A 72089-nucleotide genomic window follows, 5' to 3' on the forward strand; every position below is an offset into this window, starting at 1 on the left:
ACTATTTGCTACAGTAACACTATTTGATGTCGACGAACTAGCAAACAAAAACGGATAAGGCGGCCATGCGATCGCATGGCAAAAACACTGAAAACTCATGTGATCGCATGAGCTACAGTAAATAGAAAAGTACTATAAAAAGGCCAGTTTGTTCGACGATATACTTCACACTTTATTTTCTTCTGTAATTTAAATTTAAATTTATAATTATAATTATAATTTTAATTTAAGTTAATAATAATAAAGTATATTCGAGGGTGTTTTAATTCGGGTTTCAAACCGCTTTAAGCTAAGGAAATATTGGATATTGTTCGGGGTATTGTTCTTGAATCCAAGGCCAACCATACAGTCGTCTACCGTCATTACGTCTACGTAATTTGCCTACAATATTGAGTCTCAATATTGAACCGTGAGTTTATAGTCTCCCTTTTTAAATACTTTAAATATTTTTGGGCTGAGAATACATGCAATTTATTTTAAACGCAATAAGACACAAGTACATACTAAATTCTACACTGAGTTAAACCGAAAATCCCTTAGCTTTAGTAACTAGTAGCTGGTGGGCGCGAATAATTGTATATGGATCCATAGGGCTTGACATTCCCGTCTGAGCTAGAGCGCTAGCCTTTTAACGGACGTATGTTATTTGAGTTTATGACACGTTGGTTTGCATGTATTAAAACGAATGGGGTAATTTTCATTATAGCGTTAAGTTTAGTTACCAGGGTGCTCTGTTACGTAGAATCTATTGATAAACTTTTGATGAAATCTTGTGGTCTATATTTATATATATTTATGACTCGAGCAATTAAACCTATAACTCACCAACATTCGTGTTGACTTTTTAGCATATTTTATTCTCAGGTCCTTAGACTGCTTCCGCTGTGATGTGCTTGTTGCCTGCATGGAGTCTCTCATGCTTTGTACAAAGTTTATTGCATTCAAAATAAAACTGCGTTGTGTAATAAATAATTGGACTGTGTTGTCAACCTGTAAATTAAAGACTTATGTATTTTGGGGTTTTGCTTATACCTAAGCACTCGCCCACATGTTTATAACTTTCTATGTTTAGAAAGTCACTTATTTTAATGAATATAATATTTTATCAAAACGTATCATATAGAGGTCAAAACCTAACTGTGGAATCAATGATTAACGTGCCGCGTCAATAGCGATTTTGACGGGTCGTTACAGGTGTCATCCAACATTCTTCTTCTGTTGTGATTGTCGCCATGAGGGTGTCTTCGTCAGTTGACTTCCTTTCCAGAACCTCGACCATCACTTTTTTAGTAAAATGATCGTATAATAAAGAGGCAAGCTTGCTCAGTTCATCTGCTTTCTTGTTACGATTTCTAGGGATTTGTTTTATTTCGAATTCCACGAAGGTGGTGGTTAGCGATTTGGTGAGTTCAAGATACTTTTACATTGATGTGTCTGATAGTTATGCGAGGTGTATATAAAATAGCTATTATATTTTAGCAGAAAATACTATTAAATACGATACAATTTTACACAAGATATTTATTTATTTAGAGAATGGATATACTTAAACCTTGCTACAACACTTATAGGCAGTGTACCTAATCGTACAGTAGTGTAGTTTTTAGTAAGTCCGGTTCGTTCCACAGGGAAAATCTTTAAACAAAGTTTAACGCTATATTAGTTTACTTTTATAAAAATACAAATATATATATAAGTAATATTATTATTATAAAGGGGGTTTTTACCGTTTAATGACCGGTTTGTCGATTTTAAAACTTTAGTCGCAGTTAAAACCAAATGTAAAATATTAAAAATAAATACAAGACTTAAATTAAAGCGTAAAGTAAATAACGATAATGAAATTGCGAATAATAAAAGTGCGATAAAATAAACTTGCGATAATTAAAAAGTACGATAATTAAAAGTGCAATTAAATACAATAACAATAAAAATGCGATAATTAGAAGTGCAATTAAATATAAAATAAAGGAAATTAAATATGAAATAAAAGAATTATGCTTATTTAAACTTCCGTAATCATGATGTTTGACGTGTTGATTTTAGTTTTATGCCCATGGGTTAATTGTCCTTTGTCCTGGATTATTTAATATGTCCGTCTGGTTTTTGTTCATAACAGTCCATCAGTCATAAATATAAAGTGCGAGTATCCTCGTCAAATTATCCTTATACCCGAAGTTAAATATTCCAACTAATTGGGGACTTAAACTGTAACAAGATTTTAATACTTTGTTTAATAATTACACCAGGATGTCTGATAATGCTAAAAACGAACATATATTTCATAGCATTATTCCCCAAGAAAGACAAGATTTTAGTTGGTATTGTTCGATTTACAAGCAATATTCGTTTAAATATTAAAAAGTGAAGACAAAAGGCAGATTCGACAAATTGAAGACAAAAAGGTCCAAAGAGCTAAAAAGTACAAGATACAACTAAAAAGGTTCAAAATATTGATGAGGAACGTCTCAAAAATGACAAGAGTACAAAGTACAAAATGCAAAGTACGCGATTTAAAATAATACGCGAGGACGTCCGAAAATCCGGAACCGGGACCTGAGCCAAGAAGAAACGCCCGACGCAACGGACCAAAAATATCTAGTCTACTATGCACAAGAATATAATATAATATATATATAATTATATATAATTATATATTATATATATTATTATTATTATATTACGTCGGCAAGAAGAAAACAAAGCCATTTGGCTGGATCCAGGGTGGCCATGCGACTCGCATGGCCAAAGGCACAAATCCATGCGAGTCGCATGGAGTGAGATTGCTGGTCAGGTCCTATATAAAGCCAGTTTTGTGCCGAGTTTTAAATATCTTATTTCTCTATCTCTCTCAATATATACGATATATATATATATATATATTTATATTTTAATTTTAATTTTAATTTTAATTCTAATAATAAGGGTATGTTAGCGAATGTTGTAAGGGTGTAAGTCGAAATTCTGTCCGTGTAACGCTACGCTATTTTTAATCATTGTAAGTTATGTTCAACCTTTTTACATTAATGTCTCGTAGCTAAGTTATTATTATGCTTATTTAAAACGAAGTAATCATGATGTTGGGCTAATTACTAAAATTGGGTAATTGGGCTTTGTACCATAATTGGGGTTTGGATAAAAGAACGACACTTGTGGAAATTAGACTATGGGCTATTAATGGGCTTTATATTTGTTTAACTAAATGAAAGTTTGTTAATGTTAATATAAAGATTTACAATTGGGCGTCCCTATAAATTACCATATACACTCGATCGGACACGATGGGCGGGGTATTTATATGTACGAATAATCGTTCATTTAACCGGACACGGGAATGGATTAATAGCCACTAGAATAATTAAAACAGGGGTGAAATTACATTCAAGGGTAATTGGTGTAATTGTTAACAAAGTAGTAAAACCTTGGTTTACACGCAGTCGATAACCTGGTGTATTCATTAAACAAAGTATTAAAACCATGTTACAATTCGAATCCCCAATTAGTTGGAATATTTATCTTCGGGTATAATAATAATTTGACGAGGACACTTGCAATTTATATTTATGACTGATGGACTGTTATGGACAAAAACCAGACGGACATATTGAATAATCCAGGACAAAGGACAATTAACCCAAGGGCATAAAACTAAAATTAACACGTCAAACATCATGATTACGGAAGTTTAAATAAGCATAATTCTTTTATTTCATATTTTATTTCCTTTATTTTATATTTAATTGCACTTCTAATTATCGCACTTTTATTGTTATTTAATCGCACTTTTAATTATCGTACTTTTAATTATCGCAATTTAATTTTATCGCATTTTTATTATTCGCAATTTCATTATCGTTATTTACTTTACGCTTTAATTTAAAGTCTTGTATTTATTTTATAATTTACATTAGGTTTTAACTGCGACTAAAGTTTTAAAATCGACAAACCGGTCATTAAACGGTAAAAACCCCCCTTTATAATAATAATATTACTTATATATATATTTGTATTTTTATAAAAGTAAACTAATATAGCGTTGAGCTTTGTTTAAAGATTTCCCTGTGGAACGAACCGGACTTACTAAAAACTACACTACTGTACGATTAGGTACACTGCCTATAAGTGTTGTAGCAAGGTTTAAGTATATCCATTCTATAAATAAATAAATATCTTGTGTAAAATTGTATCGTATTTAATAGTATTTTCCTAGTAAAATAATAACTATTTTATATACACCTCGTTCGACATCAAGTATTTTTGGCGCCGCTGCCGGGGAATCACTCTTAAACGCCGGAAGCGCAACGCTAATATAAAAATAAAAAAAATTTTTAGTTACTTTTATTAAAAGTCGTTTTTGTAAAAATACGTTTTTAAAAATTCGAAAAATATAAAAAGAAAACCAAAAATATTAGTATTTTTAAGATTTTGTAAATATTTAAGTTTTATAAGTTTCTTTATTTCTATTTTAAGTTTATAAAAATATAAGTTTTATTTTAAAATCTTTTATTTATTTAGAAAAACAGAAAAAAAAAAATAATAAGTAATCGGGCCAAGGTACTGTAGCAGCCCAACTTTTGGCCTGGATCCGAACACCATGCGAGTCGCATGATAATTCAACTAAACCCCATGCGAGTCGCGTGAGGGGTCTGACAGGGCCACAAACAAACCCTAATAACGCATTTATTACGGAGTATAATATATTATTATTATTAAACCCTAATTTGATTTTATTATTATTAATTAAGTTTTTAGTTTAATTAATTACTTTTAATTAGTTTTATTATATTTAACACTTAATACTTTAATATAATTAATATAAAAATAATATTTTAATAAAAATTGTATTTTTTTATCACTTTTTATTTCTTTTAATATTTTGTCCCTTTTTAATCGTTGTAGCGTAATATTTGTATTTTTATCTCATAATTAATTTTAAAATTAGTTTTTGCTATAGTTATTTTTACTCCTAGATTTTTAGGCTTTGCCGTAGAATTCCTTAAGTGCTTTTTCTTTAGACTAAGATTTAGGTGCTTTAGAATTTTGCGACGCCTTTTTAAGTTTTAGTTTCTTTTTAAGTTATTTTCATTTGGGATTTAGTTTTTCCTTGTAAGCTTTAATATTTTTAGACCGTTTACTATGTATCAATTATCATTCCAATTAGTAATTTCAATTTGCGATTATAATTTTAAGTTAGTTGTAGTAATAAGGTTAGGTTAGTTAAGTATTTTTAAGTATTTTTAAGTTTCTTTTATTTTTCCGTCGTCTTTTATTTTTCAACCATTTTTTCTTTTTCAACCTTTATCGACAAACTCTTTTTCTCTCTTATTTCTCGCTATTCTAGTTTTAGGACTTAGAATTTTTTCTACTTCTTATCTAAATTTCTAAAAATTACGAAAATTTATTTTAAGTGGTTAAATTGATAGACATCAAAATTTTCTGGTTCGTAGTAATAGTTGGATTTGTACGTGGACCGGGTTATTGGAGCCAAACAGTCCTCAATTATATTGAGACCAAACGAATCCTGCCCCTCTGCTGCATCTTTTGGCTATTCGAAACGTGGGCAAAATCAGAAAAGTCTATTGATTGGATAACTTATTATAATTTTTCTTTCCTTTTAAAAACTAATAGGATATTCAGTGAATGCACCGAGCAAGACGTTCATCACCTTTTGTACGTTCACCACCTGTAACTCGATCAAGACATCGTTTAACAAATATAACCGCCGTTGATTTTTCTTTAGAATCGTCATCCAGTCGACCAAGTACTTCAGTTCAAATTTCCGATAATCCATTTTTTGAACCCAACCTCACAATTGAGAATCCAGAAAATATTCAGGAACGGTTCGTAGATCCTGAACCATTAAACTTTCCTCCGGAACCACCAATCATTCAAACAGAGATTGTTGAGGAACGAACTATTAAATCAGAATCATCTAGTGATACCGATTCAACAAATTCAATTATGGAGAATCTGGAACCTTTAAGTATGGAAGACCGAATGAGAGCTAAACGCACTGGCCAAGGTCACGCAATTACTCATCCAGACATTAATGCGCCAGATTATGAAATCAAAGGACAAATTCTACACATGGTGACTAATCAATGCCAATTTAGTGGTGCGCCGAAGGAAGATCCAAATGAACATCTACGTACCTTTAATAGGATCTGCACACTATTTAAAATCCGAGAAGTGGAGGATGAACAGATATATCTCATGTTATTTCCCTGGACTTTAAAGGGAGAAGCCAAAGATTGGTTGGAATCGTTACCTGAAGGGGCGATCGATACATGGGATGTTTTAATTGACAAATTTCTTAAACAATTCTTTCCTGCATCTAAAGCCGTAAGACTTCAAGCAGAAATTGTTACGTTCACACAGAAGCCAAATGAAACTCTATATGAGGCGTGGACAAGATATGGAAAATTGTTAAGAGGATGTCCGCAACATGGTTTAGACACCTGTCAAATAGTACAAATATTCTACCAAGGATGCGACATCACTACAAGGAAAGATATAGATATAGCAGCTGGTGGTTCTATTATGAAGAAAACCGAAACTGATGCTTACAAAATTATTGATAACACTGCTTCCCACTCACATGAGTGGCACCAAGAAAAAGATATCATTAGATCATCTAAAGCAGCTAGAGCCGATTCTAGCCATGACTTAGATTCCATTTCGGCAAAGATAGATGCTTTCGAGAGACGAATGGAAAAGATGACTAAAGATATTCATGCTATACGAATTAGTTGTGAGCAGTGTGGAGGACCACATTTGACAAAAGATTGTCTCAGTATTGAATTAACAATGGAACAAAGAGAGAATATTTCATACATAAACCAAAGGCCTGGAAATAATTATCAGAATAATTATCAACCGCCAAGACCGATTTACAATCAAAACCAGAATTATAACCGAAATATTCCATACAATAACCAACAAGGTCCTAGCAATCAACAAGTATCCAATAATACTTACAATCAGCAAAGACCGAATTTTCAGAACAAACCACCACAACAAACCGATGATAAAAAGCCAAATTTAGAAGATATGATGACGAAGCTAGTTGAAACTCAAACGCAGTTTTTCACATCTCAAAAACAAACCAATGAACAAAATGCTCAAGCATTTAGAAATCAACAAGCTTCTATTCAAAATCTGGAACAAGAAGTAAGTAACCTAGCAAGGTTAATAGGTGAAAGAAAACCGGGAAGTTTACCTAGTGATACAAATGCTAACCCCAGGAATGAAACAGCTAAAGCTATTACCACAAGAAGTGGTACGACACTTAAATCACCTGAAATACCTGTAACTTCTGATGAAACTATTCCTACTCCACAAGAACCACAACCTGATAAAGAAAAGGAAAAAGAACCGGTAGTTGAAAAGGTTAATGATAACACAGTTAAGGATAAACCTTATGTTAAACCATACCAACCACCACTTCCTTACCCGAGTAAAATGAAGAAAGAGAAACTTGAAGCCGAGCAATCCAAATTCTTGGATATGTTTAAACAGATAAATGTAAATCTTCCTTTCATTGATGTAATTTCAAGAATGCCTAGGTATGCTAAATTCTTGAAAGATCTAATCACGAATAGAAAGAAAATGGAAGAACTCTCGGCTGTTACTATGAATGCTAATTGTTCAGCAGTGCTGTTGAATAAGATACCAGAAAAACTATCTGATCCAGGAAGTTTCACAATTCCATGTTTTCTGGGTAGTCTTAGTTCAATAGAAGCATTGGCAGACTTAGGTGCTAGTATAAATCTAATGCCGTATTCACTATACGCTAAACTAGACCTTGGAGAATTGAAACCAACCAGAATAAGCATACAACTAGCCGATAGATCAATAAAATATCCTAGAGGGATAATGGAGAACATGCTAGTTAAAGTTGGTACTTTAGTATTTCCAGTAGATTTTGTTGTTTTGGACATGGAAGAAGATTCTCAAGTTCCTCTCATATTAGGAAGACCATTCTTAAACACGGCTAAAGCAATGATAGACGTGTTCGGTAAGAAATTGACCCTAAGTATAGAGGATGAGAGTGTTACCTTTTCAGTTGATAGAGCAATGCAACAACCACAATCTGCAGATGATACATGTTATTATATTCAAACTATAGATGCACATGCAGAATTATTAAAAGAATTTCCAGAATTACAAGGAACAGGAGAATGTTCTTTAGGAGAAGGTAATGAACCAATTGATGAAGCTGAAATGTTAGCTACACTTATAGCTAATGGATATGAACCAACAACAGAAGAAATTCAAATGCTAAAAGAAGAAGACAGATATCGATATAAATCATCGATAGAAGAACCTCCGAAATTAGAGTTAAAGCCACTTCCAAACCATTTGGAATACGCTTATTTACATGGTGAATCTGAATTACCTGTAATAATATCGTCTTCTCTTACTGAAAATGAGAAATCACAACTCATTTCTGTGTTGAAAGCTCATAAACCAGCCATTGCATGGAAGATTCATGATATTAAAGGAATAAGTCCTTCGTATTGCACACATAAAATCCTTATGGAAGAAGGTCATAAAACGTATGTGCAACGTCAACGAAGACTAAATCCTAATATGCAAGATGTAGTTAAGAAAGAGATTATTAAACTGCTAGATGCAGGTTTGATATATCCAATTTCTGATAGTCCATGGGTAAGCCCAGTTCAATGCGTGCCTAAGAAGGGTGGCATGACTGTCATCACAAATGAGAAAAATGAGCTTATTCCTACTAGGACTGTAACAGGATGGCGTGTATGTATTGATTATAGAAAATTAAATGACGCCACCAGAAAAGATCACTTTCCCTTACCTTTCATAGATCAAATGTTGGAAAGATTAGCCGGAAATAGTTACTATTGTTTTCTAGATGGATTTTCCGGATATTTTCAAATTCCAATAGCACCCGAAGATCAAGAGAAAACCACATTCACGTGCCCTTATGGTACTTTTGCTTACAAACGCATGCCATTTGGACTTTGTAACGCCCCTGCAACCTTTCAAAGGTGTATGATGGCGATTTTTCATGACATGATAGAAGAATGCATGGAAGTATTCATGGATGACTTTTCAGTCTTCGGTGATACATTTAAATCATGTCTAGTTAATCTGGAACGAATGCTAATTAGATGCGAAAAATCAAATCTAGTACTTAATTGGGAGAAATGCCATTTCATGGTTAAAGAAGGCATCGTTCTTGGACATAAAATTTCAAAAGAAGGAATCGAAGTGGATAGAGCTAAAGTAGATGTAATTGCTAAACTTCCACATCCCACCAATGTTAGAGGAGTTAGGAGTTTTCTAGGGCATGCCGGTTTTTACCGACGTTTCATAAAAGATTTTTCAAAAATTGCCACTCCTATGAATAAACTCCTAGAAAAGGATGCGCCATTCATCTTTTTAGATGAGTGTATCAAATCTTTTAATATTCTTAAAGAGAAACTCACTAATGCGCCGATCATGATAACACCAAATTGGAATCTACCATTTGAACTAATGTGCGATGCAAGTGATTTTGCAATGGGATCCGTTTTAGGACAAAGGATTGAAAAACGATTTCAACCTATATATTATGCTAGTAAGACATTACAAGGAGCACAAACGAATTATACAACTACTGAAAAAGAACTCCTTGCTATTGTCTTTGCTTTTGACAAATTTCGATCATATCTCGTTCTAGCAAAAACGGTGGTCTATACCGACCATTCTGCTCTTAGATACCTATTTTCAAAACAAGATGCTAAACCAAGATTAATCCGTTGGATCTTACTCTTACAAGAGTTTGATATTGAAATCCGAGATAAAAAGGGAGCAGAAAATCTCGCCGCTGATCATCTTTCTCGTCTTGAAAATCCCGAATTAGAAGTTCTGAATGAATCGGCCATACAAGACAACTTTCCTGATGAATATCTATTGAAGATAGATTATAAAGAAATCCCATGGTTTGCAGACTATGCAAACTACTTAGTTTGTGGATTCCTTGAAAAAGGATTATCGTACCAAAGACGAAAGAAATTCTTCAGTGATATAAAACACTATTTCTGGGAAGATCCACATCTGTTTAAAAGTTGTCCCGATGGAATAATACGCCGATGTGTATTTGGAGATGAAGCTAGTAAAATTTTAAACCATTGTCACACAGGACCAACAGGAGGGCATTATGGGCCTCAACTAACAGCAAGAAAAGTTTATGAAGCTGGATTCTATTGGCCTACAATTTACAAAGACGCACACCTTCTTTGCAAATCCTGTGATGCATGTCAAAGGGCCGGAAAAATAAGTCAACGTGATGAAATGCCACAAAATGTCATCCAAGTATGTGAAGTATTTGACATTTGGGGTATTGACTTTATGGGTCCATTTCCAAAATCTCATAATAATCTATATATACTCGTAGCCATTGATTATGTATCTAAATGGGCGGAAGCACAAGCTCTCCCAACTAACGATGCACGAGTTGTAGCAAACTTTTTAAAACGTCTTTTTGCAAGGTTTGGAACACCGAAAGCTTTAATAAGTGATCGGGGTACTCATTTCTGTAATAATCAACTTGAGAAAGTTCTTAAAAGATATGGAGTAACTCATAAAATCTCCACCGCATATCATCCACAAACAAGTGGACAAGTTGAAAATACAAACCGAGCTTTAAAACGTATTCTAGAGAAAACCGTAGGATCAAATCCGAAGGAATGGTCCATTAAATTGGAGGATGCACTCTGGGCTTTTAGAACAGCCTACAAAACTCCAATTGGAACCACACCTTTTAGACTTGTTTATGGAAAAGCATGTCATCTTCCAGTAGAAATTGAACACAAAGCATTTTGGGCTTTGAAGACATGTAATCTTGATTTACATGAAGCCGGACGTCTACGATTAAGTCAACTAAACGAATTAGAAGAATTAAGACATGAAGCATACGAAAATTCGTTAATCTATAAAGAAAGAACGAAGAAATGGCATGATAAAAGAATCAGAAGTTCAAAAGAATTTAAAGAAGGAGACAGAGTTCTTCTTTTCAATTCACGATTCAAGCTATTTCCTGGAAAATTGAAATCAAGATGGTCTGGACCATTCATAGTCAAAAGAGTTTTCCCATACGGAACGATAGAATTGATAAATTCAAATGGGATTGAATTTAAAGTTAATGGTCACAGAGTTAAACATTACATACATGGTCCGATGGAAGTCGACAACGAAGTTAATCACAATTTCGATACCACAGCTAACTAAGTGTGGGGAGAATCAAGTCTTTAAAGGATAATATGTATTTCTGTTAGAGTTAGATTGTCTGTTTTCGTGTAGTTCTCGAAAATGGAACACGTATGGTCTTTCCCTAGCAGACCCTAAAGAACTAGTCTTCTCCCCCCATTCTGAATTTTTATTTTTTTAGGTTTTTACGTAATGAAGACTGCCTGTGAATTAAACCATGGTCTAATGCTACACGCTTTGATCACTAAAAGAAATAATGACATACTACCGAGTGAATTAGTATCAGTAATCAGAGAAAGAATGGACGGAGTTAGAAAAGGATCCAGATGCGAAGATAATAAGTTACAATTTGGTAAAGGAAAATCAAAATCCGCAGCGAAAAGAAGAGCACGACACCTAGAACGATGTCACAAATGCGGAAAATGGTCACATGGAGGTAAATGTTCAAATAATCAAACCTATTCAAATACCGAATTTGTTACTTTATGCAGAGACGGACCGTTCATATGTTTAGAAGAAAAGACAATGAATGCTCGAGGTTACGCCTATGCAGCCATGGAAAACCAATTAAACCGACTATCTTATGAATATAATAGATCATATAACTAAGAAATCTATTTCACAGGTATGTCTGTACAGTTTTTATTTTTATTTTTATTTTTAACCTTTTGATAATAAACGCTAATTTGTTCGCTAAAAAGTATTAAATTGGTATTAAATAAAATTAGGTTTGGCGACCGAAATTATTGATATCGTTCAAAAATTTATTACATCACTGCGAAATTTAACGTTTATTCTTAAGGTATAAATATCTTTAATCAATCAACCCAAAATATTTCAAAAATTCGTCATGAGTTAAATTAGGTCTTGGAACCGAAATTACTTTACCGAAAAGAGGGGCGCATATTTTTGATAATATTTGATTGATAAAAGTGGGATAAAAAGACAAAAAGATTTTTAAATTTATTTTTACCATGTTTTTAAAATTAATATTTAAATCTTAAGTTAATATTGTAAACTTTGTAAAAACAATATATTTAAAATTGTAAATATTTGAAAAATTTATATAAGTTTGGTGTGAATTTATAATATGAATTTTTAAATTAAGTCTGGTGTGAATTTTTAAAATATGAATTTTTAATTTTATGCATTTCAAATTTTAAGTTTGGTGTGAATTTTTAATATTAATTTTGAATTTTATATTTAAGTTGTGTGAATTTAAAAACAAAAATTTACTTTATCTCATTAAGTTAAGAATATGATTTTTAAAATTCATCGTAAGTTGAAGACTAGGTCTTTGAACCGAAATTGCTTTACCCGAGGGAGGGACGAGAACTTTTATTATCATTATTTTTAATCTTTTTGATTTAAAGTATGCCAAAAAAAAATTAAAAAATCCAAAAATCTAAGCTTTTAAAACAATCGCTTGAAAATGACAAAATTTTAAAATTTTGTCGAGGGACGGACTAGGGCATCGTCCCGAAACGACCTCGTCTTAAAAAGAAACAAAATTTTTAAAATTTTATTAATTCTATGTTTTAAAAGTATAAGGTTTTATAAAAAAAAAAAAAAAAAAAAAAAATTAAATCCTGGATTTTCACCCCATGCGACTCGCATGGGGGTATGCACAAATCCATGCGAGTCGCATGGCCATAAAAAACTGGACAGGATCAAAATTTCCAGCCGAGCTGCTCTTTTTCACAACACACACACATATACACGAACCATCTCCAAAACCCTCTCAAAAATTCATCATTTTTCATCAAAATTCTTGCAAAACTTCACAATAATCATGCCTAGATTCAGTAGTCTCAACCCCTTCAGGAGAAAGGTAAAGATTTCACCCCTAATCTCTTTAAATTCGAATTTTTGTGTTCTTGAGCTAGAAAATTTATATTTTGATTTTGTTAAATTTAGGTGTAATTAGAGCTAAATTGTTGTTATATTATGCATGTATATCCTAGATAGAAGCTATTTAACATGAATTGAAGCTAAAAACTTCAAATTTTTAAGAATCTAGGGTTTGTGTTCTTGAGCAATTTGGGGCTTTTTGATATAAACAGGTTATGGCCGATTTTTGTCATGAATTGTTGCTAAATTAAGTAGTGTAACATGTTTAGGTAGTTAATTGATCCAAACTTTGAGCCTAAACATGTTTTTGAGAATTAAAGTGGACTTTTTAAGTCTAAAAATTCATGAACTTGGATAATTTGATATAAAGGCCATTTGAAACTTGTTTCATTGCTAGTAGTGATCATTTTGGCATGTTATTTAAGATAAATGCTTATGAACTTGATGTACATTTTTCGTATATGCTTATTTGACAAAGTGTAGACTTGACAAAAATATGAAAATGAGCACTAGTTTGATTTGAATGCCATGTAACAAGTGTTTAATTGCTATAATGATTATTGTTGACATGTTTAAGAGTTTAAATGTGATAAAATTTTGTACACATTTTCGTATGTAAAAGTGTAGAATTGTTATTGTTAAGAAAATGTGTATAAAATGTGTTATGAATTGAACATGTCATCATAATTGTTTCAAGTTATTATTTTGCTAACACTAATGCATATTTGGATGCACAATTTTTGTGTTTAATGTGTTTTACAGAGAGCCGATACTGGAGGTTCAGGAGCATCATCGTCCAGGCAACCAGAGCCCGAACAGGAAATGTTTTATGAACAAGAACAACATATGCAACAAGAAGAAGAAGAACAGGAGGAGCAACATATTCCATATCACGATCAAGATCAATTATTCATGAATCAGTTTCGTCAATTCGCTCCACATCAAAGGATTCTGAGTTTAGACATTAATGAAGATCAGTTACACCCAAATCTGAGATTTGATCGATGTTGGATAGAGTATCCAGATTATCAAAAGAACATGCACATTCTCTACTTTAAGGTTGTTGAAATGCCAAGGGCAATTGACTGGGTACCTTTGGAAACAGTTAACCTTGCCGAACCGATTCGGGAATTATTGGTGCAAAGGTATGGTAATTCTCAGTTTAACGATTGGATGCGTCTATTTTCCATTCGTAGAACCATATATAGGGAATGGTGTATAGAATTACTTAGTACTATTAAGTTAAACAGTGATGTTAGGAGGATAGATGATAGAAGCTTTATTAGATTTCTGTTAGGTGGACGAATGTACAGAATGTCCATGATAGATTTAGCTAGGGCCTTACAGATTTACACCCCTGCTGAACTTTTGAGCCCCGACTGTAATAGCCTGATTGCCCAAGGAGAAAGGGTAGATAGGGAATTTGATATTAACGCCATCTGGAGGCGTATGTCCCACTTTAATGAATTTCACGCCAGTGGAAATCATACATACTTAGATATAGACAGAGCTGAACTCCGGGTGATTCATAGATTCTTAGCAAACACAATTACACAAAGGGGTAGGAATAAGGAGAAATTGACCGTAAACGATTTGTTCTACCTCAAGTGTATTAGAGACCCGAGGAGTTTCGTTAACATTCCCTATTGTGTTGGTTATTATCTCGCTAATGTAGTTTCGGGGATGAAATCGGGGAGTATTATAGGTGGTGGTATTTTCATTACTCTCATTGGAGAGTATTTAGGTGTAGATAAGCACCAAGGGGGTCCAATGAACGAAATAGAGGACGGAGGTGAAACTATAAGTTCAAACCTTTATCACGGTGCAAGGGTATTATTGATGAGACGTGGTCGGGTATATCGATACGAGGGACCTCAGCGACAGGTAGAAAGAGGTTCGGATGATGAGATGGAAGAGGCGAACAACATTATAGGAGTTGTTCGGGAGACTGCTCTTGATTTAGGCGTTCGTATGGAGGATGAATACATGACGAACTATGATAGGCATATGCAGTACGAGGCATGGCAACGTCGGAATGACTACGAGCATTCCCGGCAACGAGAGCATGGCCGATGGGATTATCATCAGCGCCAAATTATAAGCCAGTTGCAGCCTGGCGAGATGTATTATCCGACCCGACCCGCATACTATCCCGCACATCAGCCAGAAATGAGACCACCCTATGATTCATATGATTATGACGCAGCATACCAGTTCACCTATAATCAGCCATGGAACCCGGACGCGAACATGAATTGGGATCCATATCCTAATTTTCCTCCTAACCCACCTCCTGATCAGTAGAGATAAGTTGGTAATTTTATTTTTATTTTAAACACTTAACATTTTATTACGTTTATGTAATGTTTGATATTCTTATTATTATTGTGTACTAATATTTTTCTTATAGTTTGAAAATGGGATGCCAAAGTTCCATTTCAAATTGCATGTATGATTATATTTGTATTGTATGTATTCTCTTTTATGCACAAAACAGGGTAAAACAACGCGTTTTCAAAGACTGGCATTAAGTTCAGCAAAAGCAAGTAATTTTGACGACAATGATGCAAAATGTATGTGAAATAACAACAAGACGGAATGAACAAATGACGTGCACCATTTATCATTCAGCAAACAAACGCCAATATATTTGGAAACTTTGGTAAAAATTTAATCATTTTCACACAAATCACCCTCAATAATTTAAATTGTTACTGATTTTTTGCAAATGAGGGCATTGCAAGATCTTAAGTGTGGGAAGGGGTTAAATTCTTTCGGATTTTAAAATTTTTACTTTATACACTTGGTTACCATTAAAAATACTAGTAAAGCAGTAGTTGTATTAGAATCTAGTGCTCTCTGATAAAAAAGAACAGCCCTAGTCTTATATACTAACTAACCAATTCTAGTAAAATTTTTAAAAATTTTTAATTAAATGAATTCAAATCATGTTTATACATATTTATGAACGATAAAACTAGGTTTTAACACCGAAATTATTGTTACCTCGGAAAGGACATAAATTGAGAAACAAACGAAAATGTTAAAATTCATTTAAAATGGAATAGAGGACGATAAAAAGGAAAATAAAAGCCAAGTGTGGGAAAATTTACCAAGTTATTTTAAACATATGTCACATATATCTGTAACAAATAACTAAAAATACTTTTGCTTTGGACTAAACTAAACTGTTTTACCCGATGAAAGAAAAGAAGAGATGGATCTACACGATGAATCAATTCCATCACTAAAAGGAAGTAAAGTCTTCCGAAAAAGACACGCGCTTCTTGATTTAGGTCATGAAGTTGTCGTCCAGACCAGCTGTAGGTTGACGAAAAATCTAGAAAAGTCATCACTAAAATCAGCAGGAAATCCACGGACCTCAGCATTAAACAGGGTCGCCAAGTGGTCAGATTTATCCTAACCATGAGAAGGATTTATCTCGTACAATGGGGAGGCACCATGCAAATTAGCTGGATAAGACTAATGAATCAGATCCCCAGAAAGGATAATCTCCTTAAAGATTAAAAATCAGCTTTTAAGACTGATATTACTCAATCCTAGAGATTGACCCTAAAGATTGAGAATTACAAACTCATGGAATTCAATGATATCTAGACTCGAGCTTGAACAAGAAAATATTTTGATCAAAATTACAAACCGATTTGTTTTCTGAAAACCCTATTTTCAATGCGTTCATTACCATTGAACGTAAAATCCTAGGAATTCACCTAGAATTCATTAGGTCACCTGAACTAAATCGGGTGTCAACCGTAAGAACGGTGGTTGCATAACATGGTCAAAGACAGGACCTTGTGCCAGACCGAAAAATTATAAGGGTGAGCTTTACTATTGCTCCTGCCAAGGATAGTAATTGCGTCCGACACGTTATAGACCATAATCAAAAGCATGTCACGGGACATTGCCTTAACAGTTGCTTGTTCAACGCTTTCCTTTACAACCGGACGGTAGTTTGCCGAAAGGTAATATACGGAACAAGTAAACTGGACGTGTTGCTTTCCTAATACAAGGTTAGCAAATGGGTGACACAAAACCGCAAGTTTTGAGCTAAAATTTTCAAATTTGAAACCCACCAAACCCACAAAAATATTTTGCAAACACCGGTAAAGGGTTATTCCGGAAAACTTATCTAGGGTAAAAACTAGATTTAATTTTCAAAAGATCAAATGTTTTCATAAAGATCCAATTTCATTAATGGATCTAAATTTTTATAGTCATGTGGGACTGTAAACCATATCGTTACTACCATTGTTTATACCGCCGTATAGAAATCACTGATGTACAAAGTGTGAAGAATAAAAAAGTGATTCTTGTATTTCAAGACAATATTGCTTGAGGACAAGCAACGCTCAAGTGTGGGAATATTTGATAATGCTAAAAACGAACATATATTTCATAGCATTATTCCCCAAGAAAGACAAGATTTTAGTTGGTATTGTTCGATTTACAAGCAATATTCGTTTAAATATTAAAAAGTGAAGACAAAAGGCAGATTCGACAAATTGAAGACAAAAAGGTCCAAAGAGCTAAAAAGTACAAGATACAACTAAAAAGGTTCAAAATATTGATGAGGAACGTCTCAAAAATGACAAGAGTACAAAGTACAAAATGCAAAGTACGCGATTTAAAATAATACGCGAGGACGTCCGAAAATCCGGAACCGGGACCTGAGCCAAGAAGAAACGCCCGACGCAACGGACCAAAAATATCTAGTCTACTATGCACAAGAATATAATATAATATATATATAATTATATATAATTATATATTATATATATTATTATTATTATATTACGTCGGCAAGAAGAAAACAAAGCCATTTGGCTGGATCCAGGGTGGCCATGCGACTCGCATGGCCAAAGGCACAAATCCATGCGAGTCGCATGGAGTGAGATTGCTGGTCAGGTCCTATATAAAGCCAGTTTTGTGCCGAGTTTTAAATATCTTATTTCTCTATCTCTCTCAATATATACGATATATATATATATATTTATATTTTAATTTTAATTTTAATTTTAATTCTAATAATAAGGGTATGTTAGCGAATGTTGTAAGGGTGTAAGTCGAAATTCTGTCCGTGTAACGCTACGCTATTTTTAATCATTGTAAGTTATGTTCAACCTTTTTACATTAATGTCTCGTAGCTAAGTTATTATTATGCTTATTTAAAACGAAGTAATCATGATGTTGGGCTAATTACTAAAATTGGGTAATTGGGCTTTGTACCATAATTGGGGTTTGGATAAAAGAACGACACTTGTGGAAATTAGACTATGGGCTATTAATGGGCTTTATATTTGTTTAACTAAATGAAAGTTTGTTAATGTTAATATAAAGATTTACAATTGGGCGTCCCTATAAATTACCATATACACTCGATCGGACACGATGGGCGGGGTATTTATATGTACGAATAATCGTTCATTTAACCGGACACGGGAATGGATTAATAGCCACTAGAATAATTAAAACAGGGGTGAAATTACATTCAAGGGTAATTGGTGTAATTGTTAACAAAGTAGTAAAACCTTGGTTTACACGCAGTCGATAACCTGGTGTATTCATTAAACAAAGTATTAAAACCTTGTTACAATTCGAATCCCCAATTAGTTGGAATATTTATCTTCGGGTATAATAATAATTTGACGAGGACACTTGCAATTTATATTTATGACTGATGGACTGTTATGGACAAAAACCAGACGGACATATTGAATAATCCAGGACAAAGGACAATTAACCCAAGGGCATAAAACTAAAATTAACACGTCAAACATCATGATTACGGAAGTTTAAATAAGCATAATTCTTTTATTTCATATTTTATTTCCTTTATTTTATATTTAATTGCACTTCTAATTATCGCACTTTTATTGTTATTTAATCGCACTTTTAATTATCGTACTTTTAATTATCGCAATTTAATTTTATCGCATTTTTATTATTCGCAATTTCATTATCGTTATTTACTTTACGCTTTAATTTAAAGTCTTGTATTTATTTTATAATTTACATTAGGTTTTAACTGCGACTAAAGTTTTAAAATCGACAAACCGGTCATTAAACGGTAAAAACCCCCCTTTATAATAATAATATTACTTATATATATATTTGTATTTTTATAAAAGTAAACTAATATAGCGTTGAGCTTTGTTTAAAGATTTCCCTGTGGAACGAACCGGACTTACTAAAAACTACACTACTGTACGATTAGGTACACTGCCTATAAGTGTTGTAGCAAGGTTTAAGTATATCCATTCTATAAATAAATAAATATCTTGTGTAAAATTGTATCGTATTTAATAGTATTTTCCTAGTAAAATAATAACTATTTTATATACACCTCGTTCGACATCAATGTCGACTGAGTGTAACCCAAGGTTTTAATATTTTGTTATCAATTATACCAAGTGTCCTTGTACATAATTTCACCCCTGTTTTAATTATTCTAGTGGCTATTAATCCATTCCCGTGTCTGGTTAAATGAACGATTATTCGTACATATAAATACCCCGCCCATCGTGTCCGATCGAGTGTATATGGTAATTTATAGGGACGCCCAATTGTAAATCTTTATATTAATATTAACAAACTATCATTTAGTTAAACAAATATAAAGTCCATTAATAGCCCATAGTCTAATTTCCACAAGTGTCGTTCTTTTGTCCAAACCCCAATTATGGTACAAAGCCCTAATTACCCAATTTTAGTAATTACCCAACATCATGATTACTTTGGATTAAATAAGCATAATAATAACTTAGCTACGAGACATTAATATAAAAAGGTTGAACATAACTTACAATGATTAAAAATAGCGTAGCGTTACACGGACAGAATTTCGACTTACACCCTTACAACATTTGCTAACATACCTTTATTATTAGGATTAAAATTAAAATTAAAATTAAAATTAAAATATAAATATAAATATTTACGTATAGATATAGAGAGGATGGATATATGAGTGTAAAAAATGATCAGAATTCGGTTGGCTTTATAGGGAATTGAGTTCAGGGATACTCCGCGACTCGCGGCATTTTTTGCCTTCAAACTCCGCGAGTCGCGGAGTTTGAAAATACAGCTCACTCCAAATTGGATCTTAGTCTGCCGACGGTTTATTATATAAATATAATATATATATAATTTATATAATTAATTATATATTATATTATATTTATATACATAGTTAACTTGTAATTTTTAGTCCGTTGCGTCGAGCGTTGAGAGTTGACTCTGGTCCCGGTTCCGGATTTTCGAACGTCCTTGCGTACAATTTAATATCTTGTACTTTGCGTTTTGAATCTTGTACTCTTGTAATTTCGAGACGTTTCTTATCAATAATTGGAACCTCTTTGATTGTATTTTGTACTTTTGAGCTTTTTGGTCGTTTGCGTCTTCAATTCGTCGAATCTGTCTTTTGTCTTCACCTTTTATTATTTAAACGAATATCACTTTTAAATAGAATAATTGCAACTAAAAGCTTGTCTTTCTTGAGGAATAATGCTATGAAATATATGTTCGTTTTTAGCATTATCAAATATTCCCACACTTAAGCGTTGCTTGTTCTCAAGCAATATCGTCTTGAAATACTAGAATCACTTCTTTATTCTTCACACTTTGTACATCAGTGATTTCTGAAGGTATTTCGTATGCCCGAGAGACATATTAAATTAATGTGGCTAATGTGTTATGATCCAAGTCGGGTCATACCCAATAACAAGCTTACCAACACCTTATATTTATTTAATCTCAACGATTGGATGGTTAAATAAATACGCGACACTTGAACTTTAGAAAATCGGTTTTCTAAAATATTATCACTTGAGATAAATTATTTGGATAATTTATATTTAATTATTTATAGGTTTAAATAATTATGTTATGTTATATTTTATAAATTGGTTTATAAAATGTAAGTAACTTAAATGCATGGTTTTATATATATCAAGTTTTATATCTTTACAACACTAATTTTAACAAGTTTTACAAAAATATGAATCTTGATATAATACATCCATATAGCACGTTTTTGTGGAGACCAAGGGAGTCTTCCCATACTTGATGTAACTTCCAATATATGCCACAAGTCCTTGTTATTGATGCTTGACCAAAAAAAGGAGAACATGCATTTAAAATTTCAAGTAATACACTAAAAATTCAGCCATTTTTGCTGCTGAAACTGCCTTGTTCTTTGAGGTAATAAGAGGCAGTTTTGTGTTTAATAAAAAGCAAAATACATAGTGTAATAAAATCCTAACTAAACTTCAAGGTGTTGGTGATAAGTTTGGGGTATTTCTCCTTGAGGTTTCATGCTTTTGAAGCTTGCATTCTCATAATCTTTCTAGTTGCTGCTGTCCAGTTTTTCAAGTGCAAATAAAAGGGTTTTGAGCTTAGTTAATTAGTTAGTTAAGTGTCTAAATCTTAACTAACTTAAAGGGTGGTGTTGGTGCATCAAAGGATTGGGTTTTACACACTTGAGGCTTCAAGTTAGAAGCTCATTTTGCATCACCTTCTTCTACTTTTTGCTGTCCAAAATTCAGCCCTCTACAATCTTAGAGGAGGTATAAAACTCTTCCTTTCTTGTTAATTAGTAAGCATTATTTCACAACTTGATCCAAGATGGGATTTAGCTTTAATTGGTTTAATGATAACAAGTAAAATTGGTAATTTCACGCTTCCGTTTTATAATGATTCTTAAATGGTGTTAAGAGTTTCAAACTTGTTAACATCCCTTAATCAACAATGGTATCTAGAGCCGAGGTTGTTGAAATATGCTTCGTAATGTTGTTTTAAACCCACTATATTTGCAATCTATGAACATGCATGAATGTAGATTGCAAAAATCAATGGGTTTGGGTGGGTTTATGTGTTAGGCCGAATTGTTTGGGTTCCAAAAGTGGGTTTTGGGCTCTTTCATTTGGTCATATTTGGTTGCATGTTCATGTTCACAATCATAGCCTTGACCTTGTGTTGAATGCATGTTATGGTTGTATGTTTGGTTAATTTGTAATATTCATTTGGTATGTAATATTAATTCATTCAATTGGATGTAATATTTATTTTGGCTATGTAATTTGTTTTACATTTGGTATGTAAAATAGAATAGGTTGTATTTTCATTTTCTAAATAAAAATGTATTATGATACATATTTTGTAAAATGAAGATACAAGATGATGAAGACTTGAAGAACACAAGGAACATATGGATGCAAGGTTAAGTGGGAGATTTGAAATCTCCTACTTTGTATTATTACCCCTTAACCCAGTGACATTTGTTTTCGGCTAAACAAATGTCCACCAAAATGGCTAGATTGTGAACATACTTGTTTTGCATGTGTGGTTGTTTGTTTGTTTATTGTATTGTATGTTTGGTTGATACAATTAATTACAAGATAACAACAAGCAAAATGACAATTTAATTGGTTAAATTAGACGTATTAATAACATGCAAGACGACAATTTAATTGGTTAAATTAAAAGCAACTAAAGACCTTAACAAATGGTTATTAAGAACAAGAAAAGGATCACATATATATAAAATGGTTTATATCAAGTAATTGGCAAATTACAAGACTTGAAAATGGATTTCAAATGAACCATACACTAAATGCATGTTGGTGTATGGCATAAATGTTTTCTTAAACTAGAATTAACGAAAACTTAACATCCCTTAATCGACAAGGTAAACAATTTTAACGCCATCCTTTTGTAGGACACTTAAACATAGTAGGGAACTCATAAATGGGATAAAGGTCACCTAATCGTTATGAGCTAACTAATATGGTTAAGGTAAAATTCGCATGCTTGTGGGATAAAGGTCACCTAACCACTTGTATGTTAATTTTACATGTTTACACAATTAGGACGACTTGATTTGAGAATCATGAACTTAGGGTTAACGAAGCATGAGGAACAAATAGGCGTTGATGGGATAAATATGCCATGCAAAAGGATTGCATGATCCCGTAATTTAGAAGTTGCAAAAGGATTGCAATTGTCATATAATGACTACCTAGCTAAATCAAATGACGGGATAAAGGTCACCTAACCGAAATTTTTTTTACCGTTGGATTCTAAAATTTAATATATATATCAATTGGATTTAAAGGGTATTGATTGTTAAATTTAAAATCGATACTTAAATGAACTTTGTTAAATTTTGTAGATGGCCGCCAATAACAACAACATACAAAACGCACCTATTAACTTGAATAACCTATCATTAAGGTCTCTCCTCGAGAAAGACAAACTCAACCATACGAACTTTATGGATTGGTTCCACAATCTTAGGATTGTCCTCAAACTTGAGGATAAGGCGTATGTGTTGGAAGACCCCATTCCCGATCAACCCGATGAGGATGATACGGAAGGCATGGCTTATTGGGATAAGTATTGCGCCGATTCGGTGCAAGTCGCTTGCCTAATGCTTGGGACTATGATACCCGAACTCCAAAAGGATTTCGAGCATCATACTGCATACGACATGATCACGCAATTGAAGGAGATGTTCCTTAAACAAGCTCGTGTCGAGCGCTTTGAAACGGTCCGAGCGCTTCATGCATGTCGTATGGACGACTCCCAATCCGTTTCATCTTATGTCCTTAAGATGAAAAGCCTCATTGATCGCGCAAACCGTCTTAATCTAAACATATCTAATGAGCTTGCCACGGATCTTATCCTAAACTCCTTGTCAAAGAAGTTTGACCAATTTGTAATTAATTACAATATGAATGGGATGGATAAGACCATTGGCGAACTTCATGGCATGCTTAGAACGGCGGAAACTAGCATGGGTAAGAGGGCTTTACCCGTGCTAATGGTCAATGATAGTGGGTCCAAAGGTAATAACACCTCTAAGCCAAAGGCGGCTAAGAGAAAAGGACCCGCCCATCAAGGCAAGGGAAAGGGGAGGATGGTTACCCCAACTAAAAACAAGAACAAGAAGCAAAAGGTTGCCGGACAAGCAAACCCCAAGGAAGACCCGTGCTTCGGTTGCGGTGAAATAGGTCACTGGAAACGCAACTGCCCGGTCTACCTTAAGGAGTTGAAGGAAAAGAGGGATGCGGGGCAAACCTCAGGTAATATATATATGGTATATATAGAGCTTAGTATTACTTCTTCTAATACATGTGTATTAGATACTGGATGTGGAACTCACATTTGCAATTCTTTGCAGGGGTTCAAAAGAAGTAGCAAGCAAGTGGGAACATCAAGTCTCTTTATGGGTAATGGAGCCAAAGTGCAAGTGAAGGCTCAAGGAGACTTTGTATTAAAGCTTCCAAGTGGTTTGGAACTTATTTTGAACAATGTTTTGTATGCACCGGATTTATGTCGAAACATTATTTCAGTTTCCCGTTTAAAACAATGTGGTTTTTATCTTAATTTTGTTAATGATGATATCCACGTTTATTTAGATAATGTATTCTATTTTAAGGCTTCACCTTCAAATGGAATTTATGAATTGGTTCATGATGACACATCATCTAGTAGCTCAATATACCATACTAGCACCAAGAAACTCAAAAGGGATTTGAGTGATTCCTACTTATGGCATTGTCGCCTTGGTCACATAAACAAGAACCGAATGCATACACTTCAAAAGAATGGACTTTTGAAATCAAATGAACTAGACTCGTTTGATGTATGTGAATCTTGTTTACAAGGCAAAATGACTAAAGCACCTTTCAAAGGGACCTATGAAAGGGCTAAGGACTTATTGGGATTAATACATTCAGATGTATGTGGACCCTTTAAGCCCATAACTAGAAATGGTAAAAGATACTTCGTTACTTTCATTGATGACTTCAGCCGTTTCGGATATGTCTACTTGTTAAAACATAAGGACGAAACTTTTGAAGCATTCAAAGAGTATCAAAATGAAGTACAAAATCAACTCAATAAGACAATCAAGGTACTTCGTACCGATAGAGGAGGTGAATACCTAAGCGATGCTTTCCAAGATCATCTTAGAAGTTGTGGGATTATCTCGCAACTCACTCCTCCTGGAACACCCCAACTGAATGGAGTTTCCGAAAGGAGGAACCGAACCCTAATGGATATGGTTCGATCTATGATGGCTGGAAGCTCGTTACCTCTATCATTTTGGGGTTATTGTCTTTGCTCCGCGGCTCGTATTTTAAATATGGCCCCAACCAAGAAAGTGGAACGAACACCTCATAAGATGTGGTTTGGAAAACCTCCATCTCTATCATACTTAAAGGTATGGGGATGTAAAGCTTACCCTAAGCGTTACGTCCCTAATAAGTTGAATGCTCGATCCACGAAGTGTATCTTCATAGGATATCCCAAGGATGATATGGGATATTATTTCTATGATTCATCCGAGCAGAATGTATTTGTTGCTCAGAAGGCGGAATTCCTTGAAACTAAGTTCCTAATGGAAGGAAATAGTGAAAGGAAGATAGATCTTGAGGAGGTTTAAGATCAAGTAGATGATACAAAATTGGCTGACACTAGCACTCAACATGAAAATGTTGAGAGTGATCAAATGGATGATCAAAATACACAAGACGTTCGCAGATCTGGTAGGATTAGTAATCCTCCTGAGAGATATGGGTTTCTCATGGATGGTTGCTATGTGGTTGATTTGGATGAGCCAACAAACTACCATGATGCTTTATCAAGGATTGATAAGGATAAATGGCAGGAAGCCATGAACGCTGAGATGCAATCCATGTATGACAACCAAGTTTGGGAACTTGTTGAACAACCTACTGGCTCAAGGCTAGTTGATTGTAAATGGCTTTTCAAAATGAAAACCGACATACATGGAAACTTGGATACATATAAAGCTAGACTTGTAGCAAAAGGTTTCACTCAAACTCAAGGGGTTGACTATGATGAAACTTTTTCGCCTGTGGCAATGCTAAAGTCTATTAGGATATTACTTGCCATTGCTGCTCATTATGATTATGAAATATGGCAAATGGATGTCAAGACCGCTTTCCTAAATGGACATCTTGAGGAAGATGTCTATATGGTTCAGCCTGAAGGTTTTGTTGATCTGAAGTGTCCTAAAAGGGTATGCAAGTTAAAGAAGTCAATCTACGGATTGAAACAAGCATCTAGAATGTGGAATCATCGTTTTAATGAGGAAGCCGTGAAATTTGGCTTCATTAAAAATGGTGATGAAGCTTGTGTATATAAGAAAGCTGGTGGGAGCACTATTATGTTCCTTGTACTATATGTGGATGAAATATTGTTATTTGGAAATGATATTCCGGAAATGCAAAGAGTTAAAACTTGGCTAAGTAAATGCTTCTCCATTAAGGATCTTGGAGAAGCACAATACGTTTTGGGGATTGGGATCTACAGGGATAGATCCAAGAAACTGATAGGTTTGAATCAAAGTGCATACATTGAAAAGATCTTGAAAAGGTTCAAGATGGAGAACTCTAAGAAAGGTTTGGTACCTATTCAAAGAGGAACACTCCTTCGTTCATCTCAGTGCCCCACCACGAAAGATGAACAAGAGAGAATGAAGAAAGTCCCATATGCGTCTGCCATTGGGTCAATCATGTATGCAATGATATGCACTAGACCGGATGTGTCATGCGCTCTTAGCCTGACAAGCAGATACCAGAATAACCCAGAAAACAGTCATTGGATTGCTGTCAAAAGTATATTGAAATACCTTAGGAGGACTAAGGATATGTTTCTAATATATGGGTCTGGTGAGGAGGAACTCGCTGTAAAAGGTTACGTGGACACGAGTTTCCAAACTGATCGAGATGATTTTCGATCACAATCCGGTTATGTCTTCACGTTAAATGGAGGTGCAGTCTCTTGGAAGAGTTCAAAACAGGATGTTGTTGCTTTATCCACTACAGAGTCTGAGTACCTCGCCGCATCATTGGCAGCTCAGGAAGCTGCATGGATGAAGAAATTCATCGACGACTTAGGAGTAGTCCCTTCCATTCAGGACCCTCTTGAGATCTTTTGTGACAACGAGGGTGCGATTCCTCAAATCAAGGAACCTCATGCTCACCAAAAGATCCGTCACATTGAGCGGAGATTCAACTACATAAGGGATGAAGTTGAAAAGGGAAAGATATGTATTCGCAAAGTTCACACAGATCTTAATATAGCGGATCCTCTCATGAAGCTCTTACATGGATCAAAACATGCAGGACATGTTTGTGCATTAGGGCTTCGATATTCTAGTGATTGGTCATGATCTGTTTTAAGTATTGTAACGGAACGAAATTGTTCAAACTCATTAATATAATTATGGTATTAATTTATTTTGAGTTATGTTCCTATTTTGCATATTTTATCCATGAATAAGTAATTATTCTAAATTCCGTAGTCGATCACATTTGTGGGAGCAAATGTGAGGTTTAGACTATTATGAACTTGGATTGGTATACATTCACGGGATGAATGTGGTGCAAGGTTGCAACCAAGGTTCATAGATATTTGTGGGATACAAATATTGGAAGACCCGCCCTCAAGACTTACTAAATGGAGCCTTTGTGGTTGATCACATGTAATCTTGAGTAAAGGCGAATATCATTGTATCCTCTGACCTGAGATACATATTGGGTTCGAATATTTACCAAGTATTGTACCTTGATTCTTTCCTTCGCTATTCTGAAATGTGGTAGTTCACAAGGAAGAGCTCAGGCATAATGCAAGGTACATATTTAGGACGTATGTAGTCAAGATGGAATTTTTCCCTCTTATTCGTTGAGAGTCAGATGTCTAAGGCCTGATAAAGTTAAATCTAAAAGAGAGTGATCGCTCTGTGTCTCTTGGATTTAACATGACATCTAGGATGAAAGGATGTAATGAAAAGATTCACCTATTCATATTCGAGATGGGAACTCGTAAGGAATGATGTTGTTGAATGGCACAAAGTCATAACATATTGGGGGTGATGGACGGTCGTTAGGTGGTATCCATCACTTGCATTAATTTCTTATGTTTCTCGTGCAAGTGGGAGATTGAAGGTATTTCGTATGCCTGAGAGACATATTAAATTAATGTGGCTAATGTGTTATGATCCAAGTCGGGTCATACCCAATAACAAGCTTACCGACACCTTATATTTATTTAATCTCAACGATTGGATGGTTAAATAAATACGCGACACTTGAACTTTAGAAAATCGGTTTTCTAAAATATTATCACTTGAGATAAATTATTTGGATAATTTATATTTAATTATTTATAGGTTTAAATAATTATGTTATGTTATATTTTATAAATTGGTTTATAAAATGTAAGTAACTTAAATGCATGGTTTTATATATATCAAGTTTTATATCTTTACAAGACTAATTTTAACAAGTTTTATAAAAATATGAATCTTGATATAATACATCCATATAGTACGTTTTTGTGGAGACCAAGGGAGTCTTCCCATACTTGATGTAACTTCCAATATATGCCACAAGTCCTTGTTATTGATGCTTGACCAAAAAAAGGAGAACATGCATTTAAAAGTTCAAGTAATACACTAAAAATTCAGCCATTTTTGCTGCTAAAACTGCCGTGTTCTTTGAGGTAATAAGAGGCAGTTTTGTGTTTAATAAAAAGCAAAATACATAGTGTAATAAAATCCTAACTAAACTTCAAGGTGTTGGTGATAAGTTTGGGGTATTTCTCCTTGAGGTTTCATGCTTTTGAAGCTTGCATTCTCATCATCTTTCTAGTTGCTGCTGTCCAGTTTTTCAAGTGCAAATAAAAGGGTTTTGAGCTTGGTTAATTAGTTAGTTAAGTGTCTAAATCTTAACTAACTTAAAGGGTGGTGTTGGTGTATCAAAGGATTGGGTTTTACACACTTGAGGCTTCAAGTTAGAAGCTCATTTTGCATCACCTTCTTCTACTTTTTGCTGTCCAAAATTCAGCCCTCTACAATCTTAGAGGAGGTATAAAACTCTTCCTTTCTTGTTAATTAGTAAGCATTATTTCACAACTTGATCCAAGATGGGATTTAGCTTTAATTGGTTTAATGATAACAAGTAAAATTGGTAATTTCACTCTTCCGTTTTATAATGATTCTTAAATGGTTTTAAGAGTTTCAAACTTGTTAACATCCCTTAATCAACAATTTCTATACGGCGGTATAAACAATGGTAGTAACGATATGGTTTACAGTCCCACATGACTATAAAAATTTAGATCCATTAAGGAAATTGGATCTTTATGAAAACATTTGATCTTTTGAAAATTAAATCTAGTTTTTAGCCTAGATAAGTTTTCCGGAATAACCCTTTACCGGTGTTTGCAAAATATTTTTGTGGGTTTGGTGGGTTTGGTGGGTTTCAGATTTGAAAATTTTAGCTCAAAACTTGCGGTTTTGTGTCACCCACTTGCTAACCTTGTATTTGGAAAGCAACACGTCCAGTTTACTTGTCCCGTATATTACCTTTTGGTAAACTACCGTCCGGTTGTAAAGGAAAGCGTTGAACAAGCAACTGTTAAGGCAATGTCCCCTGACATGATTTTAATTATGGTCTATAACGTGTCGGACGCAATTACTATCCTTGGTAGGAGCAATAGTAAAGCTCACCCTCATCATTTACTCATCTACCTCTTGTAACGAGAATTGTCATACGAATCATTGGGAGTTAGCAATCAGTATTTTGAAATCTCACAGCATGTTGACACCAACAGTTATACATAACGTCTATTTCCAAGGCTTACATACTTCGAATGTGAAGTTTCTGAAAAACACTCTGAACCCCGAACTAGTTCTCGAAATGCTGATGAAGCAACAAAAAAACTGTAAACGACCTTAGCAGTAAAAATTTTGATGATAAAGATTAGTGTATTAACAAAGCTCAGAAATAGAGAAGTTTTGGAACTGGAAAACGGATTGAGCAAAGTATGAAGGAGGCTGTAGACAAATCACAAAGACTGAACCTGCCTTCAAAGAATCCAAATGATTCAGTGTCTGCTGAAGTCATTAACGAATACCTTGCTCCTGACACTAAACCCTTACAGACAATATTCTTCATCATCCTCTGATATTAGAAATTCTAAGATATCATCGTATCTTTCATTATAAATATCCTCCATATTTCTGAAGATATTTTCATAACTATTCTTATCTGGAATCATTTATCTCTTTGCGCTATCTGTATTACATCAAAAAGGAAACTGTTTAGTTCCTATACTCTGTAAACCTTTGAGTTTAAAATATGAATGTTTTTGAAGTAGTGTTGGAAACTGAAGCATGAGTTAGTATAATATAATGACACTTGATCAACGTGATTATATTACAGTAATTCATGCTGAGTTTCTAAATGGAACGTGATGATTCACAGATCATAAAATCATCATGTGCCATGTTATACGACTCTTGTATTCTATTTAACCTCTAAAATATCAAGAAAATATTTCTTGATGATTCGGCCTTTTCCAAGGTATTCTAGTAATTTGACAAGTCAAGATCGTGCCATCACAATTTCCTTCCTAGAACATTAACAATGTTCATTCTGAAAATCATATTTGTGAATTCTGGACCATTACAAGCGGTGCTTAATCGCAAGAAGAAGAAACGAAAGGACAAAACTCCGAAATAGAAATTGAGGTATAAATTGCAGCAAATAAAAGAGAGCATTAACTATGGATGACAATGATTATAGATGATAGAAACAGAGACTTTGAAATATAAGGGAAGATATAAAGCCCAACGACAAACCAAAAATTATAAACCATATATATCGATGCATATAGCAATATAAAGACACGTGAGAACTAGAAACACTATAAACCCAAGAGTATAGTAGAAGTAAATAGATTCTTCCGGCGGTAGATGAAAAAGAAGAATGACCGATATGAAAGTTATAAGTATATCGAGAATCAGAACTGGATGGAGCATATTGATGAATACTTTAAAATATGAGTTGAGGGGGAAAGAATAGAAGGTGATGAAACATGACTAGGAACTTAGAAATCAACATATTTAACTCACACAATGACGGAATAATGAATCAAACCCTCTAGTGAATAGGTTAAGCTTTTTGTGATTAATTTAGTCATACCACAACTAAATCAAGTGTGATTAGATCAACACCTAGAGCTATTATTCACCACCTGGGTGATTTGGGTTGAGAGAGAATCGGAGGAGCTCACCAGATCTGAGTGTGTGTAACAAATGAGAGGCTTAACCTAAAAATGAAGAACATAAGACTTTATATACCCCTGCTGTTGACTCACCCGTATGATTCATCCATCACACATACGAGTTGGCTTCATCAGCCGTACGGGTGATCACTCACTCGTGTCTTCTCGTTTAGGTTGTAATTGTGACTTAGCTCAGCATCAACCGTGCGTATGAGCCTGTCAGCCGTACGAGTGAGGCTTCACTCGGATGTCTGACTAAGTCTAACATAGTCAAACATCCACATCTCGTTCCTGCAGTTGCTGTAACCACATACAAACACGGATAGGATAATAACGAACGATCATGGTGGCCTGTAAACTGTTGTACCTGCAATGGACGTGGGTAGATGTCTAGGGACTTGCATAAAATGCATCAACAGAAGGTGTGAGTTGTAAGAAAAGGAAGGAGGTGAATTTATAAGAAAATCTCCGACAGAACAATTAAAATGGACGATCGCATTTAAAGCGGATCCTAATTCTTTTTGTTACCGGAGAATCAAATCTTATTACAAAGATTTTCTTCAAATCCCTTGAAATCTGGAAATCAATCATATCTACGTCAAATGATAAGATGAATCTACACTTACTCATTTCACTCTTCTATGTTAGCTTCATTCGTACTCTTCATATAAATGGATTGTTTATCCAAATTATTCGCTGATAATAAAACTCTAATTTTCAGCCTGTATGCATCATGAAAACATACTTATTATCATTCACGACCTTTCCACTCAAATTTCGGGACGAAATTTCTTTAACGGGTAGGTACTGTGACAACCCGGAAATTTCCAATCAAATTTAAACTTTATCTTTATATTATTCTGACACGATAAGCAAAGTTTGTTAAGTTAAATCTCAAGAATTTTAAATTGTGTTCATACATTCATTATAACCTCGACCAAATTCTAACGATTCACGAACAGTTATATATAAATAAATATGTATATATATGTATATATATATATTATAACTTGAGAATTTTAATAAAGTATTAAACGTATAATACTTTACATGATCATATTTGTTTCAATATGTTTATCGATGGAATTAGAAGATAATATCAAATTATTGATTTATCAGATACATTATGATATGATTACGGGTCTATGTTATGAGGTCCACTGTGATTTAAGAAATCTATTCTTTTTGACAACATTCGGAAAATGGTAAAGTGATTTATAAGTAAGAACGTGAAGTGTAAATAACTTAGATGTTGGGATATCGACAAGTTAAGTAACTCGACATTTTTCATTAAGATGATTTCATACGTTTATTTAACCTTTGAACTTTATCCCATGCTTCACCAACAAACTGTAATTTAAAAACTTGAAACCTATTATGAATATATATGATTCTATTTTTTTAAAACATTTTATGATATAACGATTTCCATTATTTTAACCTTTAAACAAAATGATTCTGAAAAATATATTTGGTTTTGGAAAACAAAATTATTATATTTATTTGATTTAGTTTCAAACGTACAAAAAAATGTTTTCAGTTTAAAAAGAACTTTATTATTAAAACGTATATAACTTTTATAAATATCTAGAACCACTTTTGACAACTCATTACTTAACCAGTATGATAAAGATAACGATATTTATATTTTATTTTATTAAATATATATAACGATTTAAATTAATATTATATATATTTATACGCGTATTATACGTACATAGTTTTATACTTTTACTATACTTAAACTTTACCTTTACTTTATTTTTACTTTACTTTAACTTTAATAATTCACTTTAATAATTCATACTTTAATAATTCACTTTAATAATTCATACTTTAATAATTCACTTTAATAATTCATACTTTAATAATTCACTTTAATAATTCATACTTTAATAATTCACTTTATTAATTCATACTTTAATAATTCACTTTAATAATTCAAAAATCTATTATAAATAGAATTCAATAGGTTTCATTATTTCATAGAAACTTGAAAATATTTTTCTCTAAACTCTCTCAATCGATTTACATATATATATTTACTCCGTATTATTTCAAGATATTATTAGTATACATAAAATATTACGTCGGAGTGCTGTCCGAGTGATTTCGAAATTGTTTTTCGAGTGGGATTGGATTAAGGAAATTATGGGTTATAGCTATGGAGGTGATTGGTATGGTTCGTGGGTATGCTCGTGAGGTCAATATAGTGTTTATCATCTCCGTTGCGTCTACGTACCTTTCCTGCAATATTGAATCTCAATATTGATACGTGAGTACTCATAATTTAACTTTTACATACTAATAGTGTATCCCTGACTAGTACTCGAGTATATAGGATTATGCATGTTTGTACTTTTGATATTGCCTTTAGTTAGGTTATGTTGAATCATGAATTAGTTATATATGCGACTGAGATAAGGTATAAGATATGCATGTCGTTGGAAAGCTAGCGAAAAATTAAGAACTTTTCATTTAGATATCGAATGATTTCGATGAACGGATTTGAAGTTATAGTCCATCGAATTTTTGTATTATTATTAAAAATGATTATTATTATCGTCGTTATTATCGTCGTTCTAGTTTTATCTTATTATTATTATTCTTATCTTTATCAATAAAAGGATTTATCATTAAAAATTGTTATTTTTTTTATTATTACTATCGTTAAAAGTTATAATTAGTATTATTATTATCCAATTATTATTATTATTATTATTATTATTATTATTATTATTATTATTATTATTATTATTATTATTATTGGTATTATTATTATTATTATCATTATTAATATATTATCATTATTTAAAAATGGTTATTGTTATTGTTATTATTATTATTACTATATTATCATTAAGATAATTATTAGTATTATCGTTAATAATGTTATAGTAACTATCATTATTAATATTAGAGTAATTAAAACAAATATTTGTAACACCTAATTATTTTGATTACTATTATTATCATTATTACGAACACGATATAAAAGACGATTAAAAGCTATTAAACGAAACGATTAGGAAATAATGGGTAAGAGTATCATGATGAAATTAAAATATTATAAGATATTGATTTAGATAAAATTATCGTTCTTATTATTTTTATCATTACTATTATTATTAAAATTATCCTTAGTATTAAAACTATCATTTTAACAAAAATTATCATTTTAATAGAAATGTCATTGTTACTATAAAATATCATTATTATTATTATTTTAAATAGAATTATTATTTTAAAGATAATATTAAAAATTATCGTAAATATTAAAGTTATCATAATTAGAATTATCGTTTTATCATAATGTCATCTTAGCAATTATAAATATTGATATTTTTATAATAATAATAATTATTATTACAAAATAATACAACTTTTACTTACTATCATTATAGATATTATTTTATCAAATAAATATTTGATACAAACATATTTTACTACGTGTAATAACTTACTTTAATAATACGTATCATATTATCTTTATAATATTAAATGAACCCTATAAATTTTATTACTTAATATATATATAAGTATATTTTATTATATAAATATAATATAAAATTTTATTTATTAATAAATAAATTATATTATTTACTCTAATAAATCTTTTAAAAATATTTAAAAATATAAAACGATGATATTTAAACTATATATTAATCATGTATAAATTTTTGGAAATTATTTTGAGTCAAATTTACTTTTGTTGACTTTTGCATATTAGTCTCGAGCATTAGGATTGTGGTACACTATGACTTGACCTAATTTGTTAGACAAATATTGATCAACACATAAATATATATAATTAATTTAGGTTCGTGAATCCGAGGCCAACCTTGCACTTGTTCAATGACGTTATATGTATTTTTACTACGAAATACAGTATGGTGAGTTTCATTTGAATCCCTTTTACTCTTTATATTTTTGGGCTGAGAATACATGCGCAATTTTTATAAACGTTTTACGAAATAGACACAAGTAATCAAAACTACATTATATGGTTGAATGATCGAAATCGAATATGCCCCTTTTTATTAAGTCTGGTAATCTAAGAATTAGGGAACAGACACCCTAATTGACGCGAACTCTAAAGATAGATCTATTGGGCCTAACAAACCCCATCCAAAGTACCGGATGCTTTAGTACTTCGAAATTATATAATGTCCGAAGGAGGATCCCGGAATGATAGGGGATATTCTTATATGTATCTAGTTAATGTCGGTTACCAGGTGTTCACCATATGAATGATTATTTTTTGTCTCTATGCATGGGACGTATATTTATGAGAACTGGAAATGAAATTCTTGTGGTCTATTAAAATGATGGAAATAAATGATTATGATAAACTAATGAACTCACCAACCTTTTGGTTGACACTTTAAAGCATGTTTATTCTCAGGTGTTAAAGAAATCTTCCGCTGTGCATTTGCTCATTTTAAAGATATTACTTGGAGTCTTTCATAGCATACTTCGAAGAACGTTGCATTCGAGTCATTGAGTTCATCAAAGATTATTATTAAATAAATTTATAGTTGGATAGTGGATATTATGAAATGGTATGCATGCCTGTCAATTTTTGATGTAAAGAAAGATTGTCTTTTAAAAACGAATGCAATGTTTGTAAAATATATCATATAGAGGTCAAATACCTCGCAATGTAATCAACTATTGTGAATCGTTTATAATGTATATGAACAGGTCCTTTCATTATCCAGCTAATTTGCATGGTGCCCCCCATTTTACGAGATAAATCCTTCTCATGGTTAGGATAAATCTGACCACTTGGCGACCCTGTTTAATGCTGAGGTCCGTAGATTTCCTGCTGATTTTAGTGATGACTTTTCTAGATTTTTCATCAACCTACAGCTGGTCTGGACGACAACTTCTTGACCTAAATCAAGAAGCGCGTGTCTTTTTCGGAAGACTTTACTTCCTTTTAATGATGGAATTGATTCATCGTGTAGATCCATCTTTCTTACAGTAAATCAGGTAAAACAGTTTAGTTTAGTCCAAAGCAAAAGTATTTTCAGTTATTTGTTACAGATATATGTGACATATGTTTAAGATAACTTGGTAAATTTTCCCACACTTGGCTTTTATTTTCCTTTCTATCGTCATCTATTCCATTTTAAATGAATTTTAACATTTTGGTTTGTTTCTCAATTTATGTCCTTTCTGAGGTAACAATAATTTCGGTGTTAAAACCTAGTTTTATCGTTCATAAATATGTATAAACATGATTTTGAGTTCATTTAATTGAAAATTTTGAAAATTTTTACTAGAATTGGGTAGTCAGTATATAAGACTAGGGCTGTTCTTTATTATCAGAGAGCACTAGATTCTAATACAACTACTGCTTTACTAGTATTTTTAATGGTAACCCAGTGTTTAAGATAAAAATTTTAAAATCCAAAAGAATTTAACCCCTTCCCACACTTAATATCTTGCAATGCCCTCATTTGCAAGAAATCAGTAACAATTTAAATTATTGAGGGTGATTTGTGTGAAAATGATTAAATTTTACCAAAGTTTCCAAATATATTGGCGTTTGTTTGCTGAATGATAAATGGTGCACATCATTTGTTCATTCCGTCTTGTTGTTATTTCACATATATTTTGCATCTTGTCGTCAAAATTAGTTGCTTTTGCTGAACTTAATGCCAGTCTTTGAAAATGCGTTGTTTTACCCTGTTGTGTACATAAGATAAACTGCAAACATATATACATATTTTTGAAGTTTGGTATATTACCCCACATTCAAAAATTATTAAAATCTAAGAATAAAAGTTAGAAAATTATAAAAACTATTACAATATTAACATAAGTATTAAACGTATCAACATTACAAATTACAAAATAAATAAAACTAAGTAGACTAGGGATGATACTGATACCAATAGGGGTTCCATGCATAACCATAGGTGCTATAGAATGCTTCGGCTGGGTTATACGTAGGATACGGTGGTTGCATCTCTATAGACCAGGGAGGGAATATGGGTTTTGGAGTAGGAATATAGTTTCTACCTATATGTTGGCAATGAGCTATGATTTGGTTTTGATGAACTTGCCAATCTTCAAATGCTCTATGTCTAGCATTTTCGTACTCCTGTGAAGCTATAAACCTTTGTATTTCTTGCATTTCATTTCCCCCTCCTACATTACCTTGCTGTTGGTTTCTCTCAACCTATGGATGTCTACCATGGTATTGTACTGCGGCGTTATTTCGCCTCTTCAAAACTTTCGCACCATGGTATACATTTAAACCTATTGTATCGCGGGGTTCTGGTTCTTCGACTAATAATCCCCCCCGACTTATATCCACACCGAGATATTCAGCAATCAAAGTAATAAAAATACCACCTCCTATTATGCTATGCGGTCTCATCCCCCTAACCATAGCTGATAAATAATAACCCACACAATAAGGTATACTTACAGCGCTTTGTGGGTCTCGAATACACATATGGTAAAATAAATCCTGTTCATTTACCTTTTCCTTGTTCTTACCTCTTTGTGTAATCGAATTAGCTAAAAACCTATGAATCACTCTTAATTCAGCTCTATCTATATCCAAATAAGAGTAATTTCCCCCTCTGAATCGGTGATGGCTTGTCATTTGACTCCATACACCATGTGTATCAAAATTTTCATCTATCTTTCTACCATTTAGTATCAACCCTCTACAATCGGCAGATGCTAACTCCTCAGGCGTATATATACGTAAAGCCTGAGCCATGTTTAGTAAAGACATGTGGCGCATCGAACCTCCTAACAAAAATCTAATAAAAGATCGATCGGTTAAACTAGCTACCAGATCATTTAATTCTATACTACACAATAATTCTTCACACCATACTTTATATGCAGGTCTACGCATGGTGAATAAACGTACCCAGTCATTAAAAGTAGAATTACCATACCTCTGTGCAAGTAATTCCCTAATTGGCCCGGCCAATTCTACAGCTTCTAATGGTCCCCATTCTATGACCCTTGGTACCTCAACAACTTTAGAATGAAGAGTATGCAAACCCCTTTGGTATTTTGGATAATCTATCCAAAGTCTGTCAAATCTCAGGTTCGGGTGCAAATCTTCCAAGTGCATATCAGAAAATGTCATGACTGGATGAGGTATATCTTGCTTGTAGTAGTTATCCACCTCCTGTTGTTCCGCATTCTCAGCAGGAGCATTGCGAGCTTGGGATGAAGATTCACCCCTTTCAGTCTGCAAAACACATCAAACACAATTTTTGTGCATCCAAATATGCATTAGTATCAGCAAAATCATCAATCAAAATAATTACAATGACATGATCAATTTATATCAAACTTAAGCTCATTTTCACATTTTTATCAAATCTACACTTTTTCAAATAAGCATATACGAAAATGTTAGCCAAGTTCATAAGCATTCAACTCAAATAACATGTCAAAATAATCATTACTAGCAATTAAACAAGTTTCAAATGGCATTATCTCTCAAAAATCAAGTTCATGAATTTTAGACTTGAAAAAGTCCACTTTAATTGTCAAAATCATGTTTAGGCTCAAAGTTTGGATCTTTTAACTACCTAAACATGTTACACTACTTAATTTAGCAACAATTCATGACAAAAATCGGCCATAACCTGTTTATATCAAAAAGCCCCAAATTGCTCAAGAACACAAACTCTAGATTACTCAAAATTTGAAGTTTAAGGCTTCTAATCATGTTAAATAGCATCAATCTAGGTTATACAAGCATAATACATAAACAATTTAAGCATAATTACACTAAAAAGCATCAAAATCAAATTGGGGAAAAATTGCTCAAGAACACTAATTTTCGGATTAAATGGTGTTTAGGTGTAGAAATTTACCGTTTTTCTTGAGTAATTCCTTGATAGCATCCTTCTCAACATGATTTTAGTAAAAGATTTGATGATTAACGGTTAAAAATTGTGATTTTAGGGGTGTTTTCGGTTTTTTTCGCGCAGTATTTTAGCTGTATGTGTTTTTGTGGTGTGTGGTTTGAGCTGTTCGTTCAGCTTTATTTTTTTCTGTAATTTGGTCCCTCCGCAAGTCGCGGGGTTTTTACTCTTCAAACTCCGCGAGTCGCGGAGTTTGTATTTTTTTTTTTTTTTAATATCTTATACTAATTAAAACAATTAAGTAATTAATTTTAAAATTTTGTTTCCCTTGTTATTTAGGACGAGGTCGTTTCGGATCGATGTCCTAGTCCGTCCTTCGACAAAATTTTAAAATTTGTCTTTTTGTAGCGATTGTTTTAAAAGCTATGATTTTTGAGATTTTTTAATGTTTTTGGCATACTTTAATTCAATAAGATTAAAAATAATGATAATAAAAGTTCTCGTCCCTCCCTTGGGTAAAGCAATTTCGGTTTAAAGACCTAGTCTTCAACTTACGATGAATTTTAAAAATCATATTTTTAACTTAATGAGATAAAGTAAATTTTAGTTTTTAAATTCACATAATTTAAATATAAAATTCAAAATTAATATTAAAAATTCACACCAAACTTAAAATTTGAAATGCATAAAATTAAAAATTCATATTTTAAAAATTAAAAATTCACACCAAACTTAAAATTTGAAATTCATATTATAAATTCACACCAAACTTATATTAATTTTTTCAAATATTTACAATTTTAAATATATTGATTTTACAAAGTTTACAATTTTAATTTAAGATTTATATATTAATTTTAAAAACATGGTAAAAATAAAATTAAAAATCTTTTTGGTTTTTTATCCCACTTTAATCAATCAAATATTATCAAAAATATGCGCCCCTCTTTTTGGTAAAGTAATTTCGGTTCCATGACCTAATTTAACTCATGACGAATTTTTGAAATATTTTGGGTTGATTGTTTAAAGATATTTATACCTTAAGAATAAACGTTAAATTTCGCAGTGATGTAATAAATTTTTGAATGATATCAATAATTTCGGTCGCCAAACCTAATTTTATTCAATACCAATTTAATACTTTATAGCGAACAAATTAGCATTTATTATCAAAAGGTTAAAAATAAAAAAAAATAAAATAAAAACTGTACAAACATACCTGTGAAATAGATTTCTTAGTTATATGATCTATCTCATTCATAAGATAGTCGGTTTAATTGGTTTTCCATAGCTACATAGGCGTAACCTCGAGCATTCAGTGTCTTTTCTTCTAAACATATGAACGGTCCGTCTCTGCATAAAGTAACAAATTCGGTATTTGAATAGGTTTGATTATTTGAACATTTACCTCCATGTGACCATTTTCCGCATTTGTGACATCTTTCTAGGTGTCGTGCTCTTCTTTTCGCTGCGGATTTTGATTTTTCTTTACCAAATTGTAACTTATTATCTTCGTATCTGGATTCTTTTCTAACTCCGTCCAATCTTTCTCTGATTACTGATACTATTTCACTCGGTAGTGTGTCATTATTACGTTTAGTGATCAAAGCGTGTAGCATTAGACCATGGTTTAGTTCACAGGCAGTCTTCATTTTGTAAAAATCTAAAAAAAATAAAAATTCAGAATAGGGGGAGAAGACTAGTTCTTTAGGGTCTGCTAGGGAAAGACCATTCGGGTTCCATTTTCGAGAACTACACGAAAACAGATAATCTAACTCTAACAGAAATACATATTATCCTTTAAAGACTTGATTCTCCCCACACTTAGTGTAATGACCCGGACTTTTACGATTGATCTATACTTATAAGATTAATATTTACATAAATTAAACCTTACCAACATGATAAGCAATCCAAATTGTTGAGATTTATGTTTTTGAAAAGAGTTTTACACAACGTTTGACCGTCTAGTTTGACCGATGATATCACGAACTATATAATATATGATAATTATACGTTTGTGTATATATATGTATATATACATACTTAACATGATCTAAGGATGTTTTAATATCTCATTTTGTATTAATAACAATAAGTTATAAGTATATTTTGAAACTACTAATTTAAGTTTTCAAAACAATAACCATACGTAACGTTATTTGACATAAATACTTATGACCTATAATGTTTATACATATATCGTATATGTAATGTATTTAATCACTTTTTAAGGACTTAAATACATAAAAAAATATAAGTGTATTCACAAAAGATAGCTATATTTGAATCTTCGTTCTGTTTTCACAAGATTTCTATGCGTATATCTAGAGTATATGTACTCGTATCATACCTAACTTCTATACGTATTTACTATTGGTATATACACATCAAATCACCACCTAACTAGCCCTTTTTACTGCCCTAAGGTAGAGGTAATTACTTTTGTAAGATAGTATGACTAATTACACAAAATAACAACCTAAAATCTTGTCTTGGTTCCCCTTGATTCACGTTTTTAAGAGCTAGGGGGATCATCATTTTGATTCATTTTTACCTCAAATCTCTAGCTAAATACACACACACTTATGAACCCTAAACACCTTAACCATCTCAGCCCACCACCATGAAGATCTAGCTTCAAAAACATCACTTAATCACCATAAGAAAACCCTTACAAAAACACTTCAATAATCATTCCAAGAACACAAGTTTACTTCCAATCTTTCATCCAACTCCACCACTCTTTTGGTTCTAGGTTTTTACTCTTCTTTTACAGCAATCTTGTCCAAGTAACTTGAGGTAGTAACTTTTTTCATAACCTTATTCGATTCTTATATATATAGCTATCTTATTTTATGGTATACAATTTTAACAACAAGAACATAGTTTGAATGATTTCAAACTTGTTTGAAAACTAAATAGATCCTTCTAACTTAACTTTTAAAATACTTCAAGACCTGTAATATATCATAAATATATGCTAATTTAACAAGGTATAACTTGGTTTTTCAAAGAACACCTTAAAAACTGAATTTACGACGTCGGAGTACAACCGGGGGCTGTTTTGGGTTGGATAATTAAAAACTATTTTGAACTTTGAATTGGAGGCTTATTTTCTGGAAAATTGATATTTACTATGAATATGTTAACACATAAAAATTTCATGATTTAACTCAAAGTATAAGTATTTTTAGAAAAATAATCATTTAAGGTTGTTTACATGATGGAAAATGATCAACTTCATGAGTTTCACTAAAGTTTGACCTATGACCTGTGATTTCGAATACAAACTAAGGTATTTACAGTTCATATTCTTAAATAAGGACTCGATCTAAGGAAGTGGCAAGTTGAACCAACGAAAACGGAGTTGTAACGAAGAAACTATGACTAAAACAAGATCGGATATCCAAAACTAGTTTAGCCACGAAAATAATTGGAGAAAAATTAAATAAATCACATCTTTCTAAAATAACATGATATTTTATATATATGTACTCATAATTTAATTTTATATATTTCAGGATCACCCGTAAACAATACGAGAAGATTAATCATAAGATCCCATGATTGTACGCAATACGTCTTCTAGACAATATAGGTACCATGGGTCAAGATTAATCCCGACCAATACAAATACGATGGGGGTTTTATTTATTTCGATAGGGGTTTTATTTATTTATTAAACACCTAAATATGAACCACTAAAATTGAATTGCTAACTACGGACTAAGAAGACATTAAAAGTATTATAAGTATATATATGTGACGATTGTTTAAAATGAAAATATATTGATATATTATATATGGATAGGTTCGTGATATCAACCGGAGACCAAGTCAAAATATATATATCTTCAAGGCAAAAGTGAGTATATAGTCCCACTTTTAAACTCTAAATATTTCGGGATGAGAATACATGTATTTTATGTTTTACGATATGGACACAAGTAACTGAAAAATATATTCTACGTTGAGTTGTACCACTGGCATACTTCCCTGTAGCTTGGTAACTACTATTTACAGCGGTATTGTAAACGCGAATCCTGTTGATAGATCTATCGGGCCTGACAACCCCAACCGGACTGGACGACCAGTATTCAACGGTTGCACAGTACTTCGTTTCGTGACTACACTTGGTACGGTGTAGTAAGATTTCATAATAAAGGGAATATGCGATGTGATTAAATGTTAAGTATGGTTACCAAGTGCTCAACCACTTAGAATATTTTTATTAAAATGTTTATATATGAAATCTTGTGGTCTATATATATATATATTGCTGCCGGCATTAAACCTATATCTCACCAACTTTATGTTGACGTTTTAAGCATGTTTATTCTCAGGTGATAACTAAAAGCTTCCGCTGCAACATGTTGAATTTAAGCAAGATCTTGAGTATGCATATTTGTGTCAAAAATAAAACTGCATATCGGAGGATTTGTAATGTAAAATATGTTGGAGGTCGTATTGTTATTATCACATGTAAAGTTTGTAAGTCTAAGATTATCGCTAAACGATAATCCTTATTAAGTTGTTTAAACCTTGTATTTGTAATAAAAGCTATGGTTTGTATTGTAAAAACAAATGCAGTTTTTGAAAAATGTCGCATATAGAGGTCAATACCTCGCGATGAAATCATATGTTATTGTATTCGTCCTTATGGTTAAGGTCAGGTTATGACATGTGGTATCAGAGCGGTGGTCTTAGCGAACCAGGTTTGCATTAGTGTGTCTAACTGATAAGTCGTTAGGATACATTAGTAAGTCTGGACTTTGACCGGGTCTGATTTAAAAACCATTGCTTATCATTGTTGGTTAAAATTTATATGTAAATATTATGTAGTACTAATGGGTTAGTTGTTGTGTGATAGATGTCGGGCTCAAAACTTGTTATCACATTCAGCGACTCCGAACCAGAATCTTCAGATGGTGTTCCAGTCATTAACCTATCCGATGACGAAAATAATATCTTTGGGGAAGACTCACAAATTCCGGATGAACCGACTATAGAGAACACGGAAAGTGAACCCGAGGAGGAAAGTGAACCCGAGGAGGAAAGTGAACCCGAGGAGGAAAGTGAACCCGAGGAAGAAATACAGGAAATTACAAAAGACAAGTTCGAACTAGGAAAGAAACGAAAGGCTAATGAATTAGAAAATTCAAATCCCGAGTTTAGTGAGGATGATGTGGCACCAACTCCACTAGACACTACCACCCCTATTCCCGCTATTCCTATTCGTTCTATCCCGGCATCCAGTTCTTCAGCCCCACAGCCAAAATATAGGGAGACACCACCAAAATATAGGCAGACAGCCAGGATAAGCGTTAAGCGATTCTTTGAACCTAAACGTCCTAGAAAATAGACCAAACGATGCGCTGCCGTATTAAACCATGGGATCATATAATGTTTTGTATAATATTATTAGTGTGGTTTGCTTAATGTTCGATGTAAGATAAGCATATGTAAAATAGTGAAGTATGAAATGCAATAATTTTCCATGGTTAAGTATTATTTAGATGGTAGTAATTGGTTCTGTACTAAGCTATTAAGTATGGACATTAACGGGTAGGTACTACCCTAGATATAATTATAAAACGCTAATAAGAAGAAAAGGCTTTTATAATAATACCTGGTTCATATTATTAATAAGCTATAATGTACTGTAAATATACACTACATCTATAATATTCCATGTGAATAATTATTTTCATTCTTATAGAAGAATATGGCGCGATTGAATCGAATGACGGAACAAGAAGTCGAGGAATTCATCAACCAGCGAGTGAACGACAGAATGTTATGGGTCGAGGCTGCAAGAGCTGCTGCAGTTAACCCAAATCCTCGTGTAGGATGCACCTACAAAACTTTTCAAGCTTGCAAGCCCTCATCATTCAGTGGAACAGAAGGACCGATCGGTTTAACCCGGTGGATAGAAAAGATGGAGACTGTGTTTAAAATCAGTGGTTGTGTTGAAAAGGACATGACCAAGTATGCATCGTGCACTTTACAAGATAGTGCACTCACGTGGTGGAAAAATTATGTGAAGGCTGTAGGAGGAGATGTAGTTTATGATACTCCATGGGATGAATTCAAAATAATGTTAATCAACGAGTATTGTCCAAGGAACGAGGTTAGGAAGTTGGAAGATGAATTACGAAGCCTGAAGGTTGTTGGTACTGAAATCACCAACTACAATCAGCGATTCATGGAATTAGTTTTGCTATGTCCTGAATTGGTTCCAACCGAAGAATGGAAGATTGAAATGTACAAAGATGGTTTGCCCAAAAAGGTCAAGGCAAATGTTACAGCATCGAAACCTAAGATAATTCATGAAGCTATAACCATGGCAAATGAGCTAATGGATCAGGTCATCATGGATAAGAAAGTATCCAATACTGATGTGAAGGTATCAGGTAACAAAAGAAAGTGGAATGGAAATTATGATTGAGGTAACCAACAACAATCTTTTAAGAAACAAGAAATCACGCAAGGTGCGGGTAGTGGTTTAAGCTTTGGTTACAAAGTACAAAATCCTTTATGTAACCGATGCCACAAACATCACTCTGGCTACTGTAATGTGGTATGCAACAAATGTAATCGAAAGGGTCATCTTGCTGAAGATTGTAGGGCTCTCGTTACAAATACAAATGGTACCAAGACTCCTGCCACCAATGCAAATAGAACTGCTTTGGCTACCATTACTTGTTATGGGTGTGGAAAACAAGGTCACTATAAGAGCCAGTGCCCGAATCCTGAGAAGAATATCGGACCTGCACGTGGGAGAGCATTTATTATTAATGCTAGAGAGGCATGTGAAGACCCGGAGCTTGTTACGGGTACGTTTACCATTAATAACTTATCAGTATCTATTATATTTGATACTGGTGCCGATCGAAGTTACGTGTGTAGAAATTTTTACACTAAATTGAATTGTTCATCATTACCTCTAGATGCTAAGTACATGATTGAGTTAGCTAATGGTAAACTAATTAAAGCCGATAAAATTTGTCGTGATTGTAAAATAATTTTAGCCGGAGAAACGTTTAAAATTGACTTGATACTCGTAGAATTAGGAAGTTTTGATGTAATAGTCGGCATGGACTGGATGTCCAAAGTAGGAGCTGAAGTTGTGTGTGCCAAGAAGGCAATTCGCATTCCTTGTAAGGATAAAATGCCGGTGATGATTTATGGAGAGAAGGGTAACTCAAAGCTAAAACTCATTAGCTGTTTGAAAGCCAAGAAGTGTTTAGAAAAGGGATGTTATGCTATTCTAGCACATGTTAATAAAGTCAAAAAGAAAGAAAAAGAGAAGTGCATCAACGACGTGCCTGTGGCAAGAGATTTTCCTGAAGTTTTTTCGGAAGAGTTGCCGGGATTACCTCCATTTAGATCTGTAGAATTTCAAATAGATTTAGTACCAGGAGCTGCACCAGTTGCCCGTGCTCCATATAGACTTGCACCGTCCGAGTTAAAAGAACTTCAGAGTCAGTTAAAAGAATTACTGGATCGTGGATTCATACGACCAAGTACTTCACCGTGGGGAGCTCCGATTCTATTTGTTAAAAAGAAAGATGGATCTTTTAGGATGTGTATAGATTATCGTGAATTAAATAAGTTAACTATCAAAAATCGGTATCCACTACCGAGAATTGACGACTTATTTGATCAACTCCAAGGATCATGTGTGTACTCGAAAATTGACCTAAGATCGGGCTATCATCAATTACGCGTCAAAGAAGAAGATATACCGAAAACTGCTTTTCGAACACGTTACGGTCATTACGAATTTTTGGTCATGCCGTTTGGATTGACGAATGCGCCAGCTGTATTCATGGACCTCATGAATCGAGTTTGTAGTCCATATTTAGATAAGTTTGTTATTGTTTTCATTGATGACATTCTTATCTATTCCAAGAGTGAGCAAGAGCATGAGCAGCATTTAAGGTTAATATTAGAGTTGTTGAGAAAAGAACAACTATACGCTAAATTTTCTAAGTGTGCTTTTTGGTTGAAAGAAGTGCAATTTCTTGGTCACGTTGTTAGTAGCAAAGGAATTCAGGTTGATCTAGCTAAAATTGAGGCCATGGAAAAATGGGAGACTCCTAAAACACCAATGCAGATACGCCAATTTTTGGGTTTAGCCGGTTATTATAGAAGGTTTATTCAAGATTTTTCCCGAATCGCTAAGCCGTTGACAGCATTAACGCAAAAATGGAAGAAATACGAATGGACCTCGGAGCAGGAGAACGCATTTCAATTACTGAAGAAGAAGTTAACTACGGCGCCTATTTTATCGTTACCTGAAGGGAACGATGATTTTGAAATATATTGTGACGCTTCGCGACAAGGTTTTGGTTGTGTTCTTATGCAACGAAAGAAAGTTATTGCATACGCATCCCGACAATTGAAGATTCACGAGCGGAATTATACGACGCATGATCTAGAACTGGGAGCAGTCGTGTTTGCGTTGAAGATATGGAGACACTACTTATATGGGGTTAGATGCACTGTGTTTACTGATCATAAAAGTCTTCAACATATTTTCGATCAGAAACAGCTGAACATGAGGCAACGTAGGTGGGTCGAGCTGATAAACGACTACGATTGTGAGATTCGCTATCATCCCGGGAAAGCGAATGTAGTGGCCGACGCTTTAAGCAGAAAGGAATGAGAACCAATTCGAGTACGAGCAATGAACATAAAAATTCGCATGAATCTCAACTCACAAATCAAAGAGGCTCAACGAGAAGCTCTTACTAAAGAAAACATAGGAAATGAAATAATGAAGAAGTATGGGAAACAACTCATTATGCGGGAAGATGGAATTCGATATTTTGCAAACCGTATTTGGGTACCAAAGTTGGGTGGATTAAGGAAGTTAATATTGAATGAGGCACATAAGACAAGATACTCGATACATCCTGGAGTTGGAAAGATGTATCAAGATCTTAAGACGCATTATTGGTGGCCTAATTTGAAGACAGACGTTGCAACATATGTTGGGAAATGTTTAACTTGTTCCAAAGTCAAAGCAGAACACCAGAAGCCGTCAGGATTACTTCAACAACCAGAAATCCCATAATGGAAATGGGATGGTATTACCATGGATTTCATCACAAAATTACCTAAGACTGCCTTGGGTTATGACACCATTTGGGTAATAGTTGATCGTCTCACCAAATCTGCACATTTCTTGCCTATAAAGGAAATGGATAGAATGGAGAAACTATTACGATTATACATAAAGGAAATTGTTTCAAGGCATGGAATACCTATTTCCATTATATCCGATCGTGATAGTAGATTTACATCAAAGTTCTGGCAATCACTACAGGAGGCCCTAGGAACTCGTTTGGATATGAGTACCGCATATCATCCGCAAACTGACGGGCAGAGTGAAATAACAATTCAGACTCTTGAAGACATGCTTAGGGCATGTGTGATCGATTTTGGAAACGGATGGGATAAATATCTACCATTAGCAGAATTCTCGTATAATAATAGTTATCATGAGAGCATTAAAGCTGCACCATTCGAAGCACTGTATGGAAGGAAGTGTAGATCCCCTATCTGTTGGAACGAAGTAGGAGATCGATAATTAACTGGACCCGAGATCATCCATGAAACTACTGAGAAGATAGTGCAAATCAAGGAGAAATTGAAAACAGCCCGTAGTCGCCAAAAGAGCTACGCCGATGTCCGAAGGAAACCATTAGATTTTCAGATCGGTGACATGGTTATGTTAAAGGTGTCACCTTGGAAAGGTGTAATACGTTTTGGAAAAAGGGGTAAACTAAACCCAAGGTATGTAGGCCCGTTCAAAATTATCGAACGCATCGGACCGGTAGCTTATCGACTCGAGTTACCGCAACAACTCGCCGGAGTACATAATACATTTCACGTCTCGAACCTTAAAAAGTGTCTTGCAAAGGAAGACCTCACCATTCCTCTTGAAGAAATTCAAGTTGACGAGAAACTACAATTCATAGAAGAACCAATCGAGATCATGGACCGTGAAGTTAAACGGCTCAAGCAGAGCAACATACCGATCGTTAAAGTTCGTTGGAATGCACGAAGAGGTCCCGAGTTTACTTGGGAGCGAGAGGATCAAATGAAACAAAAATACCCGCATTTGTTTCCCGATGACGCAAAATAGGTACGATTTTAAAATTTCGGGACGAAATTTATTTAACGGGTAGATACTGTAATGACCCGGACTTTTACGATTGATCTATACTAATAAGATTAATATTTACATAAATTAAACCTTACCAACATGATAAGCAATCCAAATTGTTGAGATTTATGTTTTTGAAAAGAGTTTTACACAACGTTTGACCGTCTAGTTTGATCGATGATATCACGAACTATATAATATATGATAATTATACGTTTGTGTATATATATGTATATATACATACTTAACATGATCTAAGGATGTTTTAATATCTCATTTTGTATTAATAACAATAAGTTATAAGTATATTTTGAAACTACTAATTTAAGTTTTCGAAACAATAACCATACGTAACGTTATTTGACATAAATACTTATGACCTATAATGTTTATACATATATCGTATATGTAATGTATTTAATCACTTTTTAAGGACTTAAATACATAAAAAAATATAAGTGTATTCACAAAAGATAGCTATATTTGAATCTTCGTTCTGTTTTCACAAGATTTCTATACGTATATCTAGAGTATATGTACTCGTATCATACCTAACTTCCATACGTATTTACTATTGGTATATACACATCAAATCACCACCTAACTAGCCCTTGTTATTGCCCTAAGGTAGAGGTAATTACTTTTGTAAGATAGTATGACTAATTACACAAAATAACAACCTAAAATCTTGTCTTGGTTCCCTTTGATTCACGTTTTTAAGAGCTAGGGGGGATCATCATTTTGATTCATTTTTACCTCAAATCTCTAGCTAAATACACACACACTTATGAACCCTAAACACCTTAACCATCTCAGCCCACCACCATGAAGATCTAGCTTTAAAAACATCACTTAATCACCATAAGAAAACCCTTACAAAAACACTTCAAGAATCCTTCCAAGAACACAAGTTTACTTCCAATCTTTCATCCAACTCCACCACTCTTTTGGTTCTAGGTTTTTACTCCTCTTTTACAGCAATCTTGTCCAAGTAACTTGAGGTAGTAAGTTTGTTCATAACCTTATTCGATTCATATATATATATAGCTATCTTATTTTATGGTATACAATTTTAACAACAAGAACATAGTTTGAATGATTTCAAACTTGTTTGCAAACTAAATAGATCCTTCTAACTTAACTTTTAAAATACTTCAAGACCTGTAATATATCATAAATATATGCTAATTTAACAAGGTATAACTTGGTTTTTCAAAGAACACCTTAAAAACTGAATTTACGACGTCGGAGTACAACCGGGGGCTGTTTTGGGTTGGATAATTAAAAACTATTTTGAACTTTGAATTGGAGGCTTATTTTCTGGAAAATTGATATTTACTATGAATATGTTAACACATAAAAATTTCATGATTTAACTCAAAGTATAAGTATTTTTAGAAAAATAATCATTTAAGGTTGTTTACATGATGGAAAATGATCAACTTCATGAGTTTCACTAAAGTTTGACCTATGACCTGTGATTTCGAATACAAACTAAGGTATTTACAGTTCATATTCTTAAAGAAGGACTCGATCCAAGGAAGTGGCAAGTTGAACCAACGAAAACGGAGTTGTAACGAAGAAACTATGACTAAAACAAGATCGGATATCCAAAACTAGTTTAGCCACGAAAATAATTGGAGAAAAATTAAATAAATCACATCTTTCTAAAATAACATGATATTTTATATATATGTACTCATAATTTAATTTTATATATTTCAGGATCACCCGTAAACAATACGAGAAGATTAATCATAAGATCCCATGATTGTACGCAATACGTCTTCTAGACAATATAGGTACCATGGGTCAAGATTAATCCCGACCAATACAAATACGATGGGGGTTTTATTTATTTCGATAGGGGTTTTATTTATTTATTAAACACCTAAATATGAACCACTAAAATTGAATTGCTAACTACGGACTAAGAAGACATTAAAAGTATTATAAGTATATATATGTGACGATTGTTTAAAATGAAAATATATTGATATATTATATATGGATAGGTTCGTGATATCAACCGGAGACCAAGTCAAAATATATATATCTTCAAGGCAAAAGTGAGTATATAGTCCCACTTTTAAACTCTAAATATTTCGGGATGAGAATACATGTATTTTATGTTTTACGATATGGACACAAGTAACTGAAAAATATATTCTACGTTGAGTTGTACCACTGGCATACTTCCCTGTAGCTTGGTAACAACTATTTACAGCGGTATTGTAAACGCGAATCCTGTTGATAGATCTATCGGGCCTGACAACCCCAACTGGACTGGACGACCAGTATTCAACGGTTGCATAGTACTTCGTTTCGTGACTACACTTGGTACGGTGTAGTAAGATTTCATAATAAAGGGAATATGCGACGTGATTAAATGTTAAGTATGGTTACCAAGTGCTCAACCACTTAGAATATTTTTATTAAAATGTTTATATATGAAATCTTGTGGTCTATATATATATATTGCTGCCGGCATTAAACCTATATCTCACCAACTTTATGTTGACGTTTTAAGCATGTTTATTCTCAGGTGATAACTAAAAGCTTCTGCTACAACATGTTGAATTTAAGCAAGATCTTGAGTATGCATATTTGTGTCAAAAATAAAACTGCATATCGGAGGATTTGTAATGTAAAATATGTTGGAGGTCGTATTGTTATTATCACATGTAAAGTTTGTAAGTCTAAGATTATCGCTAAACGATAATCCTTATTAAGTTGTTTAAACCTTGTATTTGTAATAAAAGCTATGGTTTGTATTGTAAAAACAAATGCAGTTTTTGAAAAATGTCGCATATAGAGGTCAATACCTCGCGATGAAATCATATGTTATTGTATTCGTCCTTATGGTTAAGGTCGGGTTATGACATGTAGTTAGCTGTGGTGTCGAAATTGTGATTAACTTCGTTGTCGACTTCCATCGGACTATCTATGTAGTGTTTAACTCTGTGACCATTAACTTTAAATTCCATCCCATTTGAATTTATTAATTCTATCGTTCCGTATGGGAAAACTCTTTTGACTATGAATGGTCCAGACCATCTTGATTTCAATTTTCCAGGAAATAGCTTGAATCGTGAATTGAAAAGAAGAACTCTGTCTCCTTCTTTAAATTCTTTTGAACTTCTGATTCTTTTATCATGCCATTTCTTCGTTCTTTCTTTATAGATTAACGAATTTTCGTATGCTTCATGTCTTAATTCTTCTAATTCGTTTAGTTGACTTAATTGTAGACGTCCGGCTTCATGTAAATCAAGATTACATGTCTTCAAAGCCCAAAATGCTTTGTGTTCAATTTCTACTGGAAGATGACATGCTTTTCCATAAACAAGTCTAAAAGGTGTGGTTCCAATTGGAGTTTTGTAGGCTGTTCTAAAAACCCAGAGTGCATCCTCCAATTTAATGGACCATTCTTTCGGATTTGATCCTACGGTTTTCTCTAGAATACGTTTTAAAGCTCGGTTGGTATTTTCAACTTGTCCACTTGTTTGTGGATGATATGCGGTGGAGATTTTATGAGTTACTCCATATCTTTTAAGAACTTTCTCAAGTTGATTATTACAAAAATGAGTACCCCGATCACTTATTAAAGCTTTCGGTGTTCCAAACCTTGCAAAAAGACGTTTTAAAAAGTTGACTACAACTCGTGCATCGTTAGTTGAGAGAGCTTGTACTTCCGCCCATTTAGATACATAATCAATGGCTACGAGTATATATAGATTATTATGAGATTTTGGAAATGGACCCATAAAGTCAATACCCCAAATGTCAAATACTTCACATACTTGTATGACATTTTGTGGCATTTCATCACGTTGACTTATTTTTCCGGCCCTTTGACAAGCATCACAGGATTTGCAAAGAAGGTGTGAGTCTTTGTAAATTGTAGGCCAATAGAATCCAGCATCATAAACTTTTCTTGCTGTTAGTTGAGGCCCATAATGCCCTCCTGTTGGTCCTGTGTGACAATGGTTTAAAATTTTACTAGCTTCATCTCCAAATACACATCGGCGTATTATTCCATCGGGACAACTTTTAAACAGATGTGGATCTTCCCAAAAATAGTGTTTTATATCACTGAAGAATTTCTTTCGTCGTTGGTACGATAATCCTTTTTCAAGGAATCCACAAACTAAGTAGTTTGCATAGTCTGCAAACCATGGAATTTCTTTATAATCTATCTTCAATAGATATTCATCAGGAAAGTTGTCTTGTATGGCCGATTCATTTAGAACTTCTAATTCGGGATTTTCAAGACGAGAAAGATGATCAGCGGCGAGATTTTCTGCTCCTCTTTTATCTCGGATTTCAATATCAAACTCTTGTAAGAGTAAGATCCAACGGATTAATCTTGGTTTAGCATCTTGTTTTGAAAATAGGTATCTAAGAGCAGAATGGTCGGTATAGACCACCGTTTTTGCTAGAACGAGATATGATCAAAATTTGTCAAAAGCAAAGACAATAGCAAGGAGTTCTTTTTCAGTAGTTGTATAGTTCGTTTGTGCTCCTTGTAACGTCTTACTAGCATAATATATAGGTTGAAATCGTTTTTCAATCCTTTGTCCTAAAACGGCTCCCATTGCAAAATCACTTGCATCGCACATTAGTACAAATGGTAGATTCCAATTTGGTGTTATCATGATTGGCGCATTAGTGAGTTTCTCTTTAAGAATATTAAAAGATTTGATACACTCATCTGAAAAGATGAATGGAGCATCCTTTTCTAGGAGTTTATTCATAGGAGTGGCAATTTTAGAAAAATCTTTTATGAAACGTCGGTAAAAACCGGCATGCCCTAGAAAACTCCTAACTCCTCTAACATTGGTGGGATGTGGAAGTTTAGCAATTACATCTACTTTAGCTCTATCCACTTCAATTCCTTCCTTTGAAATTTTATGACCAAGAACGATGCCTTCTTTAATCATAAAATGGCATTTCTCCCAATTAAGAACTAGATTTGATTGTTCGCATCTAATAAGCATTCATTCCAGATTAACTAGACATGATTCAAATGTATCACCGAAGACTGAAAAGTCATTCATGAAAACTTCCATGCATTCTTCTATCATGTCGTGAAAAATCGCCATCATACACCTTTGAAAGGTTGCAGGGGCGTTGCAAATTCCAAATGGCATGCGTTTGTAAGCAAAAGTACCATAAGGGCACGTGAATGTGGTTTTCTCTTGATCTTCGGGTGCTATTAGAATTTGAAAATATCCGGAAAATCCATCTAGAAAACAATAGTAACTATTTCCGGCTAATCTTTCCAACATTTGATCTATGAAAGGTAAGGGAAAGTGATCTTTTCTGGTGGCGTCATTTAATTTTCTATAATCAATACACACACGCCATCCTGTTACAGTCCTAGTAGGAATAAGCTCATTTTTTCATTTGTAATGACAGTCATGCCACCCTTCTTAGGTACGCATTGGACTGGGCTTACCCATGGACTATCAGAGATTGGATAAATTAGACCTGTGTCTAGCAGTTTAATAATTTCTTTTTTAACTACATCTTGCATATTAGGATTTAGTCTTCGTTGGCGTTGCACATACGTTTTATGACCTTCTTCCATAAGGATTTTATGTGTGCAATACGAAGGACTTATTCCTTTAATATCATGAATCTTCCATGCAATGGCTGGTTTATGAGCTTTCAACACAGAAATGAGTTGTGATTTCTCATTTTTAGTAAGAGAAGACAATATTATTACAGGTAATTCAGATTCACCATGTAAATAAGCGTATTCCAAATGGTTTGGAAGTGGCTTTAACTCTAATTTCGGAGGTTCTTCTATCGATGATTTGTATTGATATCTGTCTTCTTCTTTTAGCATTTGAATTTCTTCTATTGTTGGTTCATATCCATTAGCTATAAGTGTAGCTAACATTTCAGCTTCATCAATTGGTTCATTACCTTCTCCTAAAGAACATTCTCCTGTTCCTTGTAATTCTGGAAACTCTTCTAATAATTCTGCATGTGCATCTATAGTTTGAATATAATAACATGTATCATCTGCAGATTGCGGTTGTTGCATTGCTCTATCAACTAAAAAGGTAACACTCTCATCCTCTATACTTAGGGTCAATTTCTTATCGAACACGTCTATCATTGCTTTAGCCGTGTTTAAGAATGGTCTTCCTAATATGAGAGGAACTTGAGAATCTTCTTCCATGTCCAGAACAACAAAATATACTGGAAATACTAAAGTACCAACTTTAATTAGCATGTTCTCCATTATCCCTCTAGGATATTTTATTGATCTATCGGCTAGTTGTATGCTTATTCTGGTTGGTTTCAATTCTCCAAGGTCTAGTTTAGCGTATAGTGAATACGGCATTAGATTTATACTAGCACATAAGTCTGCCAATGCTTCTATTGAACTAAGACTACCCAGAAAACATGGAATTGTGAAACTTCCTGGTTCAGATAGTTTTTCTGGTATCTTATTCAACAGCACTGGTGAACAATTAGCATTCATGGTAACAGCCGAGAGTTCTTCCATTTTCTTTCTATTTGAAATTAGATCTTTCAAGAATTTAGCATATCTAGGCATTCCTGAAATCACATCAATGAAAGGAAGATTTACATTTATCTGTTTAAACATATCCAAGAATTTGGATTGCTCGGCTTCAAGTTTCTCTTTCTTCATTTTACTCGGGTAAGGAAGTGGTGGTTGGTATGGTTTAACATAAGGTTTAGCCTTAACTGTGTTATCATCATTAACCTTTTCAACTACCGGTTCTTTTTCCTTATCTTGATCAGGTTGTGGTTCTTGTGGAGTAGGAATAGCTTCATCAGAAGTTACAGGTATTTCAGGTGGTTTAAGTGTTGTACCACTTCTTGTGGTAATGGCTTTAGCTGTTTCATTTCGGGGGTTAGCATTTGTATCACTAGGTAGACTTCCCGGTTTTCTTTCACCTATTAACCTTGCTAGGTTACTTACTTCTTGTTCCAGATTTTGAATAGAAGCTTGTTGATTTCTAAATGCTTGAGCATTTTGTTCATTAGTTTGTTTCTGATATGTGAAAAACTGCGTTTGAGTTTCAACTAGCTTCGTCATCATATCTTCTAAATTCGGCTTTTTATCATCGGTTTGTTGTGGTGGTTTGTTTTGAAAATTAGGTCTTTGCTGATTGTAAGTATTATTGGATACTTGTTGATTGCTAGGACCTTGTTGGTTGTTGTATGGAATATTTCGGTTATAATTCTGGTTTTGATTGTAAATAGGTCTTGGCGGTTGATAATTATTCTGATAAATATTTCCAGGCCTTTGGTTTATGTATGAAATATTCTCTCTTTGTTCCATTGTTAATTCAATACTGAGACAATCTTTTGTCAAATGTGGTCCTCCACACTGCTCACAACTAATTCGTATTGAGTGAATATCTTTAGTCATCTTTTCCGTTCGTCTCTCGACAGCATCTATCTTTGCGGAAATGGAATCTAAGTCATGGCTAGAATCGGCTCTAGCTGCTTTAGATGAACTAACGATATCTTTTTCTTGGTGCCACTCATGTGAGTGGGAAGCAGTGTTATCAATAATTTTGTAAGCATCAGTTTCGGTTTTCTTCATAATAGAACCACCAGCTGCTATATCTATGTCTTTCCTTGTAGTGATGTCGCATCCTTGGTAGAATATTTGTACTATTTGACAGGTGTCTAAACCATGTTGCGGACATCCTCTTAACAACTTTCCAAATCTAGTCTACGCCTCATATAGAGTTTCATTTGGTTTCTGTGTGAACGTAACAATTTCTCCTTGAAGTCTTACGGCTTTAGATGCCGGAAAGAATTGTTTAAGAAATTTTTCAACTAAAACGTCCCATGTATCAATAGCCCCTTCAGGTAACGATTCCAACCAATCTTTGGCTTCTCCCTTTAAAGTCTAGGGAAATAACATGAGATATATCTGTTCATCCTCCACTTCTCGGATTTTAAATAGTGTGCAGATCCTATTAAAGGTACGTAGATGTTCATTTGGATCTTCCTTCGGCGCACCACTAAATTGGCATTGATTAGTCACCATGTGTAGAATTTGTCCTTTGATGTCATAATCTGGCGCATTAATTTCTGGATGAGTAATTGCGTGACCATGGCCAGTGCGTTTAGCTCTCATTCGGTCTTCCATACTTAAAGGTTCCAGATTCTCCATAATTGAATTTGTTGAATCGAAATCACTAGAGGATTCTGATTTAATGGTTCGTTCCTCAACAATCTCTGTTTGAATGATTGGTGGTTCCGGAGGAAAGTTTAGTGGTTCAGGATCTATGAATCGTCCCTGAATATTCTCCGGATTCTCAATTGTGAGGTCGGGTTCAAAAAATGGATTATCGAAAATTTGAACTGGAGTACTTGGTCAACTGGATGACGATTCTAAAGAAAAATCAACGGCGGTAATATTTGCTAAATGTCTTGATCTAGTTACAGGTGGTGAACGTACAAAAGGTGGTGAACGTCTTGCTCAGTGCATTCACTGAATATCCTATTAGTTTTTAAAAGGAAAGAAAAATTATAATAAGTTATCCAATCAATAGACTTTTCTGATTTTGCCCACGTTTCGAATAGCCAAAAGATGCAGCAGAGGGGCAGGATTCGTTTGGTCTCAATATAATTGAGGACTGTTTGGCTCCAATAACCCGGTCCACGTACAAATCCAACTATTACTACGAACCAGAAAATTTTGATGTCTATCAATTTAACCACTTAAAATAAATTTTCGTAATTTTAAGAAATTTAGATAAGAAGTAGAATAAAAATATATGTCCTAAAACTAGAATAGCGAGAAATAAGAAAGAAAAAGAGTTCGTCGAAAAAGGTCGAAAAAGAAAAATGGTTGAAAAATAAAAGGTGACGGAAAAATAAAAGAAACTTATAAAACTTAAAAACAATTGACTAACCTAACCTTATTACTACAACTAACTTAAAATTATAATCGCAAATTGAGATTACTAATTGGAATGATAATTGATACATAGGAAAAAGTCGTCTAAAAATATTAAAGCTTACAAGAAAAACTATATCCAAATGGAAATAACTTAAAAAGAAACTAAAACTTAAAAAGGCGTCGCAAAATTCTAAAGCACCTAAATCTTAGTCTAAAGAAAAAGCACTTAAGGAATTCTACAGCAAAGCCTAAAAATCTAGAAGTAAAAATAACTATGGCAAAAACTAAGTTTAAAACTAAATATGAGCTAAAAATACAAATATTACGCTAAAACGATTAAAAAGGGATAAAATATAAAAATAAACTAAAAGTTGTAAAAATACAATTTTTATAAAAATATTATTTTTATATTATTTATTTATTAAAACTACTAATTTTACAATTTAATTAAACTAATTTAACTAAATAAAACAAATTAAATAAAAAGAAACTTTAAAATAAAACTAATTATAATAATAATAGGTAATTAGGGTTTATAATAATAATAATTAATAAATACCCCGTAATTAATGATGTTTAGGGTTTCTGTCGGTGGCGGCTCCGCGAGTCGCGGTGACCCAGTTCAAAACCTCCGCGGGTCGCGGAGGGTTCAATTCCAGTTCAAAAACAGGTCAAGTTTCGACAGGTCAGTTTTATTATATATATATATTTTTTTTTATTTTTCTGTTTTATATTTTCGGTTTTAATAGTTAAATAAAATATATAAATTAAATAAAAACTTTTTTAAAAAAAAAACTAAATTAAAAATAGAAATACTTTATAATTTTATAAAAATCTTAAAATTTTATATATATATGTTTTTTTCGGTTTTTTTTATATTTTAAATAAAAACAAAATAATTAAATAAAACTTATATAAAAATAAAGAAACTTTATAAAACTTAAATATTTAACAAAATCTTAAAAATACTTATATTTTTGTTTTTCTTTTTATATTTTCGAATATTTAAAACGTATTTTTATAAAAACGAATTTTAATAAAAGTAAACTAAAAATCTTTTTTTTTTATATTAGCGTTGCGCTTCCGGCTTTTAAGCGATTCCCCGGCAGCGGCGCCAAAAATACTTGATAGTTATGCGAGGTGTATATAAAATAGCTATTATATTTTAGCAGAAAATACTATTAAATACGATACAATTTTACACAAGATATTTATTTATTTAGAGAATGGATATACTTAAACCTTGCTACAACACTTATAGGCAGTGTACCTAATCGTACAGTAGTGTAGTTTTTAGTAAGCCCGGTTCGTTCCACAGGGAAAATCTTTAAACAAAGCTTAACGCTATATTAGTTTACTTTTATAAAAATACAAATATATATATAAGTAATATTATTATTATAAAGGGGGGTTTTTACCGTTTAATGACCGGTTTGTCGATTTTAAAACTTTAGTCGCAGTTAAAACCAAATGTAAAATATTAAAAATAAATACAAGACTTAAATTAAAGCGTAAAGTAAATAACGATAATGAAATTGCGAATAATAAAAGTGCGATAAAATAAACTTGCGATAATTAAAAAGTACGATAATTAAAAGTGCAATTAAATACAATAACAATAAAAATGCGATAATTAGAAGTGCAATTAAATATAAAATAAAGGAAATTAAATATGAAATAAAAGAATTATGCTTATTTAAACTTCCGTAATCATGATGTTTGACGTGTTGATTTTAGTTTTATGCCCATGGGTTAATTGTCCTTTGTCCTGGATTATTTAATATGTCCGTCTGGTTTTTGTTTATAACAGTCCATCGGTCATAAATATAAAGTGCGAGTATCCTCGTCATATTATCCTTATACCCGAAGTTAAATATTCCAACTAATTGGGGACTTAAACTGTAACAAGATTTTAATACTTTGTTTGATAATTACACCAGGATGTCGACTGAGTGTAACCCAAGGTTTTAATATTTTGTTATCAATTATACCAAGTGTCCTTGTACATAATTTCACCCCTGTTTTAATTATTCTAGTGGCTATTAATCCATTCCCGTGTCCGGTTAAATGAACGATTATTCGTACATATAAATACCCCGCCCATCGTGTCCGATCGAGTGTATATGGTAATTTATAGGGATGCCCAATTGTAAATCTTTATATTAACATTAACAAACTATCATTTAGTTAAACAAATATAAAGCCCATTAATAGCCCATAGTTTAATTTCCACAAGTGTCGTTCTTTTGTCCAAACCCCAATTATGGTACAAAGCCCTAATTACCCAATTTTAGTAATTAGCCCAACATCATGATTACTTTGGATTAAATAAGCATAATAATAACTTAGCTACGAGACATTAATATAAAAAGGTTGAACATAACTTACAATGATTAAAAATAGCGTAGCGTTACACGGACAGAATTTCGACTTACACCCTTACAACATTTGCTAACATACCTTTATTATTAGGATTAAAATTAAAATTAAAATTAAAATTAAAATTAAAATATAAATATAAATATTTACGTATAGATATAGAGAGGATGGATATATGAGTGTGAAAAATGATCAGAATTCGGTTGGCTTTATAGGGAATTGAGTTCAGGGATACTCCGCGACTCGTGGCATTTTTTGCCTTCAAACTCCGCGAGTCGCGGAGTTTGAAAATACAGCTCACTCCAAATTGGATCTTAGTCTGCCGACGGTTTATTATATAAATATAATATATATATATATATATATTTTATATAATTAATTATATATTATATTATATTTATATACATAGTTAACTTGTAATTTTTAGTCCGTTGCGTCGAGCGTTGAGAGTTGACTCTGGTCCCGGTTCCGGATTTTCGAACGTCCTTGCGTACAATTTAATATCTTGTACTTTGCGTTTTGAATCTTGTACTCTTGTAATTTCGAGACGTTTCTTATCAATAATTGGAACCTCTTTGATTGTATTTTGTACTTTTGAGCTTTTTGGTCGTTTGCGTCTTCAATTCATCGAATCTGTCTTTTGTCTTCACCTTTTATTATTTAAACTAAAATCACTTTTAAATAGAATAATTGCAACTAAAAGCTTGTCTTTCTTGAGGAATAATGCTATGAAATATATGTTCGTTTTTAACATTATCAGTGTCTCTTGCTTCGAAGCTGCAGTTTAGCTGGCTTGCGACCAGCTGAGAGTCGACATAAGCTGTGAGTTGTCGGACGTCAATACTTTTGGCCAAGCGTAATCTGGCTATCAGTGCTTCGTACTCGGCCTCGTTGTTTGAGGCAGCGAATTTTAGCCGGATAGCGTAGGTAATTTTCTTCTCCGGTTGGGGAAACAAGGAGAATGCCTACACCAGCTCCTTCCTCGCTTGATGCCCCATCCGTGTATAGTTCCCAGAATTCATCCATTTTCCTTCTCGTGACGGGGGTTTCGCCCTGTTTGATCATGTCGGAAGGGAGCTCTACTAGCAAGTCTGCTATGACCTGTCCCTTAACTGAATGCCTCAGGAGAAAAGTAATCTCGTGTTCTCCGAGTTCTATTGACCACTTAGCCATTCTACCGGAGATTTCCGGTCTTGACAGAACGTGTTTAATTGGTTGGTCCGTGAGGACTTGTATCGGGTGTGCTTGGAAGTATCGCCGTAATCGTCTGGATGTGTGTACCAAAGCATAAATCAGTTTTTCCATGGCTGAGTAGTTTACCTCCCCATTTTGCAACACTTTGCTCACGAAGTATACTGGCATTTGAGTTTTGCCCCTATCAGCAATTAAAACTGAGCTAATTGCTTCAGAGGAGGCGGCGAGATATACCGTGAGGGTTTCTCCCGGTATAGGTGCCGTTAATGCAGGCAGCTCTTTTAAGAATGCCTTCATGTCTTGGAAGGCTCTCTCGGCTTCATCCGTCCATATAAAATCTTTTTTGCTCAGGCAACCTTTTAACGTTTGGAAAAAAGGGAGAGCTCTGTCGGCGGCCCGTGACAGGAACCTTGTGAGTGCCGCTAGATTCTCGTTTAAGCTCTGCACGTCCTTTTTGCTCTTGGGCGACTGCATATTCTCGATTGCTTAGATCTTCTTCGGGTTTGCCTTGATCCCTCTCGGAGTGATCATGAAACCCAAGAAGCGGCCTTCTCCCATTTCGAAAGAACATTTTGACGGATTTAGCTTCATATTAATTTTATGCAGCGAATCGAACGTTTCGATGGTGTCCAGGATCATTTGCTCTTCCGTTTTGCTCTTGATGATGATGTCGTCTACGTATGCTTCGATATTTCGCCCGATTTGATCCTGGAATGCTTTGTTAATTAGCTGTTGGTATGTTGCTTCGGCATTCTTAAACCCGAATGGCATTTTGGTATAGCATAAGATGCCTTTATTCGTGAAGAATGCGGTCTTTTCTTAGTCGATCTCTGCCATAGGGATTTGCTGATAGCCCCAATATGCGTCCAGGAAGCTTAGAAACTGGTAGCCTGAGAGAGACTCAACTTTCCAGTCAATTTCCGGCAGAGGGTAATTGTCTTTTGGACATGCTTTGTTGATGTCTTTGTAATCGACGCACATGCGCCAAGATCCGTGTGCCTTCTTCACCATCACTGGGTTCGCTACCCATGTTTGATATTTTACTTTTTTTCATTATGCCGGCATCGACTAGCCGTTGGATCTCGTTGTCCAGGAATTCACTCCGTTCTAACGCCATTACCCTTTTCTTCTGGATGACTGGTGTGATATTTGGGTTTACGTTTAGCCGATGTTGGGCTATCTCCCGCGGGACACCTGTCATGTTCGATGGTTCCCAGGCGAAGACATCAATACTTGCTGCTAGGAGTTTGCAGAGCGTATCCCTTGCATTTGTGCTCAAAGCAGTATCGATCTGGATTCGTTGGTCCGGATGCTTGGGATTTGGGGATACATAACCGTCGTCATGTATTACGATATCATTTGCCCCGTTGAATATTTGCATACATTCAATTGGTTCCATTTCTTGTGTCCGGATTGTAGCGATTCCAGCTGGAGTCGGGAATTTCAGCATGCCATGGACTATGGAAGCAATCGCGCCAAACTTCTGCATGGCATTACGTCCCAAGATGACGTTATAGCATGAGTCTGTTTTGACAATAGAAAATTCTATGTCTGGTGCACTTTGGAAGGGTAATGTTCCCAAAACCACCTCCAGGGTTATGGACCCCACCGGCCAAGTCGCAGCGCAATTGAATCCCGCTAGTGGCGAAGTTGCTGCTTTCTTCTGTCGTCTGATGTGTTCTGGTAGCTGCGGAAAATAATGTTCAAACATGACCTCAACTCCTGCACCGGTGTCGGTGTATATTCGCCCAGATCTGGCAATTAGAGATATGTGCTCGTATGATGACAGGGTCTGACGATGGGTTGATGTTAAATAATGAGGGGAAAGTGATTGGTTCATGTTTCCACTCATCTAACACCCCCGATTTGCGTCTCTGTCCCGCGACCCACGAATGAATCATGTGAACATTGTTGTCACTGGTGATGGGTATGTTTGTTTCTTCGTTTTCTAGCTCGTCTTGGGGAGTTGTGATTAATTTCGTACCTTTAGATAGCGCCATTTGATCAAACCAAAATCGTTAGAATTTACTAGATTTCGGGTTTGAGTGCTTAATTTGGGAAAATGAGTAGGTTGATTGTTTTAACTCCAATAATTGTGCAAACCCCGATTTGGAATATGGATTTCAAGGGCGTAAAACAACCAAGTGGATTAACCTTATTCGATCGGAATCGAATAAGTTAATATCTTAGTGTGGATTAACTCGGATGGTGATCGAAGCACCGATCGGAATTAAGTTAACTACTGGAGTAACGTTATCGCAAATGATTTTGGCAGAGTAACGTTTATGCTTCCAGTGTTGTTAAAGCGAAAGATTTCACTTGTGTATTTATAGATGTCATGGAGGGAATGATGACGTGGCACGTGTCCCTTTCATGGTTGTAACGAACTTTGTCAATCCCGAGGGATGATGTGGCACCTGTCTCTTTCGTGGGAATAACAGATCCTAACGAACTTCCCTAGATTTGCGGGATGACGTGGCATGCAACTTGCTTGCATGCTCGCTCCGTCATCAAGTGATTATTCTGGGACGAGGTGCTTGCTCTGGGGTAACGCATTCTTGATTCGGGACAACGTGCTTGTCCCGGGAGCGTCTCTATGTCGGTACGGGGACCGAGACGCTGGTGTCGCTGAGTTGATCCCGGTTAAAGCATCATGGTGCTCTCAGTCTAACCGGGTAGGTCTTGCCAAACACTTGTTCCAAGTGTTTCTTCGCGGTCACGATTATGATGATTGGCTTTGTGGTGCCTAGTTTATGATTATCTTGACCGGTTGTAAGGTGCCGGTTACGTGTATGTCATCCAGGTTCTTAGCCTTGCCGTTTGTCGGTCATGGAGGAATATCCGGGAAGACGTCAGGCGGATGACGAGAAAAGGAGTTGGCAAACCGGGACTCATAATGCCGGGTATGATTTTTGCCGAGACGCTTACATGTTTTGAGACGGATCATTATGCGTATCATCAGCTGTTATGGAATCCTACCATTAGGAAATCAGCTGGTATTGTTATTCCAAATCTGAAAGATATGTCGTACGGAGATGTTGTTGTCGGTTTTGGAGTTTGTCCTCACACTAATGATCTTAAGCTTGTTAAGATTAGTACAAATATTAATAAATTAGGAAGTGAGACTATAAATTGTGTTTCTTGGGAAGTTGAGGTGTTTACCTTAAGCTCGGGGGATTGGAGAAGAGTATCTATCGAGATTCCTTTTAAACCGGTTCGATTTTTGTGGGGACAGGTTTTTATAAACGGGGTTATTTATTTTCATGGCTATGATGCAATTCACGTGGTTGATGAAAATAAACATAATCGGATTATTTCATTTGATATGAAAAGTGAAGATTTGTCTGTCTTGAATTTGATGGATTCTCTTGTTGTGACTATCTCTTGTTGTGACTATGGTGTAAAGTTTTGTCCAAGAATTCATAACACCGTGATTCATCTTCCACACATCACAAGGTGGGTTTCCACGTTTACGATAACGTTCCGTAGTCACAACAAGAGAATCCATCAAATTCAAGATACACAAATCTTCGGTGGAACGTGCTAAACTATCCGGCAGAAATACAAAGTAAAAATTGTAAACCATTCGCCTGAGTGGCTACCGAGTTGCCCAATGAAGTACACCACTCGGGTTCAATTCCCGACTATACCAAATTGCTCAAAAAGGGAGTGTGCCTAGAGGGTGCGCATAACGCGCAATTCACCCGGTACCAGGTCTCGCGCTCGGGGGGCTTGATTACCCGAGGTTTTACCTTCTATGGGGGAGCCAATGTGCTCGTTCATAGGATAGTTTCTTCGCTTACCAAAAAAAAAAGTAAAAATTGTAGTAGACCAGTTGCCAAAAAACTTTTTCCTACTTATTTTCATAACTTGCCTTGCTTTTTGCGAATAAATTGATAGGGAATTGACAAGAATAAACTTTTTTAAAGAATATATATTTTTTTTTAAATTTTTTTTTGGCAATATACACCATTCGAACATTATTTTGGTCGACCACCTCATTTGCAAGGTGGTCGACCAAAATTTGTAAAGTGCCTAGTCAACTAGGTTGTTATACATGTTCAACTCTGTAGTCGACCAACAAACAAAGAAGGCGACCAAAATTGTGGTCGACTACCACAATATCAAGAATGGTACACATTAGCAATAACACACATTCATTTCATATCAAATAACAATCGAAACAAACATTTAGTCTTAAAGCATAACATTGGTTGACCAGTTACCACCATCCCTAGGTATGGCTTGAGAGTCACCATGTTTCGGTAGGCTAAGAGAATTATATAGCTTCATAAGCAACATTCCAATAGGTAATGGATACAAGGGTCTTTCTACAGTGTCCCCAACGTCAAATAGTGTACCATTCATGATCTAATAAATCATTAGTTCCTCTATAACTTGCACATCATCATCTTCGGATGCATGTCCGACAAGTTATGTTGCTCCGGACGGTTGTATAAATTTGCTTTGCTTAAGACTTTAGTTGATAAACTATAATCATTGAAGCATTTTTACAGCCCTCAAAATGCAAATAACTAACAACACTTTCTGTAACATCTTTTATGTCCACATATTATTCTACTGAGAAACAAGAGGATAACTAAAATCAAAAGTGTTAGAGTAAAATTTGATACCATTGGTTGGGAGACCGAATGCATTTTGATGATTTCCGGGTCCTAATCATAACTTTGGCCATTAAGATTGAAATGTCGCATTTTAACGTTTGCACGACATTTATATCCGAAACGTTTATAGAACTCCCGAACAAGTTTAGGAAAAACGGCAAAGTTATCATTTATTAGACTATCTATGCCAAGAAACTCAAACATTTGGTACTCTCTACAACGTGTTGGGTGGTTTGGAAGTGCCATTTGACAACTTCCAGTTACGATTGACCTCGATTGACCTCATATTCACATCACCACAATACATTTCTAATTATAAAACTTAACAAGTGAAAATTGATAGAATTTGAAAACTTCGAGAGAAAGAAATAGTTATGATTTTTCTGGTGTAAAAATGAGTAAAAAATGGATATATTTATAGTGTGAAAAATAGGGTAAGTCTAGATAAGATTTAAAGGATGAGATTTATTTAGATAAAGATTTTCAAATATTCTGCATAAGATTTTCTGAGTCTTTTTTCGGTCGAACATTTTAATATGGTGGTCGACTATAATATTTTATACATTATGGATCAGATTTTAAGAAGTGGTACTCTTTGTACATATATATAGTACTATTATACTTGATGTTTAGTTGATAAATGTCTAGTTGGTAGCTGTTCAAATGTAAAATGTTGAATTACCAGGTTAGGTTGTTATGTATCATCTTAATCGAAAACCTACTCTGAATCTCGATTGTTACGTTAACACATTGCCTTGTCAGATAATTGTGCTACAATACAAACCTACTCTGAATTAAGGTCTAAATGTATATTGTTGTCATCAAATGCATCTAGTTCACTGCTTGCAACATGCATCAAATGCATCTCTATTGTTACTTTTTTGTTGTTGTTGGATGTTTGTGTTTTCCCCTTCCTATTGTATCTCTACTGGAGTCAATGCCATGGTAATAAATTGAAGGAAAACGTGTTTTGATTATGATTTAGTTATGTGGTTAATTGCAATTTTTGATGGGCAGGGAGCTACTGAAGGTCACACAGTTGAAACGCGTATAGTTTGTATGTTTAAAGTGGTTTTCTTTATTACTCCGTATGTCATATGTTATATTTTATGTCACTTCTTTTGTGGATTCTAATTTGATTCGGTCACTACAGTCAGGTCAATAAGCATGTGGAAATGCTATAACTGTTAAAAGATAAATTAACAGGTGACTAGCTTATTTTAGATGTTAGTATTTTGCACAACTATAATACTATTGATTTTTTTTTATTATTTTTTTTTTTTTTTTTTTTGGCACCTTAACAATTCGTTCTACCATTTTCATTTTCATAATTTTCGTTGGTGTTTCACATTTGATTTAACATCGCTACTTTTAGACAACAATGTTGATCCTACATTAGTATAATAATACACATACATGAAGTACTTTGATAACCCAAAAGATATAAGTTAGACAATTGAGGAAAGGGTCAAAACGGGTTCATATCTTGTTTGGTTGACACGCAACAATTTTTGTTTATATATAAATCTTCAATCTCACAGTGCACTTTCGTTATTTTTTCTAACATCTTCATTTTTACTAGTTTCTATAACTTACCTTCATTTTTATAACCCAACGAATTCGCGGATTATAAACTAGTACATAATTGTTATAACTTTGAAAATTAGAAAGTAAAAATTCTAGTAGAACATTTCACTTCTCTCTGAACTTTGAAAATGTGCGAACTAGATCTTTTTTCAAATCTGATTAATTATTAGGTACTTCATGATTAATCGTTAAATTCTTATTGAGTTGATTCTAAGTTATTTGGCCTATTACAAGGACCTAATAGTGCTTGTATGTTAAAACGCTGTGTTCATATGAAAGAAGACTGTTGTATTTCAAGACACTGTTATTTTCGTTTTTAACGAAAGTGTGTAACCTTTTTTTTGGCGGCAAATAACTTTTGGTATTTTTAGAGACATTATTGTTAGATAATACGTTCGACCCAAGTCCGATATGTGGGCTTGGGTCCATTAGGATTCTTAGCATTTTAGGGTTTGTAATCCCTATATATATCGTATCAATAATAAAGTAATATTCACGGGGGATTTACATCGTTCTACATGGTATTAGAGCGAGTTTGATCCCAAGACCTACTCGGTCGTCTTGAGCCGCCGTCTTTATGCCGCCTCCGTCAAACTCCCTATCCACAATCGTGTTCATCTTTCTTCAGTCTTCTATCTTTTTGTCACTCGTATAATATCCGTATCAGCTACCTTATATCATATACAAAAAAAAAAAAAACATAAAAATTTCTTGTCGTAGCCTTCTTGTTCAAAAACCCCAAATTATTACGGAGTATTACTTTTTTTATATGTTTAGTTTAGTTTAGTTTTGTCACGGCTCAGGTAAGCGGTTTTACAAAGCGAGTCCGAGTCAGACCCCCATGTGTGTGCTGCCGTCGCTACAAAGAGATTGAACCATGCCGCTATCGTGCCGTCATCTCTACAACCGTTCCACGCCTCGATGTGAGGGGGCGTGTTGGGAAGTTATCCCACATCGGTCATGAGACAAAACAAATGTATGTATGCATATAAGTCTAATGGGAAGTCTCTCTATCACCAATTTGTTTTAGATAATGATGAACTCTTAAATTTATATGTTGAAGATGTTGTTGAACTATACGATTTATTAATTCTGTCATTATCCTACGTTACCGACTACTTGTTGGTGATCCGGAGGGATCCATATTTTCTATTTCGTGTTTAATAGTCGTCAAACAAAATTGTCTCGAGTTTATTTATTTCTAGCCACGTTTTATCATGTTTAGCCATTTGTTTCTAAACACATATGTCTGCCGCCTGTCTTCTATTTTGTGAGCAACTATTATTTTGATCAAGAGGATGGTAGTAGCCACGGATCGATAAATTTCCAGTCCTTTGTACTCGATAATTAATTATCCGCGTATTTCCATCCCAATCTTGCTACATAATACCATGATTTATTTTTTTCTATTTATTTTACCTTGGTTTTAATTAATATAAATATAAATATATTATAATTATAATTATAATTATAACAATCGACGTGAGGCTGGGTAACCTAGCGTGACTAGGTTCCAAACCCTGAAAAAAAAAAGAATATTTTGTCAAAAATTCTTATTTGCAGCATTGAAGAATATTGTTATCGTCGATAAAAGTAGCATATCAAAGCGGTACTTGATCCTTAGGCACAACAAGTCACGACGTAAAAAAATCGCTACGAAAAATGAGAAGCCGTCAAGAAATCTGCAACTCTATCAACGAATATCAGGTTATTCGATGCAACAAATGAAAAAAAAAAGTTTCTTTTATTTCTTTATTTAATATTTATTGTTTTCTCTCTAGTCCGAACTTTCGCGATTTCCCCGTTCGGACTGCGAGGGAGTGTTAGATAATAGGTTCGGTCCAAGTCCGATATGTGGGCTTGGGTCCGTTAGGGTTCTTAGCTTTTTAGGGTTTGTGATCATTATATATATCGTATCAATAATAAAGTAATATTCACGGGGGATTTACATTGTTCTACAATTATTAAGTTAGCTCGAATGAACGTGCTTTGCACGCTTTCCAAACTCTTAGGTAAATAACCATATGTTTTCAAATAGATCGCAGTTAACTAAAGTCATGGTTGAAAACTCCAAAATCATCAACATCAATGGGTTGTGAAATCACCAATACTTGTATATACTTCCGCAATAGCCTACCTACAGTGAAGGTTGTAGAAGACACGAGACGGGGTTAAGACGGTCGGGACTTGGAGCGTCGCAATGGTCAAGACAGGGTCGACAAGGGGTTTTTACGAAAGTTAACTAACGTTGAATTTCTATAGATATTTTAGACATAAACATTTCAAACATATATATGTTAATTTAAAGGCAAATATATATGTTATTATTGTCACCACAAAAACGACTTTTTCTCTCAAATTGAAAAAACCCTAAAATTGTAAACGCCGTCTGTAATAACCCGCCTTTTTCCGTTAATTTATTTTAACGCCCGTCTCTTTCTTTTTTAAAAAAAAAAATAATATCTTTCGTTATCTAAATTCGTATCTTCCGTTAATTAGCGTTTTCAATATTTCCGTTATTTAATTATAACATCTTCCGTTAGATTGCGTATTTAAAATAATTCGTATGGTTAATTCACGCACCCGCTTTTAAACTCGAGGGACTATTGTTGCCAAAGGACCAAAGTGGTAACTAGGTCAAATGGTCAAACCCTCTTCCCCACCATTCATTTCCACCTCCCCATTTTTGCTACTTCCATCCTTTTCTCCATTTCTTCATAATCAAAGATTCATCATCCATTTCAAATCTAGCAAGCTAACATCAAAACAAATTACATATTTGTGATCTACTACTCAAGTCCTTTAATTTGGTACCAATCTTATTACTTGGGGTAAGCTTTTCAAAAATCTCTAATTTCAATAATTAGACCTTTAAACTTATAAGTGTGTTAATTAGTGTCTATGGCTCATTGTGATGTCGTGTATGTAATTTGTATGCTCGATCTTGTTATTTTGCATAACTAGCATGAACTTGGAAAAAGGGTTTGTTTAATTCTTGATTTGGGTTAATGAAATGTTGTTATATGTTAAAGTTCATGTATTAAATGTGTTACTAGCATCATTAGCTTCAATTTGATGTGTAGGTTGACTTGGAAAACTTCACTAACATGATTATTGATTTTGTGATTTTTGATTAGGGTTTGATAGACTTAAATATAAACTTTTGCCGCATTTAATGCTATGAAATGTTGTTGGTAAGTGTTCAGTTGCAATGTATGTTTAATTACCTTCGAAACGGCATATCGTATATGTAAATTGGATTCCCGAATCATCTTATGCGTTTATGGACTTGAAACATTGGATGATGAACATTCAATGATCATTCAATGTGGATTTGATTGTTATAAATGATGGAATTGATTGATGATATGCATCTAGTTGCATTCCTTGTTAAAATACATTTCCAACGATGCATGATATGCGTTTTTAGCGTTTTCGGATCATTAGTTATGGATGAAAGAAGTTTGGCTCGACACTTAGAAAAATTTAGCATTTCAGCACCTGGAGGACCCAAGTTACGGGCGTAACCTAGGCTATTACGGGCGTAACCCAGGCCATTACGGGCGTAACCCAGGCCATTGCGGGCGTAACATTATGGGCTATCCAAATTTTTTTTGTGTTTTTCCGTTTTCATTCCCGCTTACCCGCAACTCCGATTAACATGAAACTTGGCCAACATGCTTATATATGATTACTTATTTATGGACAATAGTTGGATACCCGACCTGACCCCGTTGACTTTGACTTTGACTTTTACCAAGTTTGACTTTTAGTCAAACTTAACCAAAGACTTACGTAATCGTTCTAACCTTCTTTTATACTTGTATCTTGCATGAAACTTGACAACTTGACTCACATGCTATATAATCGAGTCGTAACGAGCCATAGGACTAATTGAACACATTTCGACCGACCTTGTGTCTTATCCGGTATTGATACAACTTACTTGTTTAGGTCAAGACTAAACAACTTTCATTGCACAACGTTTAAAATGAAGTACTTTGGCGTGCAACTACGGTGAGATCATAGTCCCACTTTTTCAACAACTTATAATCTTTTAAATTATGGGATGAGAAACATATAAGTTTTATACTTTTATGCTTTGAACACAAGTACGAAAATAAACATTCTACGTACGAGTTAGAACAAAAAGCCTCAATTCAATTATCATTAGT

Source organism: Rutidosis leptorrhynchoides, chromosome 11 (genome assembly GCF_046630445.1).
Source record: "Rutidosis leptorrhynchoides isolate AG116_Rl617_1_P2 chromosome 11, CSIRO_AGI_Rlap_v1, whole genome shotgun sequence".
Classification (NCBI taxonomy): domain Eukaryota; kingdom Viridiplantae; phylum Streptophyta; class Magnoliopsida; order Asterales; family Asteraceae; genus Rutidosis; species Rutidosis leptorrhynchoides.